The sequence below is a fragment of the Solanum stenotomum genome, chromosome 6, assembly GCF_019186545.1.
Source record: "Solanum stenotomum isolate F172 chromosome 6, ASM1918654v1, whole genome shotgun sequence".
NCBI classification, from domain to species: Eukaryota; Viridiplantae; Streptophyta; class Magnoliopsida; order Solanales; family Solanaceae; genus Solanum; species Solanum stenotomum.
In genome coordinates, this window is record NC_064287.1 from 26,550,781 (window position 1) to 26,622,869 (window position 72,089).

Below are 72,089 nucleotides of genomic sequence, written 5' to 3' on the forward strand. Positions count from 1 at the left end.
ATAGGTTGTGGATCAAGTAAGGTCTAGGGTTTGACAAGGATCTTTCAAAGAAAGGTTAGTCTCAAAAGGTGTTCAAGAGAGTTTCACACGCTCAAGGGTAGGCCACAAAAGAGGTATATGTCAAATTGGTTCACACTCTTCAAAAGTTGTCTAAGATCATCTCAAGAGCACACCTTACTATATCAATCAGAGTAACGGGGAAAATTCTAGGTTTATTCATGCATGGTTCAAAATAAGATTATCACACAAGACATCGACACTAAAGTGAAACAAGACTACACACTTTTGCTAATGTGCAATGGTCATCACACGTGAATCAATTTGATACATGGGAAATCACAACGACATGCGAAAAGTTCACATATTGTTTGTGCTACTTCATTTGGTCTTGTTGTAGCCACACATTCATATTTGTCCAATTGAGAGCACTATTCAAGTAATTGGTATTTGAGCAATACTGAGACTCGAATTTGTACGAGAACAACCACTTTCAACATAAGAGGTGGAGAAAATTTTCAAAAAATAAATTATTTTTGGAAGGATCAAAATCTTTTTATTTCTATTAAATCCAAAAGAGAGCCATAAGCTCAAACAATCGCAAAGCAGTTTTAAAAAAACACAATTAAAAATAGACAACCCAAATATATACAGAAAACATCATTCAAAACAAGCAAACAAGGTGAGCTTCACCCCCCACAAAAGAAATGCATTTGTCCTCAAATGCAAGTAACAAAATATTCAAAATTTAGAATAAAGAAAGATAGAGAGGGAGGTAAAGAGGGGATCCTGTATAAGGAGTTGCTCCATCTGTCTCAGAATCAGTCCCTTGAGTATTATCATTCTAACTTTGGTTCTCTGCTTCAGCTGGTGTAGCAAAATTAGCCTTCACAATATTATCCAAATCATGAGCTACTCCAAAGGCATGTACCACATTGATGAACCCTCGGGTCCACGAAGGGACATTAGGGTTAATGGGAATCCTCCTACTGGCTTTCTTGCCGTTGCTCTTTGCTTTGGTCTTGTTCGGCTTTTTTGCATCTCTCTTGAAATTTTGTGCTCTTATGTGTCGGGGTGGCACGTCTCTTCCAGCAACTTTGGATTTGGCCATGTCTGCAAAATCTTGAGATAACGTTGGAACGTTTTTGACAAATTAAGCAGAGATATTCAGTTGTAGGTAGATGGTCAGTTTATTCTGCTTATCACTGAATACCTTCGGCGAGCCACAGTTAGTTCACCGGAGGTCACAGTTCAGAAGGGTTAGGGGTGCAGACAAAGGGCGATTAAGATAACATTCGGTGAGTCGCCAAGTGCAATTGGGAATCCCATGCTTCTCACTGAAAGTTACACTAGCCACAATAAATAAAACATGATAATAAGGGCAAGATGGGACACTTAGGCGAACCGCGGATTGGTTCGGTGAGCTCGTGACAGCTCGCCGAATGACCCAACATGCCTACTTTTGACCCAACTTCTCGAAATCGGCCTGCAACCCCTGAAAATACAATTTAAGCACAAATAGCACAAATTTGACCAAGACCCATTACATACCAATACCACCCATCACGCATTAAACCTACTCGATGCATTAGAGAATAAGGTTTTAACAGTTAAGGCTTTTCAAGCGAGGTTATCGTAGAAAAATCGACGCATAAACAATTCAATCCAATCAAGGAGGTTCAGCAAATTTCATTATAGCATATGCAAATGAGTACAATTTTGACAACATAATCACAGGGTTTGAGAAACTAACCTTTTGCGCTGCTCAAATGGTTATTGAAACGCTAGAAAGCAATGTAATCCAATCCCGCGCACAAATCAACTAACCAAAATACTCCAAAAGTGCAAGAAAAATAAAACTAGAGTGCAGGTGTGAGTTTGTGAAGGTGGAAAAGTGATGGAAAGAGAATGAATTTAGAACTTTTTAAACCTTTGGCTGAAAGACTGTCCAGTTCTTGTCCATTCGGTGACATTAGTCCCGATCGCCGAACCTCTTGGTGATTCACAGAGTGTTAACTTATCTCGCCGAGTCTTATTGGACCTTCAGTCGAGATGAAGATCCAAACGGTGGTCTGCATCAGAATCACCGATATACTCGGTGACTCCCCAATAATTTTGTTGAGTCCTGCCGAGTTTTACTGACCCAGTCCCAAACTGGGTTGAACCAAACGGTGGAGTGTGTCGGGAATGCCGAACCAATCAGCAATTTGCCAACCGGGCTTTCCATTTGCCAATCTATACTTCTCATTCAACTTCCACACTTTCAGCTGCGCAATCAACGCACCATTATTTCATCAAAGTAACTTAAATCAATAAAAAGAGTTTTTGGTTGCCTCCCAAACTGCGCCTTATTTAATGTCGTGGCACAACACAAGTTCTCACTCAAGTTCCATTAGCGAGGTTGGCCTCATTTTCATGAGGCCACCCGTCTTTTGGCACTGGGAAGAGAAAATATAACACTTGATCCATTTGGCACCCATAGGTACCATTCATGCTCATCTTTGCTATTTCAATATATAAATAAGCAAAACAAAACTAAAAATAAAGTTAGTAAACTACAGCTAAGAAGAACAAAAACTCTAGAAAACTACATCTTCACGTGATACCACTCCCCGGTAGTGGTGCCATTTTGATGCTTATCGTGACCAACGACACTAACCTACGGTTCAAGTGTCTACGATCGTCAATAATATAGTAACCCAACCAAGGGTTAGGGTCGTGTCCCAAGGGAGTGGTAGTGAAAATAGTAGTTAGGCTAGAATTTTGTTTTAGTTAGCTGTAGTATGAGAAATTATTGAATAGAAACAAATTAAATTAAAGTGGGTGACACAAAAGTATCAAATATCAAACAGGGTTTTGTCAAAAGTAGCTAAAACAACAAAAATAAAGAAAGAATCAAGTATAGGGAAAATTCTCGGGGTGTAACCGCAATATATATTGATATAAATCATAAGGCACACTTTCAATAGGAAATTTGCAAGATAATAGTGACTAGGCTAAGCTTTAGATGCAAATAAGTTCCCTCTCGGGCAACTTACCCCGTTTTAAATGGGTTCCTTTCGGATACCCACTTGCCGCATGACGACAAACCTACACCTTACCCCACTCACTCTCTCGAGCTGAGTGTTAGGATATGAGACTAGGGTTCACCCTCTTGGGCTAAAACTCATGTCGACCCACTCCTTAGGCCATCAGTGTAGTGGTCTTGGCTTCACAACCTCCCCCTCAGGCAAGCCGAAAACACATGGGTGGTTTTGGATTTGTAACTACAAACCCTTTAGATTAAACCACAACCACTAGGTGAAATCACCATTAAACTACATCTAACCTATCAACAAGCAAGACCCAATAATAATATCAATACATATTTGCTAAATCACACCCCAAGAATGGGGGTTTTGGCCACACATGAAGAAATAGGCAATTACACCTAAAATGATGACAAAATCTAATGGGTGCAAGAAATTAAACCTAGATTTAAGCAAAGGAAGAAGAATAGAGAAGACCTACTTCCAATTTGGGGAAGATGAACTCCATTCTTGAAGTCTCCCAAAAACCCTCTCCAAATTTGAGAGAAAAATATGAACAAGCTAATATTCTAAGTGTAAAAACTACAATAATGTTCGGACCCCTAAAAACTAGTAAAGAGCTAGTATTTATAGATTCAGAAATTTGTGCTGCAGCGGGTCATTCGGCGACATTAGTCGGTATCGCTGATCAACTCGGTGATTCGCCCTTCTTCTGGTTCATCGCCTTTTGTGCTTTGCCTTCGGCCTATTTGTGTCCTGGATCATTGGGCGGTATATCCTTGCTTTGCAGAACTATTTGGCAACACACCAACTGCTCCTTTCATCGCCTATTTGATCCTCTTCCTTCAGGGCCGCGCGTACTGGAACAAAGGGCGGAGTATGTCTCTTCAGCGACTCACTTGGTGAAGCTCAGGCTTCAGTTTCTTCGTTCTTTTCAGACTTTTTGTTCCTTTTTTAGCGTAAGTCCATGCTTTCACTCAAACTTCAAATACCTAAAACTTAAGAGTTTTCATCAGATATTGAGATAAAATAAGCATTTGAAAACACTATTTCTATTAAAATAAAGCCCTAAATGAGTCCAATTTGTGGACTCATCACTTGTGCGAGTTCAAGCTCGACAAACAATATGTAAATGCCCTCACATGAAAAATGATTCCATATTCACACACAGAGGTTAATCAATTCAAGATCATGGATCAAATGCAGTGCTCACACTCAAAAAAGGGAACACAATGCATGCTTTCACCCATAGGTTTGCCCTTCTTTTCCAATCGACTTTTGATTCGGCTTACTCAAGATCAAAAAGGTCTTTCTAAGGCTTGTAATGGGGTTGAGTATAAAGGTATGGTCATTTAGGCTTAGTTACTTTTTCCTCGTGGGATGCGGCATTCTCAAGACATTCCCTTCTTTTCCTTTATCAATTTTTTTTCTAGTGCTTCTAAGTCACCCTTTCTTATTATCCTCCATGGATTGCTTGATACCCGATTCCCTTCGTACTTTATTCCACATTTCATTTTTTTTGAATTGAATTGAATTAAAGGGTTTCCATTTTTATGCAATACCATGGGTTATGGGGGACTTTTCTTGCACTTATTGACTTCTCCTTTTCCATTTCACCACACCCCATACTTAGGCTTTTGGCCTAAGTTGGCTATTTGCTAAACCACAACTCAAGAGGATTGTAGGTAGTGGTTCAAGTAAGGTCTAGGGTTTATCAAGGTTCTTCCAAAGAAAGGTAAGGCTCGAAAGGTGTTCAAAAGAGTTCCACACACTCACAGGTAGGCCACAAAAGAGCTATATGTCAAATTTGGCTCACACTCATTAAAATTGCCTAAGCTCATTTCAAGAGGACACCTTTCTAAATCAATCAGACTAACAGGGTGAATTCTAGGTTTATTCATGCATGGTTCAAAGCAAGCTAATCACACAAGGCATCGACACTTAAGTCAAACAAGACTACACACTTTCGCTAGTGTGCAACGGTCATTACAAGAGAATCAATTCGATAAATGGCTAATCACAATGAGATGCAAAGAGTTCACATATTGTCTATGCAACTTCATTTGTAGCCATACATTAATGTTCATTCAATTGAGAGCACTATTCAAGTCATCGGTATTGATCGAAATCGAGACTTAAATTCTTGCAAAAGAACAGCCACATTTAACTCATGAGGGTTGGCAAAAATGTGCAAAAAATTCAAATTTTTTTGAAAGGGTCAAAAATCATTTGCAATTAAAAATAAACAGAGCCACGAGATCAAACATCCACAGAAAAGCAGTTATTAACACAATTATAAACAGACAACCTAAATGTATTCAAAACACGAATCATAAATAGTACACAGACGTGTGGGCCTCACCCCACCACAAATAAAAAGCAATTTGTCCTCAAATTCAGGTATTACGGAATTCGAAAGGCAAATAAAGAAATACAAGACATAGAAAGAGGTAAAGAGGGATACTGTCTATGCAGTCTCCCTATTTGTCGGGGCATTCGATGCATTTCCCTGAAGTAAAATCATGGTCCCCGGAGTATTGTTGTTTTAGTCCTCATCGTTTGCCTTTGCCGTGGCCCTTGCAGCAAGATTGGCTACAATAATCTAATCTATCTCCTGAGCTACTCCGAAGGCCCATATTGCATTAACAAAACTTCAAGCCCATGAAGGCACATTAGGGTAGATGGGAATTTGTCTCTTTACTCTAGCTTCATTGGTATATTTCCTTTGACTGGCTAGCTCTGCTTTCTTTTCGACTTTCTTGAACTCTAATGCTCTTATGTGCCTGGGTGGATCATTTATCCTTTCGACTTTTGATCTAGCCATTACTGCAAAGACTTCGAGGATAAGTTAGATAGCACTTCAAACAAGAGAGAAAGGGTATTTCTAGGTGTGGAATTGATTTTCCAAGATAGCTGGCGAAGTATCCTGTTAGGCCAATCGTTGAAAGTGATGTACAACTGATAGAACAGAGCAGATAAAGAGAGAGTAAGGGATCTTCCGGCGAGTCGCCGAATACATTTTGTGAATTAAACTGACCGCCAAAAGTCACAGATTGATCAATACATAGAGTATTCAGTAAAAGCTGGAATTGGGACGTTAGGCGAACCACCGAGCACTTTGCTAATTTTATTCATCTCGCTGATCAGCTCAACATGTCTAGTTTCAACCCATCCTTTAAAATTTCACCCCACAACCCCAGATAGTGCAACTTACGCTTATATAACTTGATTTCAATGAAAACCTAAAGAAACTTCTATTCTCACCGCTTAACAATTCACTTCAAAGCAAAGCTAAGTGGTAGTCCCTCAAATCATGTAGAAAATATCAAGTCTTAATCGATAATAAATACAATCCTAGTGACTCAGAGACTCAACAAAGATTTTCTACTGTCAGTGATTATGTAAATGAGTAAAAAGTCTGATCAAATAACTGAGAAGTTTGATTACCAACCTTTGATGCCGAATTAGATAGTACTGGCTTGCCAGGCAGCAATGTGATCCTAATCCGAGCACAATTTGACACGTAAAATACTCTAAAAGTGCGAGAAATATAATGGCTAAAGTGTGAGTTTGAGTTTGTGTAAAGGGACAAAGTGAATGAAATGGAGCTTTTAAACTTGTGGCTTGTGACCGTCCAATTTCTGCTCATTCGGCGATGTTAGTCGATCTCGCTTAATCACTTGGTGAAACATCGAATATCTAATGCCCTCGCCAAATATAACACAGTTTTTCAGTTCAGGTGAGCAGTGCATTGGCAGTCTTTATCGAGATAGCCAATTGGATTGGCGATGCACTGACAAAATTTATATTCCGCCGAGTTCAGACTCAACCTTTAAGATGTATTGCGTCAAATGGTGGGAATAATTGGGTGCGCCGAACTCATTGGCGATCCGCCAAACTGATATGTTGCTCGCCTCCATACATCTTTTCCAGCACTTTCCTTACTCAATTTGTACAAACAACACACTATTATTTTATCAAGATAACAAAAAATAATGAGTAAATGGTTTTGGGTTACCTCCCAAACAACGCCTTAGTTAACGTAGCGGCACGAGCAAGTTAACCTTTAGACCTCACTCTTTGGGTTAGCCATAGTGTCACTAGGCAAACCCCCTTGTTGTCTCGGATTGAGATGAGACAAGATATGACCCATTTGGGTCTCTAACTATTTGATTGAAACTGAATAAGAGGTGGCAGTCTAGCTGAGGGTAGACACGTCTTCTTTCATGCCTTTTAGCATTTTTTCTGACACTTCAACTTTGTTTAGGATACGCTAGAGCATATCCTCATACCTACCACTTTCCGAATCCTTGGGCTTCTGACGCTCGTGGGGAGGCACGTATCTATCCTTCTCCCCATCCTTCTAATTTGGATTATGATACCTCCATTCACGATCTCGATCCTTCCAGCCTTCATCTCTGATCCATCCTTGATTACCACCTTGCCTTGGGTAGTTTGAATGGTATCCCCCACCTTGGTTAGCTAGGAAATCAACTTCCTCGTTATACATGGCTTCAAACTTCATCTCCTCAGGATTCGCACCCCCGACACCCACAACATTAACACCACGGGCACCAACCCCCATGACATTTTTAGATAAAATGTGAAGCTGCGTCCTTTTTGTGCTATTCCTAGGGCGGGAAGAAGATAAGAAAATGCCATGATCCTGGCCATATTTTGGTCTCTCTCATTATCATTTTCAACCTGCTTCTTGTATAGCTGAAATGTGACCGGTGAGACCTGATCTTCGCGAGTGTACCACGCCCTGTTCATGGTTGTCATCCCATCGATAAGTTGACCTGCTACTGCGTATGGTTGCTGCATTAAGCCTCCGGGCGAGAGTTGGTCAGCTACACCTTTGTTCACCAAGTCTAGACTCCAGTAAAAGTATTGAAAGAGCACATTATCAGGTAGACCATGGGTCGTGAAATGTAGCACCAATTTCTTAAACCGGAGCCAAGTTTCGTGAAGAGGCTATCCATTTAGACGCTTGAAGATTTGGATGTTATCCCGAATAGTCAACATCTTCGAGGGAGGGAAAAATCGCATATTAAATGTGGTGACCAGATCCTCCCATGAAGTGATTGAATTTTGTGATAATTCAACTAGCCATTTGCAAGCTTCCCCCCATCAATGAGAAAGGGAATAGTCTTAATCCAACTGATTTCTGAGAGATGTTCCTGAACGAGAAAGGTCCACACACGTCCTCGATATTTAGAAGATGCTCATGTGGGTCCTCATGAACCAATCCACTGAAAAGTCCTTTTAGTTGCAAAAGTTTCAACATGGTGCTTGTTATGTGGAACACCGCATTTCCCTCTGTTGGAGGTCGATGGATGGATCTGACACCTCCCATGAGATGTAGATCATTGATGTTTGGTTCTTGGACATCGTTGAGGTTACCAATGTCATCCTGATGGCCTACTTGACTCCCGTTACTACTGTTAACACTCATGTTTTCTGAAATATTTACACAATCAACAGAACAAAACTAAAAATTAAATTAGTGAACTACAACTAAGAAGAACAAAAATTCTACTAATCTAAAAATTCTCAAATAACACCACTCCCCGGCAGCGGCGCCATTTTGATACTTATCGTGACCAACGACACTAACCTACGGTATGAGTGTCTACGATCGTCAATAGTATAGTAACTCAACTAAAGGTTGGGGTCGTGTCCTAAGGGAGTGGTTTTGAGAATTGATAGAAAAATAAAATTAAGCTCTAACTAGTCGTAGCTAAAGATATTAAAGAGTAAAAACATAATGAATAAAAGGGGGTGACACAAAAGTGTCAAATAACGATTTGGAGGCTTTGTCACAATTAGTAAAAGTAGTGCAACGCTCAAATATGCTATCGTAGATCAAATCAAATTGAACTCCAACTCTTTCACGATTCACAATGAAAATAATGTGATGACCTTCGACAATCGTATAGTACCTGATTCCAGAGAAGAAAAAAAGGAAATGTTAGTTTTCAAGCTTCCCTGAAATACCTGTCTTTTTATTCAAATAAAAACTACACCCAATAGCAATCTCAAGTATCGAATACTTCAAACGAATATGCAGTACATTCAATAGTTGCAAGTTTACAAAGCAATTCAAATGCTTTCCATATCTCAAAGATAATTGGTATATACCTGAGAACTCTTGATTAAATTAACAAGTTTCCAAATCGTATCATCTGTGATGGGGTTAAGTACAGCGACAAAAAGGTGCAAAAATCCTATTGTAAGAAGTGTAAAGTAAAAATAATAGCAGAAGCATAAGACCGGTTGCCTACCAGATGCTAGGTAGAAAAGGTTGGCAATCAGAATCTTTAACAACCATTTGACTTGGATGCTCAACGAGGAAACTAGTATGTGTCATAAATATAGTGTTGAGTGAACCATCATTGTCCCACCAATCCTCATCCCTGCAAAAATTAGATGGAACCGAAAGCAGTGAGATGATGAAATTACATATATTGGAATAAAAAATTGTTATTTGGCAGCAAAAAAGCACAGCTATAGCCTTTGTATTTATTAGAGCATCTAACGTTAGGACATCAGTCAATAGTTTAGTCGTATTAGGATCAGTAGTTTAGTCGTATTAGGATTGCATTACTAGTTCAACAATTATTATTTATTTAGATTACTTTAGTTCAGTTCGTTTAGGAGTCTAATTATTTTCCCTGTAACTCTATTTAATACCTTGCTGCCTTCATTAATAAAGATACTCTTTTCAGCACACATTCAGTCTTTATATGGTATCAGGGCTCTTCATGCCCTAACAAGTACGATCATTTTTTTTCTTCTCCTAACACAAATGAACAACAATGACCAATCACAATGGTAACAAAAATGGCAACAATCCCAGAGTTGTTAATGTTGATAACACGATAGGTACCAATATTATCATTCAATTCAATCCTGCATCCCAATTGCCCATCAAACTAATCTGTGGTCAAAACTTTGACACCTGTAAAGCCCAATTTTCCATGCTTATGTATGTCTATAACCTCTTTGGCCATCTCAATGGAATCACTCTGTCCCCTAGTTGCACAATTACCCTCGACACGATTACATCTCCTAATCCTACCCTCTTAACTTGGTTCCGACAAGACCAACTCATCAAGAATTCCCTCATGGCTTCTGTCGAACCCACTATTGCCTCTACTATTGCTTCTGCTGACTCGACTAAATCAGCTTGGAATGCTTTGCATACCACTTATGCGAACAAATCTCAAACCCGAGTCTTCAATTTGCATGATCAGCCTGCCTATGTCACTAAGGACTCTTGCTCCATTACTGAATATCTTCACACTATTTGGTCCTTCTCAAATGAGTTAGCCACTGTTGGTGCTCCTGTTTCCAATCCTCAACTCATTGTCAAAATACTCAGTGGTTTAGGTCTTGAATTTCGTGAGATCTCTGCTGCCATTCGTCCAAGCCATACATCTATATCCTATGAGGAACTGTTTGAAAAGCTACTGGACTTTGAACTCCTTATTCGCCATGAGGATGCTAAGATACTACCTAGTACCATCACTTTTGCAGTTGCTACTCCCACCAAATTCAACTCCAATAATCGCAACAATCGTAGACAAACCAACAACTCTCAACAATGTAGCAAAAATTCGCGTCCAAGCACTCCACCACAATGGCAGTCCAATTCCAATCCAAACGGTGTTACTTCATGTCAACTATGTAACAGAATTGGCTAAACTGCCAATGTTTGCCTCTCAAAGTTTCATAATCACTTTAAAGTGAAAGCCAACTATGCTGTTGGGTTTACGACGTACACCAACCCCTGGATAGTTGACTTAGGAGCAACCCATCACATCACAATAGATCCACACAACCTACAACCATATCGCGGTAACGAGGATGCCTCCGTGGGTGATGGTAACAAAATTCCCATCTCTCACATTGCCTCTACTAAAGTAAATGCATCAAATAATGTTTTTAAACTAATTCACACTCTGTGTGCCCTACCATTAAATGCAAGCTTCTCTATTTCTAAATTATGTCAAGACAATCTTAAGTCTATTGAATTTTCTCCTATTAACTTTGTTGTGAAGGATATGAAAACGCGGAAGCCACTGGTGCATGGTCGGACCAACAATGGACTGTATGAGTGGCCTGTCTCAAATCCCCAAGCTCACATTATCTCCACATCCACTCCTCTCACTACTTGGACATCCTCACTCTAGAGTTCTTAGGTTTATTTTAAATAAATTCTCGCTACCATTTCATGAGCGAGACAAAAAAATTCATTGTAATTNGGACCAACAGTGGACTGTATGAGTGGCCTGTCTCACATCCCCAAGCTCACATTATCTCCACATCCACTCCTCTCACTACTTGGACATCCTCACTCTAGAGTTCTTAGGTTTATTTTAAATAAATTCTCGCTACCATTTCATGAGCGAGACAAAAAAATTCATTGTAATTCTTGTTTATCTAATAAAGCTCATCGATATCCTTTTACCCAACTATCACTGTGTAGCTCTAAACCACTTCAAATTATTTTTAGTGATTTATGGGGGCCATCACCAGTCTTAACTCTTGACAAAAAGTTGTATTATTGTATTTTTGTTGATCAATATATGAAGTACACTTGGCTCTACACACTAACAAAGAAAAGTGAAGATAAAGAGATCTTTCAAAAAATTTATCTTGTGATGGAAAAATATTTTGGCACCAAAATTTTATCATTGTATACTGATGGCGGAGGTGAGTATAACAGTCTAGACTTCTATCTTTCACTTCACGACATTCAACACCTTCCTCCCCACCCTATACACCCCAACAAGTTGCACTTGCAGAATGATGACATCGTCATATCGTCGAAACTACAAGAACACTCTTACATGAGGCGTCCCTCCTACCCCCATTCGGGTCTTTTGCATGTCATCACATTGTCTACCTCATCAATAGTCTTTCAACCTCTCACCTAGATAATCAATCCCCATTCTAAAGATTACTTCAAAAATCACCTGATTATAACTCCTTATGGATTTTTGGTTGTTTATGCTATCCATGGCTTAAACCATACTCCAAAAATAAATTTGAATCCAAATCTACCCCATGTGTCTATCTTGGTTTTTCACTATCCCATCACTGTCACCAGTGTTTTGACCCAATTTCTGCAAAGGTCTACTTGTCCCAAGATGTGCAATTTGTTGAGGATGTATTTCCGTTTAAGACATTGTTCTCCAATACTACCATTAAATCAGCTCACCTAGAATGGGCAAAAATAACAATGCCATGTTCTTTGAACCCCGCACCCAAACTTCCCATAGTTACTGAACTGCCAACTCCACTAGAAATAGCAACAAGCACAACTCAAGATTTCTCATCACCATCTGCTTTGACTCCAGCCCAGTCCGGAAATAACTCAAACTCACAGTCCTTATCCAACAATTCATCAGCAGCGGACGCAACAAATTCACCTCTTGCAGCTCCTCCCTCTCTAGGTACATTTTTATATTCCTCATCTTCAATAATTCCCATTTCCTAGAACCCATCTTCTATATCTACTGCCCAACGTTTAGCACTACCACACCTCCCTACAAACTCACAAACACCGATCCCAGCCAACACACAAAGCAACTTGTCTCTTCTAAGTGTCTATCAACGTAGAAACACCAACCCATTAACACCCATGGCTCCTCAACTGGCCTGTCATATCCTCGAGTTGGAACTCGCTCCTTCAGCACCTCAATGTCCATCTCCTCCTACCCATGTTGTCACTCGATCCCAAAGCAATATCACAAAACCCAAGAAATTTTTTGATTACCTAGCCAAATTGAACCCCACAATCACAAACACTACTGTCAAACAAGCACAAAAACATCCCGAGTGGCATTATGCAATGAAACATGAATTTGATGCTTTAATTAAAAATGAGACTTGGGAACTTATTCGTCCTAACCCGACTAAAATCATTGTATCCCGCAGGTGGTTTTTCAAGATCCAGAGAAATGTTGATGGGTCAATTGACAGATACAAAGCGTGCCTGGTTGCAAAAGACTTTACTCAAAGGTCGGGCATTGATTTTCATGCCACATTCAGCCTAGTTGTCAAGCCGACCACAGTTAGCATCGTCCTCTCTATGGCACTTCGTCACAACTGGCACGCTCGCCAACTGGATGTTAATAATGCCTTTCTCCAAGGTAACCTTGAAGAGGAAGTGTACATGGAACAACCTCCGGGGTTTACTAGTGATGACAAACCAATGCATATATGTCGGCTGTGAAAGGTGATCTATTACTTGAAACAGGATCCTTGGGAATGGTACAATGTCCTCATAGGTTATCTTTCATCCATAGGCTTTGTTAAGACAAAATCTGATGCCTCACTACTAGTCAGACATGGTGTAGATGATACATTGTTCATCCTCATCTATGTCGACGATATTATTATCACTGGGAGCAATACTTTTAAGTGTCAATCACGTTATCACTTCCCTTGCTTCTAAGTTCTCTATTAAAGATTTAGGTAATCTTTACTATTTTGTTGGTGTTGAAGTGATACACAGCTCTAACGGTTTAATTCTCACCCAAGAAAATTATGTGAATGAAATTTTAAATGATGAGCTAATGACCGACTGCAAGAGTATTAACACACCAATGAGTGCATCTGAGTTACTCACCTTGTCTAATGGAACTCATTTGACTGATGCTACACGTGATTGCCGAGTATTGGGTAGGCTTCAATATCTATCCTTCACTAGACCTGACATAGCCTATGCAGTCAACAAGCTTTCTTAATTCATGCAAGCACCATCAGACTTGTTCTTCGATACATACGTGGTACCATTCAACTCGGCCTACGCGTTACTCCTATTGATGAATTCAATCTACATGTGTACTTTAATGCAGATTGGGGTGGGGACATCATTGACAGAGTTTCTACATCTGGTTACATCTTGTTTCTTGGTCACAATCTGATTAGCTTGTCCTCAAAAGAAGCAAAATACTATCTCACGCTCCTCCACTGAATCTGAATACAGGGTTGTAACACCCTGAAAACCTAATGACCTAAGCTAGAGCCTAACATGTAGTTTAGTAGCCTAGTGAAGTTAAAACGTAAGGTTAGAGTCCTAAAATAACTTCTCTAGTGTAGTACTAGAGTTTTAGTGCCAAAACATCAAGGTACGACCCCCTAGGACCCCGCAAGGGTCCTTGAAGAGGACCCAAGGGAAGGTCCAAAAGCTGTCAGAAAACAACATAGACCACGTTTGGGCACCTATTAGCCGTGGGTGGAACCATGCTCTGTGGTTAGGTGGCGTGGTTCGAAACTTAGTCTCCCCACGTTGGTCCCCCAATTTCCCCTATCAGACCCAAACTACGACTATACAGTACGTGGCGTCACCCAACCTATGGATCGTAGGTGGGTGTCTTGGGTTGAGACTTAGTCTCCCCAAGCTATCCCTCCAAAACTCCCTCTCTCACCCAAACCACATTCATGCAGTACGGGCCGTGGTCCCATCCACGGTCCGTGGATGGGGTCCGTGGATCCCAACCTGCAAAAGTTGCTTTGGGGTTCGACCATAGGGAGGGTAATTTCATAAATTCCTTTTTAATTAATTAATGGTAGGGGCGGTTATTATTAATTATTTCAAGTACATTAAAGTACTTTTAACTCTCATAACTCACAAACTCGAAACATAAATACCTCTCCACTCTCAAAAGATTCTCCCTCTAGACTCATTTGAAGAACAAAGAAGAAGGTCAAGATTAGGGTTCAAGCTCCAAGAATTTCACTCCAATTTCGTCGAAAACACCAATAAAGGTATGGGAACTGATGCTTATCATGACCAACGACACTAACCTACGGTATGAGTGTCTATGATCGTCGATAGTATAGTAACCCAACTAATGGTTGGGGTCATGTCCCAAGGGAGTGGTTTGAGGATTGATAGAAAAATAAAATTAAGCTCTAACTAGTCGAAGCTAAAGACATTAACGATTAGAAACATAGTAAATTAAAGGGGTCGACACAAAAGTGTCAAATATCGATGGGGGGTTTTGTCACGAGTAATAAATAGCAAAAATTAACAAGAAAATCAAGTATGGGGGAATGTTCTTGGGGTGTGACCGCAAAACAAGTTGAGATAAATCGTTGGGTACATGCTTTCAATAGGAAATTTGCAAGATAATAGTGACTAGGCTAAGCTTTAGATGGATATAAGTTCCCTCTCGGGAACTTACCCCATTTCAAATGGGTTCCTCTCGAACACCCATTTGCCGCATAAAGACCAGCCTACGCCTTACCCCACTCACTCTCTCGAGTTAAGTGTTAGGATATGGGACTAGGGATCACCCTCTCGTGATAAACCTAATGTCGACCCACTCCTTAGGCCATTAGTTTAATGGTCTTGGTTTCGCGACCTCCCTCTCGGGCAAGCCAAAAACACATGGGTGGTTTTGTATTTGCAACTACGAACCCATTAAATTAAACCACAACCACTAGGTGAAATCACCATTAAAATACATCTACCCTAGCAGCAAGCAAGACCCAACAACAATATCAACACATATTTGCTAAATCACACCCTAATAATGGGGTTTTTAGCCACACATCAAGAAATAACAAAATACACCTAAAATGATATTAAAACGAAATGGGTATAAGAAATCAAACCTTGATTTAAGCAAAGGAAGAAGAATGTATAAGACCCACTTCCAAATTAGGGAAGATGAAATCATTTTCTCTTCAAGTTTCCGACAAAACCCTCTCTTAACTTGAGAGAAAATATGTAAAAACGTACTATTCTATTATGAAAATAATAATAATGGTTTAGAACTTATCAAAATTAATAACAAGTTTAGTATTTATAGACTTCAGAAAATAGCGCTGGCGGATTTTTTCAGTGAAGTTAGTCGATGTCGCTGAATGACTCAGCGACTCGCCCTTCTTCTGTTTCATCGCCGTTTCATGCTTCCCTTCATCATCTTCATGTTCTGGATCATTTGACGGTATAGTACTGCTTCGCGGAAATGTTCGGTGAAGCGCTGATTGCTCATTTTATCAGCTTTTTGATCCTTCTCCTTCAGGGCTTCGCATACTGGAACAAAGGGCGCAGTGAATCCCTTCGGTGTATTACCAAGTGTGCTTGGCGATGCTCAAGCTTCAGCTTCTTCATTCTTTTCAGCCTTTTTGTTTCTTTCTGCGTCTAAGTTTCCATGCTTCCACCAAACTTAAAACACCTAAAACTTAAGAGTTTTCATCAGCTATTGAGACAAAATAAGCATTCGGGGACACTATTTCTACCAAAATAAAGCGCTAAATGAGTCCAATTTGTGGACTCATCAAAACGCCCAACTTAAACTTTTGCTTGTTCTCAAGCAAACTCAAGTTCAGCCGTTCGAAAAGGTTGTCTCAAACAGTGCTACACAAGACTCAATCATGAACATACACAACAAGATTCAAATTACATATTCAAAGATCAACTGTGCACTCAAAGATTCAAGTTGTGACACACCATTACCAGAGATTCTCATGCTCGCAATACTTGCTACTTGTGCGAGTTCAAGCTCGACAAAAAGTATCTAAATGCCTTCTCATGAAGAATGATTCCATATTCACACTGAGGTTAATCAATTCAAGATCAGGAATCAGGTGCAAAGCTCACACTCAAAAAAGAGGAACACAATGCATGCTTTCACCCATAGGTTTGCCCTTATTTTCCAATCGACTTTTGATTCGGCTTACTCATGATCAAAAAGGTCTTTCTAAGGCTTGTAATAGGGATGAGTGCAATATGGTCATTTAGGCTCAATGGCTCGTTCCTCGTGGGATTTTCTATTCTCAAGGCATTCCCTTCTCCTCCTTTATCAATTCTTTTTCTAACACTTCTAAATCACCTATTTATTCACCTTGATGTCTTGCTTGGAAACCCGATTTCCTTTGTAAGTTATTCCACATATTATTTTTTTACTAGGAAATTGAAGGGATTTACACTTATGCAATCCCATGGGTTAGGGGGGACTTTTTCTTCCACTTCTTCACTTCTCATTTTCCTTTTTATCACACCCCAACTTAGGCTTTTGGCCTAAGTTGGCTATTCACTAAATCACAAATTAAGAGGATTGTAGGTAGTGGGTCAAGTAATGTATAGGATTCATCAAGGTTCATCCAAAGAAATGTAAGGCTCAAAGGGTATTCAAAAGAGTTTCACACAATCACTGGTAGGCCATAAAAGAGGTATATGTCAAATTTGGTTCACACTCTTTAAAGTTGCCTAAGATCATTTCAAGAGGACACCTTTCTAAATCAATCAGACTAACAGGGTAAATTCTGTGTTTATTCATGCAAGTTTCAAAGCAAGCTAATCACACAAGGCATCGACACTTAAGTCAAACAAGACTACACACTTTCGCTAGTGTGCAACGGCTATTACAAGAGAATCAATTCGATAAATGGCTAATCACAACGAGATGCGAAGAGTTCACATATTGTCTATGTAACTTCATTGGGCCTCGTCATTGCCATACATTCATGTTCGTTCAATTGAGAGCACTATTCAAGTCATCGGTATTGATCGAAACCGAGACCTAAATTCTTGGAAAATAGCCACATTCAACTCACGGGGTGTGGCAAAAATGTGCAAAAAATTTAAAAATTTTCGGAAGCGTCAAAAATCATTTGCAATTAAGAATAAGCGGAGCCACAAGCTCAAACAATTGCAAAGCAGTTTTTAAAACCACAATTAAAAACAGATAACCCAAAGGTACACCAAAACAAGGATCATAAATAACACACAAAAGTGTACGCTTCACCCCACCACAAATAAAAAACATTTTGTCCTCAAATGCAGGTAATTTGGAATCAAAAGGCAAGATGAAGAAAGATTGAGAGGAAGGTGAAGAGGGGATCCTTGTTAATAGGTTGCTCCATCTGTCTAGACATTAATGTTTTGGCTTGCAAAAACCATCCACTTAGTGACGTTGGTCAAGCTGGGTAACTCATTAGGCGGAACGTAGACTGTGGGTTTATCCACCGAAGGTTACAGAACCGCTGCTATACGAGGGTTCCAACGACGAATTCTATCATGGTCGCCAAAATGATCAGCAATTCGCCAATGATTTCCAATTGTTACCGAGTTTTACATACTTTAGATTTTGAATATAGCTTGAGTCAAATGGCGGAATAGAATGGATCGTCGGATTCTTCAGCGATTCACCAACTGGAACTATTGGTCGCCCTTTTACACCTTTTGATCGCCCTCCACACTTTAGTTTATAAAACTAGCACACTATTATTTAATCAATACGCAAAAAAGAAGATAACAAAAGGTTTTGGGTTGCCTCCCAAACAATGGCTTAGTTAACGTCGTGGCACGACGCAGCAACGGCTTCAGGCGTCTTCCAATGTACCTCTTCAACCAATGAAATATCTTGACAATCTCCCAGATACAATTTCAGATATTGACCGTTCACTGTAAATGGAGGTCCTTCCTAATCTTTAAATTCTATGTCACCATTGATGAACACTCGCGTTACTAGAAATGGTCCAGACCATTTGGATTTGAGCTTTCCAGGGAAGAGTCTAAGTCGCGAATTCTATAGCAGAACCCAATTTCCTACCTTAAAGTCTCGCTTGCGTATCCGAGCATCATACCATTTCTTCATCTTCTCTTTATAGATGGCTGAAATTTCATATGACTTGAGTCTAAATTCATCCAGTCCGTTCAGCTGCTCTGCTCTCTCCCTTGAAATTTTTGACCAGTCCAAATTTAAAGGTTTCAATGCCCATAATGCTTTGTGTTCTAACTCAACGGGTAGATGACAAGCCTTACCATAAACCAACTGATATGGAGACATCCCGATAGGTGTTTTGTAAGCAGTCCGATATGCCCATAGGGCATCATCTAGTTTCCTAGACCAATAGATCTATTGACGTTTACTGTCTTGGCCAAGATGCTTTTGATTTCCCTATTTGACACTTCGACCTGGCCACTTGCTTGGGGATGATATGGGGTTGCCACTTTGTGTTTCTCCCCATATTTACTCAGTGCCATTGAGAACCAGTTATTGCAAAAGTAGGATCCCCCATCGCTTATGATTGCTCTCGGAGTGCCAAATCCAGCGATGATGTAGTGTTTCAAGAATTGGACGATACTTTTTCCTTCGTTGTTTAGAAGTGTGATGGCTTTCAACCATTTGGAAACATAATCCACATCCACCAAGATATATTTATTTCCAAACAAGCTCACAAATGGGTCCATGAAATCTATACCCCATATATCGAATAACTCAACCTCTAAAATAGGAGTGAGAGGTAATTCGTGTCTTCTAGACACTCTGCCTTGCTGCTGACATTTAGAGCATTTCTTTAAAAACTCATATGCATCCTTGTAGAGTGATGGCCTGTAATATCCACTCTGGAGAACTTTAGCGGCGGTGATGTATGGCACACATGGAGAATTTCTACAACTTCTTCTTTAGGAACACCTTCTGATAACATGGTCAGCACACTCTCATAACAAGTATGGCTCGTCCCAAAAGTACTTTTTTAAAATCGAACATGAATCTTTTATGTTGGTAAAAGGTCAACTCATCCAGCATCAGCCCACACACAATGTAATTTGCAAAATCTGCATACCATGGCGTATGTTTGAGGGATATTGCAAACACCTGTTCATCTGTGAAAGAGTCATCTATGTGAACCTCATGCTCGATATTCTCCCTTGCTTCCAGCCTTGATAAATGGTCAGCCACTTGATTTTTGCACCCTTTTCGATCTTTCACCTAGAAATCAAATTCTTGTAATAGTAGTACCCATCATCTTTCTTTTCCATCAAATAACGGAGTGCAACATGATCAATGTGTACAATTACTTTGGTGCCTAGCAAGTACGCCCTGAATTTTTCAAATGCATAGACTACTGCAAGCAATTCTTGTTCGGTGACCGTATAATTTTGCTAGGCACTATTTAGAATCTTGCTTGCATAGTAGATTGGGTGAAACATTTTGTTGCGCTTCTTCCCCAACACAACCCCTAGTGCCATACCGCTGGCATCACACATTAACTCAAAATATTCAGACCAATTAGGGATGATGATGATCGTGGTGGATATTAGCTTCTCTTTCAATCACTGAAATGCAGCCATGCAAGCATCATTAAAGTGGAATTTCACTTCCTTCTCTAGGAGTTTGCATAATGGGAGTGCAATCTTTGAGAAGCCTTTGATGAACCTTTAATAAAATCCTGTGTGCCCTAAAAAGCTGCGAACACCCTTTACTGAAATCAGCGGGGGTAATTTCTCAATGACTTCAATCTTTGCGTTGTCAACCTCCAGCCCCTTTTGCGATACCTTATGCCCAAGAACAATACCTTCTTTTACCATAAAGTAACATATCTCCCAATTCAGAACCAGATTCATTTCGACGCATCTTTGGAGTACCTGTCCTAAGTAAGTCAAACATTACTCAAATGTATCCCCTACGACTGAGAAGTCTTCCATGAACACCTCCATAGAATTTTTTGCCATGTCTGCAAAAATAGATAGCACGCAACACTGAATGTTGCTGGGGCATTACATAGCCCGAATGACATCCTTTTGAATAGGAAAGTTCCATAAGGGCAAGTAAAAGTAGTTTTCTCTTGATCTTCCAGCGCAATAGAGATTTGATTGTAGCCGGAGTATCCATATAAAAAATAGTACCATCCTCTTTCTGATAACCGGTCAAGCATCTTCTCCATAAAAGGCATTGGAAAATGGTCTTTCTCGGTCCATGAGTTAAGCTTTCGATAGTCCATGCATACTCTCCACCAGTCACTGGTCTTGTTGGCACAAGTTCTCCTTTTGTATTCGAGACTACGGTTATTCCTCCCTTTTTCGGGTCACATTGCACCGAACTTACCCACTTACTATCTGTAATAAGGTATATCACCCCTGCATCTAGCCACTTGATGATTTCCCTTTTGATCACCTCTTGCATTGGAGGGTTTAATCTCCATTGATGTTCCACACTAGGCTTGCTATCCTTGTCGGGCCGGATATTGTGAGTGCATATGCCAGGAGGAATTCCTACTATATCGGCTATTGTCCATCCAATAGCTTTTATGTTCTTCTGCAGTACTTCAATGAGCAATTTCACTTGCCTTTCAAGTAGATTGGTGACAATGATTATCGGTAGAGTATTATTGGCTCCTAAGAAGGCATATTTGTGATGAGAGGGTTGGACGTTTAACTGCAAATTCGGTGGTTCTTCTGTTAATTGTTTAGCAGGGGGACTTTCTCTGTTTTTTAGATCGATATCCAATTTGATTGGATTCCTTGAATATGCTCCTAATCATGATAAATAAGCTACCACTTCCTTGTAACCCTGAACTTTGGATTCATCATAATTAGCAAGCACAGATTCAAGGGGCTCATTATTGTGCATTAAATGACTCACACTTGCCATTGTCTTATCTATCACATCCTTAGTGGACACCACATAGATGTTACTTGTTTGCTTCATGGACTTACAAATATTTAAGGTCACCTCATCATCATTCACATAGAACTTTAATTTACCGCTTTCAACATCCACCAGTGCTCTTCCTGTAGCTAAGAAAGGCCTTCCCAAAATAATGGGAATTTCAACATCGATCTCACAGTCTAAAATCACAAAATCAGCCGAAAAAATGAACCGATCCAGTTTTACTAATATGTCATAGAGTATTCTGACTGGGTGCTTGATTGATCGATCAGCCAAGAGGAGTCTGATTGTGGTTGGGTTTGGTTCACCCAAACCAAGTTTCTTGTATATTGCATAGGGCATAAAGTTGATACTTGCCCCTAAGTCATACAAGGCTTTAGCAAATTGGAGCATGCCAATTGTGCATGAGATTTTGAATGGTCCAAGATCTTCTATCTTAGTGATTAAATCATTTTTCATAATTGCACTGCAGCTATGGGGCACCTCTAGCGTTTCATATTCCAAGCTTCTTTTCTTTGTAGCCAGTTCTTTCATGAATTTGGCGTATATCGGCATTTCCAGCAATGCTTCTACCAGAGGAAGGTTGATTGATAAAATCTTAAATACTGACTAATTTTTTTTGAAGTTCTCATCTTCATTTTTCTTTTACAAATGTTGGGGGAAATTGTGGAGGTAACTTGCGTAAGGGATGTATGACTTTTGGAAGTTGAACTTTTTGATCTGCTTCCTCCTGTGGTTCTTTAGTAAAGCCTTGTTGAATAAGCAAATCTTGTTCCTCCACTCCTTGATTCTCTTCATGTTTTTGAGTATCCTCATCTTCCATCATATCCCCTATCACCACCTTACCGCTACTATTAACCACAACCAGCTCTCTTTCAATATGGTCCATGGGTGTTGTGGATGTTAATTGAGCTGATAACAGACTCAATCTACCTTCCAACATTTTGATGGCATCCGTATGAGAATTTACTTTGTTGTTCAATGATGAAAATTCATCTTTCATTCCTTTTCGCAGATCATCGGAGCCCTCAAATTTGTCGAGTATGTGTGATAACAACTCATTTACCCGAGGACTACTTGCACTCCCTTTAGATTTCCAGCTTTCACTCAAGTGAATATGGTCCTCCTCCTAACCATCCTGCTCAGCCCAATCTTGCCAATATCTCCCTGGTCCTTCACTTCTATAATAGCTCCAACCTTGATTCCCACCCCGCGGTTGATAGCGTGTGTGGAAACCCTCATCGTATCATCAGGAGTTCCAACCTTGATTCTCTCCCGGTCTTGAGTAACCGGAAGAAGAACCCTTTTCAACTCGAAACAACTCACGTGACCCCTTCATATGTTCTTGTAGCATTTCCATTTGAGATAACATCTTCTTGATGTTTTCTCCCTTTTCCCTTTCTTTTTCAATCTATTCTTGCGTTAATCGGAAGCATAGTAGGGAGACTTGATCCTCTTTGGTATACCATGCTTGGTTTACTTTAGTCATACCATCTAGGAGAAATGAGTCTACTTCAAATTATTGTAACATTATTGCTCCTTGCACCAATTGATCAGCTATTCTTTATTCATCGAATCCAGACTACGGTAGAAGTATTGGAGCATCAACTCACCTGGTAGCCCATGCGTTGGGCACTTACGCAAAGATCTTTTGAACGTTGTCTATGACTCGTGAATTGGTCCACCCTCCTGTTGCTTGAAATTCTGGTTATCGTCCCTCAGCTTCATCATTCTTGATAGAGGAAAGAATCTTTCGTGAAATGCCATAACCAACTCCTCCCACGATCTGATGGAGTTGTTCGGGCGCTCACTTAACCATTTAGTGGCTCCCCGAGTTAACAAAAATGGAAATAAGCGAAACCTTATGGATTCTTGAGATAGGTTCTTGAATGATAAAGGGGTGCACATTTCCACAAAGCTTCTTACATGATCGTGCAGATCTTCATGCTCCAACCCTCCAATAAACCTCTCGAATGTATGAGTTGGAGTGTTGCGCTGGTAACTTTCAACATTACATTATCGTCAGCTTGTGGTATGCAAGTTTCACCTATCTCGCCCATGCCGGTAGGATGATAAAACCAATTAGCATCATTGATGTCGTCTCGATGAAAAGCACCATCTGCTGAGTGGCCCGCTTGGCAGCTATTGTCCCCGTTTGTACTCATATGGCATTTTGTGTCACACAAATACCCAAGACAAAACTGAAAATTAAATTAGTAAATTACAATTAAGAAGAACAAAAAATCTACTAATCTAAAAATTCTCAAATAACAACATTCCTCGGCAGCGGTGCCATTTTGATACTTATCGTGACCAACAACACCAACCTACGGTTTGAGGTCTACATCGATAGTATAGTAACCCAACTAAAGGTTGGGATCGTGTCCCAAGGGAGTGGTTTTGAGAATTGTTAGAAAAATAAAATTAAGCTTTAACTAGTCATAGCTAAAGCCATTAACGAACAAAAACATGGTAAAATAAAGGGGGTGACACAAAAGTGTCAAATAACGATTTAGGGGTTTTGTCAAATTAGTAAAAATAGCAAAAATTAACAAGAAAATCAAGTATGGGGAAATTTCTTGGGGTGTGACCGCAATACAAGTTGAGATAAATAGTTGGGTACATGCTTTTGAAAGGAAATTTGTAAGATAATAGTGACTAGGCTAAGCTTTAAATGGAAATAAGTTCCCTCTCGGACACCCATTTTTCGCATGAAGACCAGCGTACACCTTACCCGACTCACTCTCTTGAGCTGAGTGTTAGGATATGGGACTAGGGCTCACCCTCTCGGGCTGAACCTCAGGTCGACCCACTCTTTAGGTCATCAGTCTAGTAGTCTTGGTTTCACGACCTCCTTCTCGGGCAAGCCAAAAACACATGGGTGACTTTGTATTTGAAACTACATACCCTTTAGATTAAACCAAAACCACTAGGTGAAATCACCATTAAACAACATCTAACCTATCAGCAAGCAAAACCCAACAATAATATTAACATATATTTGCGAAATCACACCCCAAGAATGGGGTTTTTAGCCACACATCAAGAAATTACAAAATATACCTAAAATGATAGTAAAATCAAATGGATATAATAAATTAAACCTTGATTTAGGTAAAGTAAGAAGAATGGAGAAGACANCACTAGGTGAAATCACCATTAAATAACATCTAACCTATCAGCAAGCAAAACCCAACAATAATATTAACATATATTTGCTAAATCACACCCCAAGAATGGGGTTTTTAGCCACACATCAAGAAATAACAAAATATACCTAAAATGATAGTAAAATCAAATGGATATAATAAATTAAACCTTGATTTAGGTAAAGTAAGAAGAATGGAGAAGACACACTTCCAACTTGGGGAAGATGGAATCCTTCTTTCTTCAATCTCCCAAAAACCCACTCCAAACTTGAGAGAAATTTATCCAAAAAGTACTATTCTATCATGGGAATTAAAATAAAAGTTCGACTCCCTAAAATTAATAATAAGTTCGATATTTATAGACTTCAGAAAATAGCGTTGGCAAATCTTTCGACGAAATTAGTCGATGCCGCCGAATGACTCGGCGACTCGCCCTTACTTTGTTTTATCGTTGTTTCATTCTTGCCTTCAGCATCTTCACATTCTGGACCATTGGGCGGTATAGCACTGCATCGCGGAACTATTCGGTGAAGCATCAACTGCTCATTTTATCGCCTTCTTGATCCTTTTCCTTCAAGGCTTCGCATACAGGAACAAAGGGCGGAGTCTGTCCTTTCGGCGAATCACCAAAGGTTCTTGGCGATGCTCATGCGTCAACTTCTTCGTTCTTCTCAGCCTTTTTGCGCCTAAGTGTCCATGCTTCCACTAAAACTTCAAATACCTGAAACTTAAGAGTTTTCATTAGATATTGAGACAAAATAAGCATTCGAGGACACTATTTCTATCAAAATAAAGCCCTAAATGAGTCCAATTTATGGACTCATTATTGTCTCATAAACCACGTCTAGTAGAGTCTTGTTCATGAGTGTGAAGCATGCTACACTTATGAATGATAGGCTATAAGATGTTTAAGAACTTTCTCTTTTGCCATTACTCTTTAGTCGTGCTTAGAGTCTTAACTCTATGAAGTTCTTTATCCTAACCCTTTTCTTGTGATTATAGGCTATGAATACAAGAACGGTTAATGCTAGGAGGGAGGTAGAGGAGAATGTGAATGAGGAGGTTCCCCATCAAGCTCTTCAATAACCTTAAGTTCCTAATGATGAAAGGGCTATGACTAATGTGGTGATAAAGGCGGCCCTCCAAACTTCGACTCAACTCATGACGGTTCTAACTCAAGCCGTCACCACTCAACCCAAGCCATAATGTCCCAAGCTAATCGGCAAGTTGGTCCCCGGGCAAATCCTAATGTGAGCACCATGGCCTCACGTTTAGAGATTTTACTAGGATGAAGCCTCTTATTTTCTTGGGTTCCAAAGGGAATGACGACCCACAAGATAGTGGAGGCTATGTGGGTCACTTCTATTGAGAAAGATGAATTAGCCAGGTATCAATTGAAAGATGTGGCCCAAGTATGGTACACTCTATTTAAGGATAATAGAGTTATAAGATTGGGTCCCATAAGTTGTGAAGTATTCAAGAAAACTTCCTCAATAGGTTATTTCCTCGTGAGAAGAAGGAAGCCAAAGTTGAGGAGTTCATCAACCTTCACCAAGGAGGTATGAGTGTCCAAGAATACTCCTTGAAATTCACTAAGTTGTCCAAATATGCTCTATCTTTGGTTTCTAATCCAAAGGATGAGGTGGGTCGATTCGTGATCGATGTGTCAGATGCCATTAAAGAAGAATGTCGTGTGGTAATGCTCCATGACAACATGGATATCTCACGGTTGATGGTGTATGCTCAAAAATTTGAGGAGACAAGGCTTAGGAAGAGGAATTGAGAGGTAAAGAGGGAAAGGACCGAGAATGAAAATTCTTCTAAGGGTAAGTTCAAGGGACAAAGTGGACCAAGGTTCAAGAAGAGGTTTTCCAACCAAAGCTCCTCCAATACTCCAAGGCTCCACAAATATAGGGTGTCTAACCCTAAGCCTCAAGGAGGCAATAGGGGTGGATCTTCCATGGAAAGGCCAACATGTGCCAAGTGTGGTAAGACGCGTGAGGGTAAATGTCTTGCTGATATGGGTATGTGCTATGGATGTGGAAAAAGTGGGCATCAATTAAAAGATTGTCCAACCCGTACGGCCAAGGGAAGAGAGGGTAATCAAGACCTCCTAGGGGTTCTAATTTTGATTCTCCCAAGAAGAACCGCTTCTATGCCCTCCAATCCAAAAGTGTTCAAGAGGGTTCTCCGGACGTTGTTACCGGTATGTTACAAGTATTTTCCATTGATGTTTATGCATTATTTGACCCCGGTGCCACTTTATCTTTTGTTACTCCTTTTGTGGCTATGAAATTTGATGTACTCCCCGATGTCTTAGAAGAACCCTTTTCGGTTTCTACCCCGGTAGGTGACTCCGTAGTAGCTAAAAGAGTTTATAGGACTTGTCACATTTCATTGTCTGATAAAGTCACATTGGTTGATTTAGTAGAATTAGATATGTTGGATTTTGATGTCATCTTGGGGATGGATTGGTTACATGCTTTTTTTGCGTCCATTGATTGTAGAACCTGGGTGGTGAAGTTTAAATTTCCTTATGAGCCTACTTTAGATTGGAAAGGGGGAAACTCTATCCCTAGGGGTCGTTTCATTTCATGTCTAAAAGCTTGTAAAATGATCTCAAAGGGGGTGTATGTATCACATTGTTAGGTTATGGACATTGAGTCCGAGACTCCTTCTTTGTAGTCGGTCACCATAGTGAGAGAGTATTCGGAAGTCTTCCCCGATGACTTACCCGGTATTCCTCCTAAACGGGAAATAGACTTCGGCATTGATCTTATGTCGGATACAAAACCCATCTCCATTCCCCCTTACTGGATGGCTCCAGCCGAATTAAAGGAATTGAAGGCACAACTCAAGGATTTACTTGATAAGGGTTTTATCCAACCAAGCATATCTCCATGGGGTGCTCCGGTATTATTTGCGAAAAAAAATGGTCCCTTAGGATGTGTATTGATTACCGCCAATTGAACAAGGTCACTATAAAGAATAAGTATCCACTTCCTAGGATTGATGATTTGTTTGATCAACTCCAAAGGGCTACCTTTTTCTCCAAAATAGATCTCGTTCGGGTTACCATCAACTAAGGGTAAGAAGGTGTGACATTCCCAAGACGGTCTTTAGGACCCAGTACGGTCCCTACGAATTTGTGGTGATGTCTTTTGGGTTAACAAATGCCCTAGCGGCATTCAAGGACCTTATGAATAGGGTGTTTAGACAATATCTTTGTCACGACCCAAGACTAGCCCCTAGATGTGACACGGCGTACTTGACCCCGAAGGGGTCTCATACAAGCCTCTAGCATCATCATTACGTAAGACATAGAAATAATGCAGAAAAATTTAAAACTTTACAATCGAAGTTCAACTTCACTTTTTATAAAAGAAAATCATAGGAAATCTAGACTTTGTCTCATTTAGCATCTAAACATAGGAATATAAAGTTTTGGGACTTAGCCCTTTACATAAATAAAAGTCTCAATATACGAGATACCAAATGAAAGTAAGAAATAGAAAATCCCATCCTCGAACTTGAGGACTCACCACAACTTGGAGATAAGCAACCCAAGTCTTCTTCAAAGGAGAGTGGAAGGCACCTAGCTAGAACCTATACTCATTAGGATGTAGAAGGAAGAAGAGGTTAGTACATACTATGTACTAAGCATGGAAACATGCATAAAATCCTTAAAACATGATAAAAAAGACATTTTATTTGAAAAGAATGCATTTATCAAATTTGGAAACCAACATACATTTCCAATGTCAAAGACAAGCCATTATCACATTTACATTCACAATATGGTAACATCAACACCTTATCAACCCCTAAGGAACACTTGTGCAATGTGTGGTTGGCATCACATAATACCTACCATACCAAGTACTCCTTTGAAGCTACCTTGGTTATACATATCATCTTTGAACCTCATCATAATCAATAGTCATCAACAAGGAACTAGTCATGTACATTACTTGAACATAAGGAAAGTCATTCATATCAACTATCCCTTCAACATACATGGATACATTCAATCTCATCATAACATAAAAGAACCATCCCATAACATCCTACTAAGTCTAGTTGTGCAATGTGGAAGTGAAGTCTCATACCCTCACTCCTACTAAGTAAACACACTAAGAAGTCATAAGTTAGTTCATGTCTCATTCATTATCTTATCATATAGGGAAGAATAGCCATAACCGACATAGACCATGTGAGCTACATGGAATTTGGTATCATGTAACCCCACATCGAAAAAAGGTGTCCTACTTGCCTAAGGTAGAACTAACATGTTTATCCTGAAGGTGGATCCACTAGCTAAAGTCTTATGTTGGCACATAGTTATGGGATAGGGAGATTGCTTCTAGAAACCCACCTTATTGCATTGGCGGAGGGGGTTCCATCTCATGAGTTCACTTGGATGACCCAACCTATTGTATTGGTGGAAGGGCCTTTACCTCATTGTCCATATTCACTCGAAGCTAAGCATTATTTCCCAAATTATGCATAATTAGTCTTAAATTTCATTTACTTGTGTGAAAGAGTGCTCTACCCTTCATTCAATACAATTCATGATAATAGCTCATAGATTCATTAAAGGTGAGAATGTACTTTCAACCTTAGAATCAACATTAGTTTGTAAGTAGAACTTTCACATTACATTGGTAGAGTTTTAATGAGAAATAGACTTTCAATCAACACAATACATCATCATCATCCTAGTCTATTCATGTATCATCAAGTATAAGGGTAAGGGAAGAATAACCTTTCAACAATACCATACTTCACACATTAGTCATAGGAGATTTACTTTCTAAATGAATCAATAGTTTATACACATCTTGCATCCATATGCATAAACCCTAGCAATTTACCCCTTCTTAAAGTCATGAATCATGTCTCACAATTACACCTAAATATACTACAATAGGAATGAATAAAACAAGATTCAATAACTAAATTCACATAGAAACAATTCATAGTAAACAATTCAGAGTAATCATCTTGCATCAATACACCCATCACAATACTTGAAATTGGGGTCAAGGGGGTGTTCATGGGTTCAGGGGGAATTTTACAATAAAAATCACCATTAAACATCAAATCATCCATAATATAATGCAATTAAAATAATGAAATCATTTTTAGGAAGAACCCATGGCTAGAATAGAAACCCTAGTTTTTGAACAATATACCAATTTCGAAATTAGAGTTTGAAGGGTTTCATGGAGAAAAGTGTTCCATGAATCAAGGTCCCTATACCTTAATTGAAGCTTTGCCCACAAATTGGATTTGAGATGATGGATTATTGAGCCCTAATCTTCAAGTTCTTGGTGTTTTTTAATGGAGGAACCATAGAGAGAGAAATATTGGAGAGAAAAGGGATTTGGGGAAATATTTGGGTGTTTGGGTTTATGACTTAAAACTGGGTGAAATTGACTAAAACAATATACAAACCACCCCCTAAAATACCCAAAACACCCCCACTTAATTGGACTAAAATAGGAAAGGACTTGAATGACCCTCATTATGTTGACCCTGTCCAGGCTCACGAGCCGTGGTGAGGACCATGACTCATGGTGCTTGTCGTGAGGATTGGGACAGTAGCCCCTTCACGGTGGCACAAGGCTCACACACCCAACACATCACCACGAGGAGCTCTACGAGCCGTGGTCCCTCTTGTGGTCCTTGAGGCAGTGGCCTTGCCACTTGGGACCATTGGCTATTTACCTAAGTCAACTTTACGAGCACCTCCCATGGCCGTAGTGATAACCATGGACCGTGGTGATGGCCATGAAGTTTGAGGCAGTAGCTAAGCTACATGGAGCCCCAAAGCTCACTTGCCCAAATCAACCTCACGAGGCCTCCCATGAGCCGTGGTGATGGCTGTGGAGGTTGAGGCAGTATCTAGTGAAATGGTGGCCACATTTTTCATGGCCAAGGCATTTTCATGATCCCCCTTCACGAGCTATGATGAGGACCACGAATCGTGGTCCCTTTCGTGAAGGGTGAGGCAGTGTGCTAAAGGCTAGGGGCTGCTTTGGCCTTGGCTTGGCCCCTTTGCATTGCACCTGCCTCATGACCTTGACCCTTATAACTCATATTCAAGACGTTAATCCTCACGTTTAGGCTCTAGTTTAACTTACAATTTTCCATAGTGTTACAATCTTGATTCGTTTGTGATTGTCTTTATTGATGATATTTTGATCTATTCGAGGAGTGAAGGTGAACATAATGACCATTTGAGTCTGGTATTGGAAGTCCTTAAAGACCACCGACTATATGCTAAGTTTAGTAAGTGTGAGTTTTGGCCAAGGTCGGTTGCTTTTCTTGGGAATATTGTGTCAGGCATGGGAATAGAGGTTGACCCTAAGAAGATGCACGTGGTCAAGAGTTGGCCTAGACCCCTAAAGTCCCACTGATATTAGAAGCTTTTTGGATTTGGCCGAGTATTATAGGAGAATTTTTTAGGGCTTCTCATCCATCACTTCTCCATTAACGGCCTTGACCCAAAATAAGTCCAAATTTGAGTGTACAGAGGCTTGTGAGAAAAACTTCAAAGAATTGAACGATAGACTCACCTCCGCTCCGGTGTTGACCTTACCGGAGGGTACCGATGGATTCATAGTATATTGTGATGCTTCGAGAGTAAGTTTTGGGTGTGTTCTCATGCAACACGGTAAGGTGATTTCATATGCTTCAAGGCAACCCAAGATTCATGAAAAAAATTACCTGATCCATGACCTCGAACTAGTGACTATGGTATTTGCCTTGAAATATGGATACATTATCTCTATGGGGTGCATGTAGATGTTTTAACGACCACAAGAGTCTTCAATATGTATTTAGCAAAAAAGACTTGAATCTCCGACAAAGGAGATGGTTATAGCTTTTTAAAGATTATAGCATGAGTGTACTATACCACCCCAAAAAAGCTAATGTGGTTGCGGATGCCCTAAGTAGACTGTCCATACGTAGTGTAGCTCATGTAGAAAATGAGAAGAAGGAATTGGTTTGTGATGTGCATAGATTGGCCTGGTTAGGAGAAATCCAACTAATGGATACCACCGAGGGTGGACTTGTGGTTCAACATAGTTCTAAATCATCCTTTGTAGTTGATGTGAAGTCTAAGCAACATCTTGATCCTATATTGATGGAGTTGAAAGAATCGGTACTCAACAAGTCCGTTGAGGTTTTCTCCCAAGGGGGAGATAGGGTGCTTAGGTACCAAGGTAGATTGTGTGTTCCGAATGCTGATGGTTTGACGGAGAAAATTTTAGAAGAGGCTCATGGTTCACGATATTCTAATAATTCGGGAGCCACCAAGATGTACTGTGATCTACGGGAAGTCAATTGGTGGAATGGAATGAAAAAGGATATAGCGGACTTTGTGGTCAATTGTCCTAACTGTCAACAAGTCAAGGACGAACACCAAAAACTGGGAGGTTTGTTCCAAGATATAAATATTCCCACTTGGAAGTGGGAGGAGGTGAATATGGACTTTGTTGTGGGTTAGCCTCGTACTCGAAGGTAATATGATTCTATTTGGGTCATGGTTGATAGATGACGAAATCAGCCTATTTAATTCCCGTCACGGAGGTAGTTAAGTTACATGGGGTTCCTTTGTCTATCTTATCATATCGAGGTACTCAATTTACTTCAAATTTTTGGAAGGCGTTTCAACAAGGACTCGGCACCAATGTTAAACTTAGTACCGCTTTCTACCCTCAAATGGATTGTCAAGTGGAACAAACCATTCAAACCTTAGAGGACATGTTGAGGGCGTGTGTTATCGATTTCAAGGGTAATTGGGACGACCATATCCCAATGATCAAATTTGCCTACAACAATAGCTACCACTCAAGCATTGCCATGGCTCCATTTGAAGCACTTTATGGTAGGAGGTGTAGATCTCGAGTGGGTTGGTTTGAAGTAGGTGAGTTTGCTCTAATTGGTCCCGAACTAGTCTATGATGCCATTGAAAAAGTTCAACTCATTAGAGTGAGGTTGAAGACGGCCCAAAGTCGGCAAAAGTCCATGCTGACAATAGAAGAAGGGATCTTGAATTTGAGGTTGGTGATTGGGTCTACTTGAAAATCTCACCTATGAAAGGTGTGATGAGATTTTGCAAGAAGGGGAAACTTAGTCCCCGATATGTGGGTCCATACCAAATCTTAAAGCGTATTGGGAAAGTTGCATATGAAGTGGACTTGCCAAATGAGTTGCCTCAAATTCACCCGGTGTTTCATGTTTCGATGCTCAAAAAGTGCATTGGTGATTTGGTATCCATCCTTCCTTTAGAGGGTTTAGGAATTAATGAGAACCTTTCATATGAAGAAGTTTCGATTGAGATTTTGGATCGGCAAGTGAAGAAGTTGAGAAATAAAGAAGTAGCTTCCATTAAGGTTCTATGGAGGAATTACTTAGTTGAAGATGCTACATGGTAGTCCGAGGCCTATATGAAGTCTCGTTACCCTTTTCTTTTTCCTTCTACTCCTAGTCAAACTTGAGGTAAGTAATTCCTCTTAAGTTTTATGTGTTTTAGAATTCATGTGTGTTGAGTGAGGTTTTCATGATTTCCCTATGTTGTGCATGTTCTTGTAAGAATTCATGTTAAAGTATAAATGGAGTTTTCATGATTTATATGTTCCTCATGTTGATTTGCACCTTGTATGATGATTGCATTTTTGACTTCATGAGATGAAATGATGAACATGCTTAGTGATATATTGATAAGATGACATATTGGCTCTATAATAATGTGTTGAGCTTACTTGAGTTGGAGAAGGTAGTTCCTCCCATGTTTATGTGAATTGATGAGTTCCATGCATATTGGATTAGTAGATGGAGTTCCTGCTTTCTAGTATTGCATTGTCCATGTTGTGAAGGGGAGTTGAAATTTCCTCCTTTGAAATTGAGCATGATGTGATTATTGCATTTTTAGTATTTTGCACATTTTTATGTTCCATGCATGATGGGCTGCTAGTCTACTATTTCTAACTTAGTTTGGTGTTTTGGTCATCATCCGGGGACAAATTTTCCCAAGAGGGAGATAATGTAACACCCCGGAAACCTAATGACCTAAGCTAGAGCCTAACACGTAGTCTTGTAGCCTAGTGAAGTTAAAATGTAAGGTTAGAGTCCTAAAATAACTTCCCTAATGTAGTACTAGGGTTTTAGAGCCAAAATATCAAGGCACGACCCTCTAGGACCCCCCAAGTGTCCTTGAGGAGGACCCAAGGGAAGGTCTAAAAGCTGTCAAAAAATAGCATGGACCACGTTTGGGCACCCACGAGCCGTGGGTAGAACAACGCCTCGTGGTTAGGAGGTGTGGTTCGAGACTTAGTCTCCCCACGTTGGTCCCTTAATTTCCCCTCTCAGACCCAAAGCACGACTATACAGTACGTGGCGTCCCCCAACCTACGGACCATAGGTGGGTGTCGTGGGTTGAGACTTAGTCTCCCCAAGTTGTCCCTCCAAAACTCCCTCTCTGACCCAAACCACACCCATGCAGGACGGGTCGTGGTCCCATCCACGATCCGTGGATCCCAACTTGCAAAAGCTAGTTTGGGGTTTGGCTATAAGGAGGGTAATTTTGGAAATTCCTTTTTAATTAATTAAGGGTAGGGGCGATTATTATTAATTATTTCAAGTATATTAAAGTAATTTTAACTATTGAACAACCCTTTTAACTCTCATAATTCACAAACTCAAAACATAACTACCTCTCCACTCTCAAAAGATTCTCTCTCTAGACTCCATTGAAGAACAAAGAAGAAGGTCAAGATTATGGTTCAAGATCCAAAATTTTCACTCCAATTTCGTGGGAAACATCAATTAAGGTATGAGAACCTTGATTCATGGAACACTTTTCTCCATGAAGCCCTTTAACTCTTGATTTTGAAATTGGTTATAACTTGTTCAAACACTAGGGTTTTCATTCTAGCCATGGGTTCTTCCTAAAAATGATTTTATTATGTTAATTGCATTATATTATGGATGATTTGATGTTTATTGGTGATTTTTGTTGTAAAATTCCCCATGAACCCATGAACTATCCCATGACCCCAATTTCATGAATTGTGATGGGTGTATTGATGCATGATGACTACCATGAATTGTTCCTATCTTAATATAGTTATTAAATCTTGTTTTATTCATGCTTAAAGTGGTATTTCTAAGTGTCATTGTGAGACTTGGTTCATGACCCTTGAAGGGGGTAAATTGTGAAGGTTGGTTCATGATTGATGGAAGTTGTATGTGAACTTATAATTCACTTGAAAGGTAAATATTCTTATCACCAATTTGTAAATTGAGGTATTGTTGAAAGGCCAATTCTCCCATTACCCTTTACAAATATTCATGTAACACTTGTCTAGGATGGTGATAACATTGTTGTGTTGATTGAAAGGCCATTTCTCATGAAAACACTATGAATGTAATGTGAAAGTTCTACTCACATGTTAATGACGATTCTAAGGTTGAAAGTACATTCTCACATTTAATGAATCTATGAGCTATTTTAATGAATTGTATTGAACGAATGGTAGAGCACTCCTTCACACATGTAAATACAATTTAAGACTAATTATGTATAATTTGGGAAATAATGCTTAGCACCGAGTGTATATGAAAATGAGGTAAAGGCCCTTCCGCCAATGCAAGAGGTTAGGTCATCTAAGTGAACTCATGAGATGGAAGCTCCTCCGCCAATGCAAGAGGTTGGGTTTCTAAAAGCAATAGCCCTTTCCCATAACTATGTGCCAACATAGGACCTTAGCTAGTGGATCCACCTTATAGCTATACATTTAGTTCTACCTTAGGCAAGTAGGACACCTTCATTCGGTGTGGGGTTACACGACACCAGATTCCATGTAGCTCATATGGTCTATGTCGGCTATGGCTACTCTTCCCTATATGATAAGATAATGAATGAGACATGAACTAAAACTATGACTTCTTGGTGAGTTTACTTAGTGGGAGTGGGGGTATGGGACTTCACTTCCACATTGCACAAGTAGACTTAGTAGGATATTATGGGATGGTTCCTTTATGTTATGATGAGATATGCATGTACGCATGTATGTTGAATGGATAGTTGTTATGAATGACTTTCCTTATGTTCAAGTAATGTACATGACTATTGATTATGATGAGGTCTAAAGATGATATGTATGACTAAGGTAGCTTCAAGGGAGTACTTTGTATGGTTGGTATTATGGGATGCCAACCATGCATTGCACAAGTGTTCTTGAGGGGTTTCTAAGGTAATGGATTTACTATGTAATGAGTATAAATGTAATTATGGCTTGTGTTGTACATTGAAAATGCATGTTGCTTTCTAAACTTGACAAATGCATACTTTTCAACTAAAATGTCCTTTTATCAAATTTCAAGGATTTTATGCATGTTTCCATACTTAGTACATATTTATGCTAACCCTTTCTTCCTCTACATTTTTATAAGTGTAGGTTCCGGCTAGGTGACATACACTCTTCTTTCTTGAAGAAGACTTGGATTGCTTATCTCCAAGTAGCGGTGAGTCCTCAAGTTCGAGGACGGATTTCCATTTCTTAGTTCCTATTGTACTTCTCTTATATTGAGACTTTTATTGATGTAAAGGGCTAAGTCCCAAAACTTTGTATTATTATGTTTTAGATGATGTATGAGACAATATAGATTCCTATGATTTCTATTATGAAAACTGAAGTTGGACTTCTATTGTAAAAGTTTAAAAATTTTAGCATTATTCTTATGACTTTATGTGAATGATTATGCTAAGGTCTTGTATGCGACCCCTTCAGGGTTAATTATGTTGTGTTACGTCTAGGGGGTACCACTTGGTCGTGACAAGGGTTGTATCTAATGCACTTTCTGAAACCTTATGGGTCACCAATCTCCTAAAAGAGTTGCGCTTTCCAGTACATCAGCTACCCATAATTTATTGTGACAATCTTGGAGCCATATTCTGAAGCAAGAATCTTGTTCTCCATAGCCGTGTGAAGCATCCTGCCGTGGACTTTCACTTTGTTCGCCACTATGTTGACATAAAAAGGGTTCGTGTTGTTCATGTCCATGGGGCCGATCAAATAGCTGACAGTCTCACCAAGGTACTTCCTAAATCTACTTTTGAGTCTAGTTTGTTGAAGTTAGGCTTGGTGACTTATCGCCTAACTTGAGGGGGCGTATTAGAGCAGCTGGCGTTAGGACATTAGTTAGTAGTTTAGTCGTATTAGGATTGCATTACTAGTTCAACAGTTATTATGTATTTAGATTACTTTAGTTTAGTTCATTTTGGATTCTTATTATTTTCCCTATAATTCTATTTAATACCTTGCTACTTTCATTAATAAAAATACTTTTTTCAGCACACATTCAGTCTTTATAGAATGGAGAGGGACATCTGGAGGATGGCGCCACAGACTCATTTGCAGGATTTTGATGAATAGAAGAGGATGTATACCTAGTATGCCAGAAAGGACTATTATACCCATGACTTTGCTGGTACGCTTGGTAGCATAGCTGAAGTAGTACGTGTTAGGAAACGTATGCAAGTGGCAGTTCAACTGGATCAACCCCTGGAGGGTAAGATCTAGAAGTATCTAATCCCCTGAAGCAAATGGACCAGCATTTCCTAAGAGGCAATCAATAAGACCCCCTATTCCAATTTTCTCCAGGATATGTTGAAGCGGTCAAACCCAAAGCTATAATAGTTCTTTAGTCATGGTATGTCGAACCAATAAAAAATTATTACTCCAATGCGGCAAAGTTGAAGCAAAGACACAGGCCTTAAGGACTTCCCATCTGCAGGATTGTAAATGAAATCAGTCAATTTAGTAAAGATTCATGCTTTCCGAAAATAATCATACAACTTTAAAATAAAGGCTGCAAACAGATGACAACAATGTTTTCATAACCAAACAGAGTCTAAAACCTTCATAATATCATTATCTAATATTGATACGATAATTACTAGTTAAATCCACTGAACAAAGCCTAAAGTGGTGTCTGATCATATTATCTAAGTCTCTGAGGTCCCTACTAAAACCAGAAAATGACACCAATAGCACAAGTGATGTAAGTCATGAAGTGGACTGAATGTGAGGTTTGATACACAGGCATCCTCAAGAGAGGGAGTTTCAGGTAACTGGGATCACTAATTGTGACACCCCTCAAAATGAAGTAGGATAAAGTAGAGCCTCACATGGGATTTATGCATTAATAACTTGTTAAAATAATGAAGAATATCCTTTTTAGTCAGTTTTAGAGAGTTTGGAAGTCAAACGTCAAGGGACGGACCAAGACGTTCGAAAACTAGTCTTTTACGTATTGGTGTGTTCTAGTATGTTGTTCATGTTTTTATGTGTTATATGGAGTCTAAAATCAGTGGAGGTGACCCTAGTGTCTTAATAAATGTATTTAGGGTCAAAACAATCGGGTACGACTCCTCGGGACCAACCTAAGGGGCCCCAAGGAGGACCCCAACCCTTGGCCAAACAAGTTGCCAAGGCAGCTTGCAAAATGTGCATAGTGTGAGCATGTCCGCATCGTGGACTAGCTCCACCAAGGGACAAAAGTTTGGTCTGCGTCGCAGACGTGTCGCGGACTCCTCTACCTTGAAATTTAATTTCCAGAAACTTGTGGGAACACCTCCGCGTCGTGGACTTGTTTCCTGACGAAATCTGCGAAAATAAAACTCAAGTTTGACTTGTTTAAAAAGGTCCAACTAAGTGAGGGGTACTTTGGGTACTTTGGGTACTTTGGAAAATTATTATAAATGGTTATTCTACCTATGTTAGGGTGTTTTAAGTGGATAAAACCCCAAGACCTAGAATTAGACCTCATTATCTAAATTGAACTTTCCCTCTCAAATAATCTCTCTCTAGAACTCCATGGAAGGCATCTTTGAAGCTTCACGCTAGGGAATGGGTTCCTACTGATTTCTCTTCTAATTCCTAGGAAATCAATCATAAAGGTATGGGGATTTTATCTTTGATTCTCCTTTCAATCAAAGAGCCAAATCAAAGAGATTTCAGTGTTTTTCAAAAACAATAAATCCCCAATTTCAATTCTAAGCTTGGGTTCTTGCATGAAAGTATTTCAAATGATATTTTATGTTAATATTGACGGTTTTAAGGTCAAAAACTGCATGAACCCTTGCATATCTTGAAACCCTAATTTTGGGTCTAAAGTGGGTTTATTGATTATGAGCTAATAATGTGATATTAATGTGTAGATTGTTATGGGCTATTGATTTATGTATTATTCTATATTGAATTATGAGGAATTGATGGTCAATTGTGTTATATTGGATGTTTGCCTTGAATGGGCAATTGTGACCTAAGGCATATGATGATGATGAAGTTGTGAATAGATTATTGATTCTAGTATTTTATATATATATGTAGTAGATGTTAGAATTGTGAGGTTTGATCCCTTTGAAAGTGGGGAGGTGTTTACTTTATAAGAATGTTGTGATCATGGCCTTTAAGGCAAAGTCGAATGATTATTGTGTTGAGTAATGTTGATTATGTGAAGGTAATGTGATATGATGTGAATTGTGTATGGTCTAAGAGCATGAAAGGTGACCTAGTGAAGAATGAATGAAAAGAATAAGAGTTAATGCTAATGAATGAAAGTTGGGTCTATTGTAAGGATAATCTTATAAAGTACTCCTTTTAAATGAATGGGGTTCCTTGATGAAAGGTTTTCTCATCTTTGAATCCAAGAGCTTCCTTAATGAAAAGGTTTTCTCATCTTTGAATCCAAGAGCTTCCTTAATGAATGTTGGGCTAGGATGGGTGCTCCTTCGTGAGTTGAGATGAGAGTTCTTAGTAGCAATGCTTATCCCTAAATGAATGAATGATGGGCTAGGATGGGTGCTCCTTCGTGATTTGAGATGAGAGTACTTAGTAGCAATCCTTATCCTTAAATAAAATGAATGTCCTACTACGTGGGGGAGTAATGTCTAGCACCGAGAGGATATGAAGATGGGTGGATACTCCTTCGTTAGTTGAGATGTGAGTATTTAGTAGCAACCCTTAAGATGGGTGCCCCTTCGTTAGTTGAGATGTGGGTACTTAGAAGCAATCCTTTTATCCCTTAACTATGTGCCCACATAGGACTAGCAAGTGGTCTCTACCACGTAAAGGCTGAAAGAATGACCCTACCTTAGGCAAATGGGGATCCCTCATCCGGTAAGGGTACTACCGAGATTCCATGTCAAGCTCCATGGTCTATGTCAGTTAAGGCTCTTCCACCACATGAATGAATGAATGAACTAGGCTCTCTTAAGGGTGTACTACTTAGGATAGGTGGTGGAATGGGACATCATCTAGACATTGCACAAGTAGACATTTAAGGGAGATCTTGGTGTGTCTTAGTAATGATAATGAATGAATGAGTCTCTTTGGTCTAATTAATGAAACTGTTGGTCTTTGAGCATGCTAATGTGAATGTAAGTGCTTATGTTGAATTGAATGTATGTGATGATTTAAGTTGAAAGAACGATTTATGTTGAGATGTGTATGGAGCTTGTCTTGTGTAGCCTTAAGGATCACTTGGGTGTGGTATGGAGAGGTAGTATGGGCTGCTTCACCATGTCTTACTTAGGTGAGTCTTGGGATGACATTTGATGAATGTTCTAGTTTTATGAAGTGACTTGTTGGCTTATGTGCTATATGTCTTATGTGATTAATTGGTGAAGGTTGAGGTATGAATGGTAAGTGCACTCTGGGTGACCTTAAGGTGGTGCCTTAGTGTGGGTAATGGTATGGGACGTTGCTCATACATTGCACAAAGGTATTGCTTAGTACGTGTGTTGTACTAACCCCTTTCTTCTATTTTACTACAAGTGTATGTTGTGGTAACTAGGAGGAGATTGTGCTTTGGAGTTGCTTGGATTGCTTCACTCTTCCAAGTCTTTGGTATGTCCTCAAGATTCGAGGACTATGTTTAGAAGTTTCTTAGTCATTGTAATAGACACTTAAGTTTCATTTCAATTTGTAAAGGGTTGTGTCCCTTAGTACATTTTAAGTTCTTTTCTAAGATTGACTAAAGAGACTTAGTAGTTCCGCTTGCGTATTGATGTTTTCAAATGTTCATGACTCTTGAAGTCTTATGGTTTTATTGAATAAAAGTTTTAAATTCTTAGTGATTTTTATGATCTATGCGATGAATGAATGCTAAACCTTGTAGAAGACCTCCGAGAGGTCGAATACGCATGTAACGACTATGGGGTGCTCTCGGGTCGTTACACTAATCCTAGATAATGAGGAGATTAACAAAATGAAGGCTTGCATCCGGTGTTCAATGTAATAATAATATGTCGTCAAGACTTAAAGGTATATTCTTAAATGTGATGGCTTGAGGTAGAGTGTTGACCAGTCAAAAACTCCATGTCCAAAAGATGAGAGTTTGAGAGATGCTGATGTTAAGATGAATGTGTGGCATACCAGAAGAGATAAATTTAGGATTGAAAATATTCGAGCCAAGATGGGAGTGGCCCCCATGGAGGATAAGATCATATCTGTGGCAATTAGATGGTTCAAACATGTGAATAGTAACTGTCTAAATCTCCTCATAAGGAAGTGCGAGAAGATGGTTATAGTGGTCTTGAGAAGGGGAAGAGGTATATTGCTTTCCCATTCCTGTACTTTTAGTTACTTGTTGTTTCTTTAGCCTTGATTATTGTACTGTCTTATTGTTATTTATGCTTGTTGCTATTGCTTCCTCTTACATCTTCGGATCATCCTTTGAGTCGAGGATTTATCGAAAATAGTCCTACCTTAGCTAGGGTAAGCGTAAGGTATATTCTACCCTCCCCAATTTCATTTGTGGAATTACACTTTGTTTGTTGTTATTGTTAGCACAATTGATATATTGAACAGCCAATGAGATATCAACTATATTTGAACTACAGAAAATAAGACTGGTCTAGGGCAGACAAGTGGACAACAAAATAATAACGTAAGAAACCTACTTCATCTATCAAAGTAGGTTCTTGTAGTCCCATTGAATGCTCCAGACAATGTTGTGATGCTTAAGACCCAGTTTTTGCCAGTATTCTCATAACCCTTAAATGCCTACAATCACAATAAGCTTAAAATTAACAACAAAACTCCTTCCAAATCTCAAAATCTATTAATTGATTATAAGCAGACTAACCTTATCAGCTAGCATTTGTTGCAAAACTCGAACAATTTTTGCTCCTGCTGAATGCCCAACAAAATGAATAGGGTGATCTTCATCACATTCTGGATAATGCCTTGCTTGCTTAAAAAGACAGTAGTAAAGGCTAAATTAACCATTCACATATGTTATTGGTATAAATTGTGGTAGAAGAGGTCTATTGGTTCTTGTAACTTATATGGCCAGTAGTTCTTGTAACTCTCATGGTCATTAGTTTCTTGTAACTAATATGACCAATAGTGTCTTGTAACTTATATAACATCTATCACATTTATCTACCCACATTACTACCCCTCATTCTACCCATTGATTATATGGAAGACTTTTTTACCTATAAATAGTGGTGTTTCTTCCTTTGTGAAGTATCCCAAGAAATATGAGATAGAGTGTTAGTCAAAAAAAGATGAGAATTGTGAAATAATATTTTAGTGTGTAATAGTTAAAGAGAGAGTTTAGACAAAGAATAATATTCTAAGTTTTCAACTATATTCACTATATACAAAAAAGAATATTTATATGTCGAAGGAAGTTGTTCTTTTGTGGAGCTTTGGACTCTTCAACTAATCCGGAGTTGCTTGAGTTTTACACGTTATTGGGTTGTTGTATTCTAGAGGGGACAAGTCAACAGTGATATTGCTGGATCGGTGTAGATTATACCGTAGTGGGCTTGAATCTCCTTAAAGAAAGCGAGATATCCGCGCCTCAGCCTAAATATTTGTTTATTCATTTTTGTCATTTTATGTTCAATTGTAATATTTTGTATTTGTGGTATATTACACAAACAATTTTAAGGAGATTCATGTTTTTGTTACGGTGTGAAAAAGTGTAGATATCATGATAAGGATCTCAACATAATTCCGCTCAATATCACTCTCTTCAAGAGATGGAAGAGAAGAGTTGTACGGTAAAGTATTTTTCTACTTTCTAAGAAGGGTATTACAAGTGCCTATATTTATTATGGACTAAATCACATGTTGTTATTTGGCTATAATGAGATGATTTTTGGCTCTAACATGAGAGTTATAAATAAATTATGAAAAACATGTTGAGTAGTCATTTATCATGAAATGTTTTGGGTGAGATAAGTTTCATTCTGGAAATGAATAAACACCGTAAAACATGTGATAGAATTTTCTTGTCATATCACATAATGTAGAAAAATTGTGAAATACGATCTTATTGGTTGTATGAGTCTTGCAACTCCATTTGATTCAATTGTGAAAATAGTGTGACAAAGAAAGAAGTTTGATAGCCTAATAAAAATATGAGATATGTGATTAATTGCACTTTATATAATATTGTGTATAAAGTATAGCATATACAAGCAAATCAGGTAAATTTACTTGGTACAAAATTTGGTGGCCTGTTTTATGAGAAAAAGTATTATGTTATACTTAAAAGTTTTGTTGATGCAAATGAGAAAAGTTGATGCTATTTTTTGGAATGACAAAGCAAATTACTTTTTTGCTAATTCTATTAGGGAGGTTGAAGTAAAAAAAATGAAGCTTCAACAAGTGAATTGATTATATTATATCAAACACTTTATTTTGAGAAATTAATTTTTCTAATGGCACCAATATAATGGTAGAGTGCAAGATCATTATTAAAATTGTAAATTCAGACTCATGAGGAGAAAATACAATATTGTGAGATCATATTTGACGGGTTTTAAAAGGTGTGAATGGAAAATGAAGAGTTGCGACTTTTATAATGAGTTGTGACTTTTATGAAAAGTTGCGACTTAAATGAAGAGTTGTGAATTTTATGAAAAGTTGCGACTTTTATGAAAGGTTGTGACTTTTATGAAAAGTTGTGACTGTTATGAAAAGTTGTGACTTTTATGAAAGGTTGTGAAATTTCTGAAAGATTGTGACTTTTCCAAAGTTTGTGACCTTCCCGGTAAGGTTACTTCACGTATCAGGACACTACTTCGGTTCAAGAGCCAATGATCGCGTGTAGTGATATCACCTAACCAAGGATTGGGATCGTTCCCACAGGGAGTGATTTCGAGAATTATTAGAAAAGTAAAATTAAGTTCTAAACAATCATAGCTATAAACATTATCGAGTAAAAAATAGTAAATTAAGGGGTTGACACGAATGTCAATTATCAAGGGGGGTTTGTAGTCGATTAACAACTAAAACAATGAAAATTAAAAGATGCAAATTTAGGGAGACGGGATTCTTGGGATGTGATAGGAATATGGGACAAACTACACAATCGGGTAAATACTATTGATAATCAGTTGCTGAACATTTGTAACTAGGCTAGACTTTAGTGGGGGTAAATTCTCTCTCGAGTAACTTACCCTGAATCAATTCGGTTTCTCTCGAACAGCGAGTTGCTTCTTTTAAGCACAACCTCTGCCTTTGCCCATTCACTATCTCGAGTTGAATGTGTTGGAAAAGGCCTAGGATTTACTCTCTCGAGCTGAACCCGTGATGACCCAATAATCACCAGCTATCAATTTAGTAGTCTTAGTTTAAAACCTCTCTCTGGAGCAAGCCAAAAACACTAAGATGAAATCATATTTGCAACTACAATCCATTAAGTTCAAACACAACTACTAAAAGAAATCACATTTAAACAACAAATTGACTAACAATAAGCAATACCCAACATGAAATTTAACCCATATTCACAAAATCACATTGGGGTTTTAGATAGACATAGAGAAAAGGACGAAAATGATACCAAATCGAAGTAGCATCAACTAGGTATGATTTATATTCACTTTAAACGAGTCTAGGCTAAAGAATCTTCAACATCCACTTCCAATTTCTTGGAATTGGAAGTCTTCAATTTTCAAAAGTTAAGAACAAGGTCTCTCTACTTGAAACTTAGAAAAATAAAATGTTGTATATGAAATTTCATACTAAAATAAAAATTCAAACTAGTATTTATAGTTGTCAAAACATGTGCTGCGAAGGATCACTCGGTGCAGTTAATTGGGATCGCTGATGCACTTGGCGATCCGCCATTTTGTCTGCTTCATCGCCTTTTAGCTCTTGCCTTCAGCATCTTCACATTCTGAATCATTAGGCGATATAGTAATGCTTCACGAAACTATTCGGCAACATGCCGACTACTCCTTATCATCGCCGACTTGATCTTTTCCTTCAGGGCTCAGCACACTGGAACTTTGGGCGAGGTTAAGGCCTTTCGGTGACTCGCCAAATGCACTAGGCGATCCTCAGGCCTTCTTTTCTTCGTCTTTTCAGCCGTTTTGTTCCTTTTTGCCAAGCAGTGTCCATGCTTTGCTTCAAACTCGAAATACCTGAAACTTGAGGATTTACATCAGTTATTGAGACAAAATATGCATTTGAGAACACTAATTCTATTAAAATGAAGCCCTAAATGAGTCCAAATTGTGGACTCATGATAAGGAACAATAAGAACCTTTTCACACTACTCTTTGTTTTCTATAAATTGAGAGATTTCCTCTCATTTTAGGAAAATTGAATTTTTCTGGACTTCTTCTACTACTACTAAATCTAGTATTCTAAGTGTACTTTACTGTCATTGAATAGTTCGTTGACACTGCGGTTTTAGGTACCGATACACCAGTTAATAAGATCGTTCTATCCTGGGAGGATATATTCCATTAACCTTAGGTAGAATAAGTTCCTTAAGGAGACACTGTGCTTTCAGTGGGCTCAATTTTCTTTCTTTGAGAAAAATATTTTTATATTGTTTCGAATTTATTTCTGATTCTATTTTCCCTACTTGTTTTCTAGTTTAAAAAACTCTCTAAAGTTTGTTGTTTCTTACTAAGTTCTTCAAAGTTTTGTTATAAGTATCCTAGTATTACAAGATGAACAACAATGTTAAGGAAATTATTATACTGTTGGTATTTCTTGTATTCTACTGATTGAGAGAAACAGATCATGGAAGAAGAAGATTAATGCATTACTTCTCCAGAATTCGGTGCTTTGTTTAGCAAGGTTAAAGTGAGAATGTACTAGAAGAATTGGTGGTATTTCGGGTAAAAACTACACCAGGTAACTTTCTTATTATTTATCTAAGGAGGAAAATAGTTTCTAAAAGTTAACAATTTTGATATTTATCATGTATGTCTTTGGAAAAAGATCTGCAAACCATATGAATTTTGAATGAATTTTCCTTGGCAAAAAGTGTTCCCTTGAAAATTCTTTAGTTTGCAGAATGAGAGATGCCCATTTTTGTTTGATAAAATAGTATGTCAAAATGTTGTAGTTGAAAGGCTATTTGAAAAGAAAAGCATATCTATGTGATAATCTAAGAATATGTTTAATTATATTTGGAGACTAAAAAAACTTTTGTAGTTTTGTACTCCATGTGAATTTTCATTGTTTCCTACTTTTGTAGACTAAAAACTTTTGTAGTTTTCTACTCTGGATAAATTAGACTATGCTCTTGGTTTGAAAAATATGAAAACTTCACATAATAAGTCAATGTTATACTTTTGACTTTCTATAAACTTCACAGTTATATAGAAACAAATTATCCAAAAAAATTGTCTTTATTTTAGTATTCTAACTACTAAGTGGTATGTCTATTTGTGATAGAGAAACAATACGAGTGAGTTAGAGTTTGTGATTATGTGCCTCTATGGAATGAACATTTACATTGTGTAAAGATTATCAAAGAGAATTGAAGCACTATAATTCTTTTGCAGAATAATATTTTCAAAAGACGTTTCATGTTGCCAATGACACTTTGATCGCATGAGAAAAAAAATATGTGGAAAAACTATTTTCAAATACTTGAAAAATATTTTTGAGATCATATTTAAAATGTGGGGGGTTCTATGCTTATGACAGATAAAATTAGACTTAGTGTCTAATTTAAATTTGGAGCACAAGATATTAAATTCGATGACACTTTTGTATTATGTTAGACCCACAAAATTCTTGGAGTATATTTGATATTGTGGTCGTTAAGTTTCTCTTTTTCTAGTATATGATATAAGTAGTATAAAATTACCAAATTATATGCATACTTGTTAAAAATGATTGAGTTCTTTTATGAAAAAGTGTCACTTAAAATGTTGTGACTTTTCATGAAAGGTTATGTCTATTAAAAATAATTATTTGTATAGACATGAATATTGGTGAATAGTCATTCGTCATGTTTTGTAAAAGAAGCATTTGGACTATATTGCCTTTATTGGACCCGATGAAACTTTGTTCATGGGTAGTTCTATAACAATCAAATTGAAAGTTATGGAAAGGCCCTTCCAAAAAGGACATTTGACAAGGTGATGACTCTAAACAATGTTTGTATCGCACAAAATTGTAAGAAATAGGAACAAAATATTTGTGAGAAAAAGCTACCTCGCGGAGAGCTTTACAAACTCAATATTTTTTTTTGTTCCTACTTGCTTGAGTCAAATTGTTTGTGACATGAACACTTGGGGTATGTCAATTACAAAATCTTGTAAGGAAAACTGATCAACTTAGAAGGTTTATCTAACTTTGAGTGCAATAAATAAAAATGTTAAGTTTGTGTGGAATCTAAGTATGTTGAGCATTCTTATAAATATGCTGAAAGGAATTCTAATCCCTTAGAATTGATTTACACTGACATTTGTGATATGAAGTCAATACCATCTCGTGGTGGGAAAAAGCATCTCATAACTTTCATTGACAATTGCATTAGAAACTACTATGTCTATTTGCAGAATGGTAAGGACGAAACAATAGAAAACAATTTTGTTTATTCAGGACACAATCTATTCAATATGAGAAATGAAAAGGAAGGAAATCCAACTTATATTACTTCAAAGTGTGGGGTGTCTAGCCAAAGTCCATGTTCCTATTCTTAAAAGGACTAAAATAGGACCTATGATTGGGGACTGTAAAATTGGACTTGAGTAGTCTAGTGAAGGGTCTAAAAAACCTTAGAAAGAAAAAAAAGAATGTACTTAATAAAGAGATTCAGAGGCGTGGTAAATGTCAAAGGACATCTACTTCCTTCGAATATGATTTTGTAACATTTCTTGTGTCTTCTGTAGACACATCCTTCTGGAAAGATGGTGTCAATAGTAAGATTGATGCAACCTTGAGCAACCATATTGGAAGTTAATTGATCTTCTTCCAGAAAATAAACCTTTGGGTTCAAAGTGAATCTTCAGAAGGAAAATGAAAGTCGATGGAACTGTTGACAAATATAAAGCAAGACTTTTTGTCAAAGGTTATAGACAAAAACAAGGTCTTGATCTTGTTGATATATACTCGTCAGTAACTAGAATTACATCCATTCGGATGTTAATATTAATAGTTGCGATATTTGACCTCCAAATTCATCAAATGAATGTGAAAACAACTTTCTTAAATGGAGAATCGAAGGAAGAAATTTACATGGAACAACCCGAGGGTATTGTGGTTCCTGATAAAGAAAAGAAAATGTGTGAACTTGTTGAGTCACTTTATGGACTAAAACAAGCACCCAAATAATGACATAAGATATTTGACCAAACCATGTTGGCAAATGGATTTAAGAATGATGGAAGTAATAAATGTGTTTACATTAAAATCACACGATCATTGTTTGTTTGTATATTAATGACATGTTGATCATCAGTAGAGACACTAATGACATAAATGTTACTAAACGTATGCTAGAAAGAAAGTTTGATATGAAAGATCTTGGAGTTGTTGATGTGATCTTAGGTATAAGAATCCTTAGAACTCCATAATGTTTAGCATTGTCACGGTCTTATTGCATCGAAAAGGTACTTGACTAGTTCAAATATTTGGATTTCAATATTGTCAAGACTCCAATAAACGTGAGCTTTGCATTTCAAATGAGTGAAGGCAAAAGTGACTCACAATTGGATTGTGTTAGAGTATTGGAAAGTATGATGTATATCAAAAAGTGTACGCAATCAGATATAGTATGCGCTTTTAGTAAACTGAGTCGGTTCACGAGTAATCCCAATCAAACTCATTGGATGGCAATGAAAAGAGTTTTAGGGTATTTAAAACATACTCAAAACTATGTCTTTCATTATAACAATATCCAGTAATATTGAAAGGATATAGTGACGCGAATTGGATCATCGGGGTCAAATGAAGTAAAATCCATGAATGGATATGTATTTAATCTTGGAAATCTTCCAAAACATATGTATCCCTAGATCTACAATGATCTCTAAGCTAGGTGCTCTAGATAAGGCTGGTGAATAAGTTGAAAGACTCTAGAATTTCTTGATAGATAATCTTTTTTGGTCCAAACCTTTGGCATTAGTATGCATACACTTTGATAGTCAAGATGCAATAGGTAGGGCATGGAGCATGATGTATAATAGAAAGTCTCATCATATAGAGATAGACATAATACCGTTAGAAAACAACTACTCTCTAGTGGAATTATCACAATTGACTATGTAAAGTCAAAGGATAATGTGTCAGATGCACTTAGAAAAAGGCCTAACTAGAGAGAAAGTTGAAAGATCATCTAAGGAAATTGGTTTACGGCTTAGGACAACTCATCATGGCGGTAATTCTATCTAGTAGACTGGAGATTCCAAGAGCTTGATTCAAGGAGAAAAACAAAATTGCGACTTACGGTTCGAAATTGTCAATCAACTTAATTCATTCTCATGATGAAGACAATTTTGAGGAACGAGGTTAAAACATTAAGGCTTGTTAATGAGTTAATATAGCTTAAAGTTTTTAATGATTTACTAAGTTTGGCAGAATTGACCAAATAGTGTATTTACGCGATGACATGGATAGAAATCACCTATGTGAGTGTGAAGTGTAAGCCGCTTCAAAGAGAATTATTGTCAAAAGCCAATTCTCTATACACTCATGAAACCAGGAGGTGTTCATGGCTGAAAGGAACACAACCATAAGAACCATAAACAGTAAAGGATTAATTGTGTCACATATGGTTGTATAGGTATACACCAAAGTTCGACGGTTCAAAGATATCGCATCTACCGATTGACCGAGTATATCCGACATATGTTCACTACGGAAAGTCCAAGGAGAAACATACTTATCCAGATGCAATTAATTCTTTCTTGTAAAGTACACATACTTGTCCGTTTCTTTGTCATGGAGTCATTCCCCATTCATGCAGGGGATTGTTGGGTTTTAAAAGGTGTGAATGGAAAATAAAGAGTTGCGACTTTTATAAAGAGTTGTGACTTTTATGAAAAGGTGTGAATGTCACACCCTGAGCCTACACCCTGGGCGGGACTGGCACTTGAGAACCATTGCTGCCCCAAACAAACCCTTGGCCTTTCTTACTACTCATCGGAAGACTTAAACACAAGAAATAGTCTCATATAAGGAACTTTTGAAATTAACTTAGAATGTCTTAAAAGAAACATTCAAACTAGCCAAGATGGCATCTCAAGTCTAAAAACATAAGCCAATAACAATATAGTGACAAGAGAACTAACTAAGTGTCTATCTATGAAATCTCTTAAATGGAGATGGATGTCGGGACAAGAATCACGACATCCTAATGAACTAAAATGCTGAAAAGCAATAAAAAGAGATTCTCCGGAAGCAAGGAGGCTCACCAACAAACTCTGGAGCTCAACTAGAATCAACGATGCATTGGATGCTGATCTTAGTTACCTGTATCTGCATCATTTTAAAGATGCAGGCCAAATGGCATATGTACATTGAATGTACGAGCATGCGAGGGTATACTAAAACAGGACATAAGCTTGAAAGGAACTGAAAGAACAAACCTGGTCTCAAGTGAACTCATTTCATTATAAAGCAGTTTAAAGAAAAGCTTTAAAAACATAGATAACAACTCTTTGTATTTAGAAATACCATAATAACTATGTATGCAAAGATACAATATGAACTCTGGAATGTATATATAAAAATGCAATTTATTTATGTGTATATACGAATACAAAATATTATCGTGGGAGTTTCTCTAACTAACAACCATTACTTAAGAGGTATTGTGATGTTACAACATTCTGTCTCATGCTACCAGGGTCGTCCTATACCTTGCAGAGGGTATAGAAACTGACTACTAAGTGGATCCACTAGACTTTGCTAAAAATCACTAAGGAATCGTCTAAAAAGTATGACCATTTCTACCCATGGTGGCTACATAATTTATGGGGGCTAGGAGTTGTCTGAACTCTCCCCCATATCGGTGCTCAATACTACTCCCAAAATATTCTAGCTCATATGTTTAAAAACTTTACTCTTTGGCTTGAGATAATTACTCAAAAACTAGGCCTGAGGATCTCTTGGAAATTAGTGTTTCCTCCCTTACTTAATTGTGAAAGCATTTATTCTTTACAGAAAACTAGCTTAAAGGTTCTTTTGGAAATCTCAGTTTCCTTTATTGTTTAAATGTGAAAACATTTTACTCTTTGGGAATACATAGTCTCGATATACTCTTTTGGAGAAATGAACTTCAATCTTTACTCTTTACTCAACTCAAAACTTAGGTCTTAAAACAAAGTTAAAACATTTGTAAAAGACTTTTGGAAGTTTTTATGAACTTCTCTTAACTTGGCTCTTAACTTTCCTTGAATTTGAATTTATGGATTCAAGGATTGTGATTTGTGATAGGAAAGCTCTCATGATGTTTGGGAGTGTTTATAGATAGTTAAACATGAGAAACGATCAAGAAATCACTATATGGAAGCTAGTCCACGATGCGGAGATGCATTTCAATAATATGTCGCAAAATAAATTTTGAGGCAAAAGAATCCGTTACCGCTCTGCGACGCGGACAAAAATTTCCAATCCTGAGGAATAGGTCCGCTACGCGGACCTGCTTCTTAGATTTGCCTAACTTGTTTCTTCTTCGTTTTCTAACCCCAAATTTAATTCTTTTTCTCAATTCCTCTTTAGATTCAGATACCCATTATATGTACACAAGAATCTAATCAAACACAACTCTAATATCGACACGATTCCATAGATAACTCAACAATCCCATCTAATCTCAAGACCAAAGCACCCCAAGGTGAGACACCTTGTGTCACGACCTGAGTCAAGACCCCAGATGCGACACGGCGTACAAGACTCTTAAAAACCTCATACAAGCCTCATAGAATTTCATTGCATTCGATATAGAAATAGTGCGGAATTAAAACTCATTTTAATCCAAAACCTTAGCTCCCACTTCTTCTTGATCAACATCAAGTTACCAATTCTAAATCAACAAGTAGCTTCTCATATCTTGCCCTTATGTCCATAAACCTCACATACCAATATACCAACAATACACCATAAAATAAGCATGGGTAATGACATACTTCAACAATCTAAAGCCATTTAAACAAGTTCTATTCCTATACATGCATTATCAAGCAACCCACTTCATAAAGGAATAAACCAGGAATAGAGAGAAATCACGTGTTCATGGAATATTTTTATCTTAATTCATCAATACAACAACAATTAACAATAATATGACATTAGAAACCTTTTTAAACCATTGGGTGAAAGAACCCTTGAGATTGACTAAAACGCTAGATTTTCATGAACTTAAAATCTTTAAAAGTTTACTTTGAAATTGGCTCTAGGGTTAAAGATAACCCTAGATGAAGGATCACCATACCTTTGCTAAGGTTTCCCAATAAATTTGACGAAGAAAACCTTGAATCCAAAACCCTAGCTCCCACTTCTTCTTCTTTTTTGAGTTAGAGAGAAATATAGAGTGAGAGAACTTTGGGATTTGATTTTGGAAAAATGAGAGAATGACTAATTTAAAAGACTTAAAACCATATATATTTATCATATAAACCATTTAAAATTAATAAAACATTAAAACGAAATTACCAAAAACCACCAACTTGAGGCAACCCGTCAGGACGACGCCCAACTAAACGGGTCATGAGAGGCACCACGGCTCGTGGTGGTTCCCGTGGTCCTTGAGGCAGTGTCCCTCTCATCCTTGCCAAGCCCTCCAAGGCCAAGGCAAGTCCATGGAAGCTCCCACGAGTCGTGGTGAAGCTCGTGGTCACGGGGCAGCACCTAGGCAAAGTTACCTTGCCTCCTTTGAGCCTAAGTGAACTCCAAGTTCACTTTCACGGACCGTCTAAGGCACCACGGCTCGTGGTGGAGCCCGTGAACTTTAGGATAGTAGCTCCCTCAACTTGAAACATCTCCCACCAAGCTAGGGCAGCCCCACGAGCCTTCCCACGGCCCGTGGTCATGATCACGATTCGTGAAGTGGCTCGTGAAGGGGTGCCTTGGCTTGGCACCAAACTTGAGCATGCTTCCTTGCCACCACGGGTGGCACCACGGCTCATGGTGGCTACCATGGGTCGTGAAGACCCTCGTGGTCGAGGGAGGCAGTAGCTAGGACTAGGTTTAGGTAGCCTAGGTTCCCAAACCATGGCCTACACCCAAAACCCTTAGCCCTTGCCCTTAATTCATGACATTAACCCCACGTTTAGGCTGTAGTTTAACCTATCATTTTCTGAGTCGTTACATTATCCCCACTTAGAAACATTCGTCCTCAAATGATACTTTCAACACTTTTAAGGGAAAAATGACTCAAGACTAGCAGCCCAACAATCAAGTCATATCAATATAATGCATATTTTATATGAGGAAACATCAACTCCACATCAATAAGCTTAATGCAATACAAGAAGGTAAGAACTACTCCTACAAACTCATTATACACAATAACATCAACATTTCTCATTTCTTTGCAGGAACTTCCTTCTCCAACTCACATCACGCTCATCATAACATCAATGGGCAAATTATGCAACCTTTCCCAAAACTACATTTAAGCATGCTCATCAATTCAACTCATGAAGTATTTAGGCAATTCATTATAGATGCACATCAACATAAGGAACATATAAATCAAAAAGCTCATTTTCTCATGTAAACATAAACTCGTCAAAACATGCATAACATAAGGAGACCATGGAAACTCATTTTCACATAAGACTCCAAAAACATGAAACAAGCTACTAGGAACTCTTGGTCTCAAGCTTGAATAGGAATAGAAGAAATTGACAAGGATATCAAAACTCACCACAACCTACTATTCATCATACCATCCCCAACTTAGGAGAAAACCCAACTAAGGCAACCATGAAAAACAACAAAGGAACCTTATCAAGACATTCATGACTATAAGGGACTATCACTTACCAGTGCTTTCTCAGGATTAGCTTCTTTGTCCTTGTTAGCTTGGAGAGCATAGAAACAACCATAATTTGGAGGGATAAGAACCGTACCATATTTAGAAGCTTGATTGGCCTCCCTTCCTCTAGCTGAAAGAGTAGGACAATCTTTCACCTTGTGATCATTTTTCCCACAACGATAGCACCCATTAGTACCGGCTAGGCATTTCCCATAGTGCCTCTTGCCACAAATGGTGCAAGTAGGTTAAGAAAATTGAGATCAACCACCTTTCTCTTGGTTAAACTGAGGAGCACTTGAAGAATCTTGGTTTGGAGCCCTCTTCTTGAACCTAGGTTGACCTTGCTCATCGGATCTACCTCTCTTCACATCCCTATTCATCCTCTTAAGTTTGGACTCCTCAATGGATTGAGCATACACTATGAGACTAGAAATATTCATGTCAATATGAAGCATTGCCATATGGCACTCTTCCTTGACTAGGTCGGATACACCGGTCACAAACCTACTCATCTCGTCCTTAGGGTTTGACACCAAGGATGGAGCATACTTAGAAAATTGGGTAAACCTCAAGGAGTACTCTTGCACACTCGCATTACTTTGCCTAAGGTGATAAACTGCTCAACCTTACACTCCCTCTTCTCATGCGGAAAGTACCTACCAAGGAAAGCTTCCTTAAACTCCTCCCATTCTATAAGATCTGCTCCCACCAGCCTATTGGCCTTCCATTGAGTGAACCAAACTTAGGCAACATCTTTCAGTTGATAGGAGACAAGCTTCGCCTTTTCTTTTGAAGTCACCCCCATAGCACTCACTACCTTATACACCTCATCCAAAAATTCTTAGGCATCCTCTCCCACCTTAGAACCTAGAAACACCGGAGGATTTATCCTCACAAAGTCTCTCAACTTAGAAGCCATAGTACCCTCATTAGCATTCACCCTAGGCCCCACATCTCTAGTCACTTAAGCCACCATGGCTCAGGCAAAGATTAAGAAAGACGACCTTATCTCTTCATTGGTCATATCCTAATCTTCTACCGGAACTTGGATTGAGGACCTTGGGGAGGAACTCCCTCATTCACATTCTTTTCTCCTAGTCTCCTGGTGAGTCTCCCTCTTGTATTCATATCCTATTAACACAAGAGAAGGGTTTAGAAAAGAACACTTACAAAACTAAACTCTAAGGCACGACTTCAACAATATGAAAAAAGTATAACTTCTAACGTCCTATAGCCTCTCGCTCATAGATGTGTCGTGACTCACACCGAAGAACAAGAATCTACTAAACGTGGCTTGTGAGACTTTGATCCTAAAAACCATTTCCAAAATCTTGTGCTCTGATACCATGTTTGTCACGACCCGAGTCTAGGCCCCCGATGCGACACGACGTACAAGACAACGAAAAGCCTCATAGCATTTCATTGCATTAAATATAGAAATAGTATGGAATTAAAACCTATTCAAATCCAAAATAACAAACTTTATTAAAAGAGTAACTTGAAATACAACGAAACATTAAATCTCACATGGCCAACTTAGACATAATCATAAAACAAACTAAGGACACAACCCTTTCCAATTTAAAAACAACTACTAAAATGTCTATTACATGAAATAAGGAAACATAAGTCTTGTCCCTAAATTATGAGGACATACCAAGTCTTGGAGGAAAAGCAATCAAAAACTTCGAACTAGCTAGGAGGAATCACTTGCCGGAACCTACACTTGTAGTAAAAACATGAAGAATATGGGTTAGTACAAAGAAATGTACTAAGTATGATGACCATGCAAAACATGCTTTAAAAAGGGGACATTTTGGTTGGAAACCATGCATTATGCCACTTTTTAGAAACATCATATACAATAACATAAAAGTCATCATATACAAGCATTAACATCATACAATTCATAACTTCACACTTAAACAATATCACATGGAAACCATTACCTTTACCTTGGACCTTCACCTCAAGCAACCCTTATTCTATGCCTTGTGCAATGTATGGATAGCGTCCCATACCACCATCCACACTAGGGCACCACATTAAGGTCACCAAAAGTGAACGCATCATTCCTTTCTTTTCACCTTTGCACAATATCCATTCATAAGAGACATATCATTTCATAAGGCATGACAAAGGAAAAAAACTCATAATATAACCCAAGTATAGCATGCATATCACATTAAGCATTTAAGAGCGAACATTCTTTAATAACCTCATTTAGAAGACATTCATGTCATAGTCATTAAGATTTAGAGAAACTCATTATGACCCTCTCAAAGCCTACTCGTTCAATGTATAGGTAGAATCTCATACTACTACCTACACTTTGTAGAACATTTCAAGAACCCACAATGAAATCTCACATGATAGGAAGTATGCATTTAACCGACATAGACCATGAGAGCTTGTCATGGAATCCAGTGTCATAAATCCCCACACCGTAAAGAGGTGGTCTACTTGCCTAAGGAAGACCGGTTCATATAGCTTAGGTAGATCCATTAGCTAGACCTATGCGGGCACATAATTTATGAGATAAGGTAGATGATCATTGAAACTCATGCCTAACTTAGGGGGAGTTTCCATCTAACCAAATCCACTCGGTTCTTAGCCTACATTCCCATAGAATAGTTCATTACCTTGACATTATCACATATGAGGGGTGCCATTGGCCTACCGACTCCAATTCATTCATTAACACATGAAAGGGTGCCTTAAGCCTATCGATTCAAGGTTCAATTAGGAAAGCTCATTAACTACTCTTGAAAGCGTGTCATAGATCTACCGGTTCAAGTCTCATCATTAACCTTCATGGGAAGGTGCCATAAGCCTACAGATTCCAAGGTTCATTACCATCATTAATGGAAGGGTGTCGTAAGCCTACCGATCCCTGAGGTTCATTATAAGCATGTGTGGAAGGGTTCCACTACCCTACCGATCCAGGGATTCAACAATCAACAATATAATCATTTATACAAGAAAAGGATGCATAAGCCCTACCAATTCAAGGTATACTTTATATTGAAGAATCCTTCATATTCTACCATCAACATTCATAAGTGTCACATTGAGAAAAGGCCTTTCAATAATAACACATTCATATTCAAAACATGATAACACTTCAATTTCTCATACTATGCCTTCAAGGCCATACTCACAATGTACATAATAGCTACACCTCCACCTTTCAAGTGGATCAGCATCAAGTTAACAAGTAGCTTCTCATATCTTTCCCTTAAGGCCATAAACCTCACATACCAATATACCAACAATACACCTAAAATAAGCATGGGTAATAACATACTTCAACAATCTAAAGACATTTAAACAAGTTCTATTCATATTGTGCATTATCAAGCTACCCACTTCATAAAGGCATAAACTAGGAATAGAGAGAACTATACAGAGAGAGAACTTTGGGATTTGATTTGGAAAAATGAGAGAATGACAAGTTTAAAAGACTTAAAACCATATATATTTATCATATAAATCATTTAAAATCAACCCCACATAATAAAACATTAAAACAAAATTACCGAAAACCCCCAACTTGAGGCAGCCCGTCAGGGACCACGCCCAACTAAACGGGTCGTGAGGGGCACCACGGCTTATGGTGGTGCATGTGGTCCTTAAGGCAGTGTCCCTCCAATCATTTCCAACCCCTCCAAGGCCAAGGCAAGTCCACGAAAGCTCCCACGATCCGTGGTTTACACCACGAGTCGTGGTGAAGCTCGTGGTCATGAGGAAGAACCTAGGCAAAGTTGCCTTCCCTCCCTTGAGCCTAAGTTAAACCCAAGTTCACTTTCACGGACCGTCTAGGGAACCATGACTCGTGGTGGTGCCCGTGAACTTTGGGACAGTAGTTCTCTCAACTTGCAACATCTCCCACCAAGCTAAGGCAACCCTACGAGCCATCCCACGGCTTGTGGTCATGACCATGAGTCGTGAAGGGGTGCCTTGGCTTGGTACCAAACTTGAGCATGCTTCCTTGCCACCACGGGTGGCACCACGGCTCATGGTGGCCACCACTGGTCGTGAAGACCCTCGTGGTCTAGGGAGGCAGTAGCTAGGACTAGTTTTAGGTAGCCTAGGTTCCCAAACCATGGCCTACACCAAAAACCCTTTGCCCTTGCCCTTAACTCATGAAATTAACCCCACTTTTAGGCACTAGTTTAACCTATCATTTTCTGAGTAGTTACACCCTGTTGAATGAAACCTTTCTCTATGAGGTCTTTCAACTGCTCGTTTAACTCTTTCAACTCTGCTAGTGCCATTCTATATGGAGGAATAGATATAGGATGATTATCGGGAAGAATATCTATACCGAAGTCTATTTCTCTCTCAGGAGGGACTCCGGAAAGATCAGTAGTAAGACTTCTAGAAACTCTTTTACTACTGAAACTGACTTAATAGAAGGTATCTCAACTCTAGATTCATTAACTCAGACTAAGTGACAGACACACCCTTTGGAAACTAACGTTCTTACCTTAAGGTACGAAATAAAATGACCCTTAGGCACTGCTAAACTACTTTTCCACTCTAAGACTTGCTCATTTGGAAACTGAACTTTACAACTCGAGTTCTACAATCAACTGAGGCATAGCAGGCATGAAGCTAGTCTATACCAAGAATAACAAAAAAATCTACTATGTCTAACTTAGCTAAATCAGCCATGGTGCTCTTGTGATTGATAAAAATGGTACAATCCTGATAGACTCTGTCTGCTAGAATAGACTCACCAACAAGTGTAGGAACACTAAAGGGCTTACTAAGTTTCGCAATAGAATATCAAAATTTATCGCAACATAAGGAGTTACAAAGGATAAACTCGCCCCTGGGTCTAGCAAAGCATAAACATTAAATTTAAAGACTTGGATCATACCAGTGACAACATCTGGTGAATCTTCTTGCTCTTGGCGACAAGTGATAGCATAAAGATGGTTTCCTCCTCCGCATGCCCATGAAGTACCTCCTTTTGATGAAGCTCTGTCTGGTGGAGCAACTAAAGAAGACTTGGCTCTATTACTCCCATTACTATTACCCTGCTTATTCTTTGGACAATCTCACATAAAATGACCATTTTGGCCACACTTGAAGCAACCAGTAGAGCCATCATGACACATCCCTGAGTGGTTTCTACCACACTTAGCACATGTAGAAGGCTTACTACCCCCTTGTGCGATACTACCCTGAGAATAGGAAGGTTTAGCTCTGAAATTCTAACTATTGCACTCACTATTGTTCTAAGGAGCATGTCCCTTTTGTTTCTGTTGGAAGGTAGACCGGTTCGCATTATCCTTTTGCTACCGGACTCATTCCTTGATGGCTTAGCCCTCTTATTCTTAAACTCTTCTCTATCCATCAACTTTTTGTCATCAACTTGTTGCACATGGATCATTAGCCTCTCTATGTCCATATCCCATATGAGCATAGTTGTCTTGCCTTCCTTGCTTTGTAGGCGAGATAACAAAGCAACGAATAAACTCATTCTACTCCTCATGCATCAACCATCTCAGGAACATACGGGGAAAGTTGTGTGAACTTCAGACTGTACTCATGAACGCTCAAAGAATCCTGCTTAAGAGTGAGGGACTCTCGTACCTTTGCTTCTCTCAGTTCTCGGGGGAAGAAACGCCCCAAGAAGGCCTCATCAAAATAAGCCTAACTCACAGGTGGTGCTCCCTCAACTCGGTTCTTCTTCGATTGATCAAACCATATTCTAGCGACACCCTTCATTTGGTATGCAACAACTTCTAGCCTTTCAGTACTAGCAATATGCATGATCTCAAAAACCTTCTGAAGCTCTTCAACAAAAAAATTTGGATCCTCAGTAACACTTGAACCTATGAAGCTTGGCGGATTAATCCTTAAGAGCTCATGGATCCTTTAAGTATCAGCCCCTTCCTGTCGATTCTATCTCTGTCCAACTTGATTGGTCACAACCTGACTTAGCATCTGGATAGCTTCACGAAATTCAGTATTGGTGACCTTTCCTTGAGATTACACTTCTGCTACATTAGGTACCCCTTGCTTCTGTGGTTCAACATTCCTTCGACTGGGACGACCTCTGACAGCTCTTCATGGACGCATTATCTAAATGACAAGCGCAAGCACGAGTTAGAAGAAAATTTTTTGAGATAAACTCTATCGCACGAAATGAGTATAAAAGAAGTGAAATAATTCCTAAGTGTCGCACCCTACTAATTATAGATGTGGCGCGCTTCACACCAATAACTAGGACTGTACAGACACGACTTCATAGATTCTTATTGTGTGCTCTGATAACATGTTTGTCACGCCCCGAGCTTACAACTTGGGTAGGACTGGCACTCGAGAATAATTGTTGGCCCCAAGCGAACCCTTGGCTTGGCTTACTACTCAGCGGAAGACTTAAACACAAGAAATAGTCTCAAATAAGGAACTTATGAAATAAACTTAGAGTGTCTTAAAGGAAATATTTAAACTAGTCAAGATGGCATCTAAAGTGTCAAAACATAAGCCAATAGCAAAATAGTGACAAGAGAACTAACTAATTATCTATCTATAAAGCCTCTAAAACTGAGATGGATGTCGGGACAAGACCCACGACGTCCTAATGAACTAAAATATGGAAAAGCAATAAAAAGGGATCCTCCAAAATGAATGAGGCTCACCAACAAACTCTAGAGCTCAACTAGAATCAACGATGTGGTGGATGTTGATCGTGGTTACCTGTATCTGCATAATTAAAAGATTCAGGACAAATGGCATCAGTACATTGAATGTATAAGCATACTAGGGGAATACTAAAACTAGACATAAGCTTGTAAGGAACTGAAAGAACAAACCTGGTCTCAACTCAACTCATTTGAACTCATTTCAATATAAAGCAGTATAAACAAAATCTTTAAAAACATGGATAACAACTCTGTGTATTTAGAAATACCATAATAACTCTGTATGTATGCAAGCATACAATATGAACTCTGGAATGTATGTAAAAATACTATTTACTTCTGTGTATATAAGAATACAAAATACTCTTGTGGGAGTTTGTGTAACCGACAACCATCACTTAAGAGCTAGTATGATTATACAAAGTTTTGCTTCACGCTGTCAGGGCCATCCTATACCTTGCCGAGGGTATAGAACCTGACTACTAAGTGGATCCACTAGTGTATGCTACAAAGCACTAGGGAATCATATAAAAAGTATTACCCTTTTCTACCCATGGTGAGTACATGGTTTATGGGGCTGGGAGTTGTTTAAACTCTCTCCCATATCGGTGCTCAATACTACTCCCAAAATATACTAGCTCATATGTTTAAAAACATAACGCTGTGGTTTGAGATAATGACTCAAAAACTAGACCGAAGGCTCTCTTCGGAATCAGTGTTTCCTCTCTTGCTTAATTATGAAAGCATTTATTCTTTACCGAAAACTAGCTCAAAGGATCTTTTGGAAATCTCAGTTTCCTTTCTTGTTTAAATGTGAAAACATTTTACCCTTTGGGAATACATAGTCCAAATATATACTTTTGAAGAAATGAACTACAATATTTACTCTTTACTCAACTCAAAACTAAGGTCTTAAAACAAAGTTAAAACATTTGTAAAAGACTTTTGGAAGACTCTATGAACTTCTCTTGACTTGGCTCTTAACTTTCCTTGAATTTGAATTTATTGATTCAAGGATTGTGATTTCTGATAGGAAAGATCTCATGATGTTTGGAAGTGTTTTTAGATACTTAAACATGAGCAACGATCAAGAAATCACTGTATGAAAGAAAGTACACGATGCTGAGATGCATGTAAATATTTGGTCACGAAATAAATTTTGAGGCAGAAGGGTCCGTGACCATTACGGGATGCGGAGAAAAATATTCCAATCCTGAGGAACAGGTCCGCGTCGCGGATCTCATACCCAGATTTGCCCGACATGTTCCTTCTTCATTTTCTAACCCCAAATTTGCCTAAATTCGATTCTTTTTCTCAAATCATCTTTATATTCAGATACCCAGTATGTGTACACAAGAATCTAATCAAACAAAACTCTAAAATCGACACTATTCCATCAAGAACTCAACAATCCTATCAAATTTGAAGAACAAAAGCCAATTTCAAGAACACAATTTAAGATTATCAAACTTTCAACTTTATAGAATGAATTTCGCTGAACTAAATAATATTGCCTCATGGGTGAAAGAACCCAACTCTATGAAAGTCTCACATATATCTTTAGGGATCAACCCTTGGCAAAATGACTTCGATTCCGCAAGAGATCTCCAAGAACACTTGACTTTTCTCCTCTTTTCTCCTCTTGAGTTCTTTCTCTAAAAAACCTAGCGTGAAATCTTTGAGTCAATACAATGAACTAACTCAGTTTAGACCCAAATAATTTACTAAGAATGGATTTAATTAATTGAGTAATGAAAAGACCAAAATACCTCTTTTAAATCCGGTTAACTTTCCTTATTTAGATAGCCCAAATTCAAGGGGGAATATCTCCTTCATACGAACTCGAAATTGATCAAACTTGGCGGCGTTCGAAAGATAATTCAAAGATATTTCCTACGGTTTCTTGTAGCCTACCTAAATCATCCTGATATAGGAGTTATGTTCATTGGAGATTAAGTTCTTTTTGAATAAACACATAATGAAGACTTTTGTGATCAGTGAATACATCTACATGAACACCATAAAGATAGTGACGCCATAGTTTCAAAGCAAATACTATGGTAGCCAACTCTAGATCATGGGTTGGGTGATTCTTCTCATGAATTTTTAACTAATTAGAGGCATAAGTTATAACTTTGCAATTCTACATTAGCACACAACCCAAACCAACTCTGGACGCATCACAATATACAACAAAGCCTTGTGTACCTTCTAGTAAGGTCAATACTGGGGTAGTAGTCAACCTATTTTTCAATTCCCGAAAGCTTTTCACACAAGCTTCAGACCATTGTAACTTCACTGTTTTCTGAGTCAACTTGGTCAAAGGGGACGAAATAGATGAGAACCTCTGTACGAACCTTCTATAATAGCCAACCAACCCCAAGAAACTCCTAATATCAGTTGGAGATGTGGGTCTAGGACAAGTCTGCACTACCTCTATTTCTGAGTGTCAACTCTAATCCCATCACCGAAAACAATATGGCGTAAGAATTCCACAGACTCAAGAGAAAACTCACACTTAGAGAACTTGGCATAAAACTCTCTATCCTTTAGAGTTTGGAGAACTATTCTGAAATGGCTAGCATGATCTTCCTCATTCCTTGAATAGATTAGTACGTCATCAATGAAGACAACAACAAATATATCTAAATAAGGCTTGAATAATCTATTCATAAGGTCCATGAATGCTGCAGGGGCATTGGTTAAACCGAACGACATGACCAAAAGCTCATAATGACTATAACGAGTTTTGAAAGATGTCTTTGGAGTATGACATTCCCTTACTCTTAACTGATGGTAGCCAGATCTGAGATCTTTCTTAGAGAAATAAGTGGAACCATGAAGTTGATCAAAAAGATCATCAATTCTCGGAAGAGGATACTTATTATTGATAGTAACCTTGTTCAACTGACAGTAATCTAGACACATCTGAAGGGAACCACCCTTCTTCCTCACAAACAAGACCGGAGCGCCCCAAGGTGAGACACTTGGTCAAATAAAACCGTTCTCTAAGAGATCTTTTAACTGCTCTCTCAACTCCTTAAACTTTGTGGGTGCCATTCTATATGGCAGAATAGATATAGGACCAGTATCAGGAAGAATATCTATTCTGAAGTCTATTTCTCTCTCAAGAGGGACTCCGGGAAGATCATTTGGAAAGACTTCTGGAAACTCTATTACTATTGAAACTGACTAAATAGGAGGTATCTCAATACTAGAGTCATTAACTCAGACTAAGTGATAGACACACCCCTTGGAAACAAACTTTCTTGCCTTAAGGTATGAAATGAAACTATTATTAGGCACTGCTAAACTATTTTTCCACTCTAAGACTGACTCATTTGGAAACTAGAACATCACAACTCGAGTTCTAAAATCAACAGAGGCATAACAGGCATGAAGCCAGTCCATACAAATAATAACATCAAAATCTACCATGTCTAACTCAACTAAATCATCCATGTTGCTCTTGTGATTGACGGAAATGGTACAATCACGATAGACTCTCCCTACTACCGGGAAAGTTATGTGAACTTCAGACTAGGAGTGAGGGACTCTCGTACCTTTACTTCTCTCAATTCTCGGGGGAAGAAACGCCCCAAGAAGGCCTCCTTAAAACAAGACCAACTCACAAGTGGTGCTCCCTCAGCTCGGTTCTTCCTCCATTGATCAAACCAGATTCTAGCGACACCCTTCATTTGTTATGGAGCTAGTTCCATTCTCTCAGCATCAGCAATATGCATGATCTCAAAAACCTACTGAAGCACTTCAATAAAATTTTCTGGATCCTCGGTAACACTTGAACCTGTGAAGCTTGGTGGATTCATCCTTAAGAACTCACGGATCCTTGAAGTATCAGCCACTTCGTGTCAATTTTCTCTCTGCCCAACTTGATTGGTCACAACTCGGATAGCTTCACGGAATTCAGCATTGGTTACCTCTCCTTGAGGTTGCACTTTTGGTGCATTAGGTACCCCTTGTTCTTTTGGTTCAACATTGCTTCTAGCGGAACGACATCTGACAGCCCTTCATGGTGGCATTATCTGAACGACACATGCAAGCATGAGTTAGAAGAAACTTTTTAGAGATAAACTCTATCGCACGAAATGAGTATGAAAGAAGTCAGATAATTCCTAAGTTTCACAACCTCTTAATTATATTTGTGGCGTGCTTTACACCGATAATCAGTACTCTACAGACACGAATTCATAGACTCTCTAAGACTCTTGAACTCTGTGCTCTGATACCAAGTTTGTCACACCCTGAGCCTACACCCTGGGTGGGACTGGCACTCGAGAACCATTGCTAGTCCAACGCGAACCCTTGGACTGGCTTACTACTCAGCGGAAGACTTAAAAACAAGAAATTGCCTCAAATAAGGAACTTATGACATAAACTTAGAATGTCTTAAAAGAAACATTCAAACTATCTAAGATGGCATTTCAAGTCTCAAAACATAAGCCAATAACAAAATAGTGACAAGAGTACTAACTAACTATCTATTTATAAAGCCTCTAAAACTGAGATGGATGTCGGGACAAGACCCACAACATCCTATTGAACTAAAATACTGAAAAGTAATAAAAAGGGATCCTCCAAAAGTAAGAAGGCTCACCAACAAACTCTGGAGGTCAACTAGAATCAACGATGGACTGGATGTTTATCCTGGTTACTTGTATCTTCATCATTAAAATATGCAGGCCAAATGACATCAGTACATTGAATGTATGATCATGCGAAGGGAATACTAAAATAAGATATAAGCTTGAAAGAAACTGAAAGAACAAATCTGGTCTCAAATCAACTCAACTGAACTCATTTCAATATAAAGTAGTATAAAGAAAAGCTTTAAAAACAAGGATAAAAACTCTGTGTATTTAGAAATACCATAATAATTTTGTATGTATGCAAAGATACAATATGAACTCTTGAATGTATATAAAAATATAATTTACTTTTGTGTATATAAGAATACAATATACTGTTATGGGAGTTTCTCTAACTGACAGCCATCACTTCAGAGCTATTGTGATGATACATCATTTTGCCTCATGCTGCCAGGGTCATCCTATACCTTATCGAGGGTATAGAACCTGACTACTAAGTGGATACACTAGTCTATGCTAAAAAAGCACTGAGGAATCATCTAAAGAGTATGACCCTTTTCTACCTATGGGGGCTAGGAGTTGTATGAACTACTCCCTATATCGGTGGTCAATACTGCTCTCAAAATATACTAGCTCATATGTTTAATAAATAACTCTGTGGTTTGAGATAATTACTCAAAAACTAGCCCAAAGGCTCTTTTGAAAATTAGTGATTCCTCTCTTGCTTAATTGTGAAAGCATTTATTCTTTATTGAAAACTAGCTCCCTTTGTTTTCTACAAATTGAAGAATTTTCTTTTCACAATAAGAACCTTTTCACAGTAAGGCACAATAAGAACCTTTTCACACTACCCTTTGTTTTCTATAAATTGAGGGATTTCCTCTTATTTTATGAAATACGAATTTTTCTAGACTACTTCTACTACTACTAAATTTAGTATTCAAGTGTACTTTACTGCCGTTGAGTGGTTTGCTGACACCGTTGTTTTAGGTACCGATACATCGATGATTAAGATCGTTCTATCCTGGGAGGATATATTCCATTAACCTCGGGTACTCTAGGGGAATAATTTCCTTAAGGGGACACTGTGCATTCTGTGGGCTCAATTTTCTCTCTTTGAGAAAAATATTTTTGTATTGTTTCTATTCGGTTTCTGATTCTATTTTCTCTACTAGTTTTATTTTTCTAGTTTGAAAATACTCTTTTAACTTTGTTGTTTCTTACCAAGTTCTTCAAAGTTTTGTTCTAAGTATCTTAGGAATACAAGATGAACAACAATATTGATCACTGGTATGCCATCATATTAATTGTGTTCAAATATGTGATAATCTTGCAGATTTGATAAACTAAGGCCTTGACAAGATAAAGAGTCTGAAGCACGTCGAGGGGGGGGGGGGGGAATTGAAGCTAAAAATTTCTGAGTTATATTTTAGGAAACTCAACCTGGGACTAAAGATCCTATAACCAAGTTCAATGGGGAGAACAAATCATATGATGACTTGTTGTGGAATGCACTATTCTTAATTTTATTCATTCCCTATGATGTGAGTGCATTCATCCTATAATGATTTGTGGAGGTTGAGTCTTGAAATTCTAATGAAAGTTTGTATCTCGTATGAGTGGGATGTCAAATTATAGGAGCATCCTTGACAGNTCATATGATGACTTGTTGTGGAATGCACTATTCTTAATTTTATTCATTCCCTATGATGTGAGTGCATTCATCCTATAATGATTTGTGGAGGTTGAGTCTTGAAATTCTAATGAAAGTTTGTATCTCGTATGAGTGGGATGTCAAATTATAGGAGCATCCTTGACAGATTTCATCTATGTGAGTGTGAAAGTAGGCCGCTTTCTATGAAAATGAGCTTGTTCTCAAAAACACTTATGAAAACCGGGATAGCACAAGGATGTAATGTGTTGGCTAAGAAAGCTTATTTCAACACCTTGATTATTGTGTGTAATCAATGATATTTTATTTCCACTAAGTAGTCATAGTTCAAGTCTGAGACCACTATTGACTCTGGAGTAAAGGTTATTATTTTACTAAGTGAAGGCTCAATACAGAGCACACTTTCATTATGCATAATAGTCTACGTTCAAATAAATTGGTGAACTCTCTTATTTTAATATTAAAATGAGCTGGGGAATGTTGGTGTATATGAATTTTATTATTAAAACATTAAGTGCATATGTTAGGTTCTTCTAACTTATATGACCAGTAGTTTTTGTTTTCTTGTAACTCATATGACCATTAGTGTCTTGTAACTTATGTAATATCTATCACATTTATCTACCCACATTGCTACCCCTCAGTCTACCCATTGATTATATGGAAGACTCCTTCACCTATAAATAGTGGTGTTTCTTCTTTGTGAAGTATCCCAAGAAATATAAGATAGAGTGTCCGTCAAAAAAGATGAGAAGTGTGAAATAATAGTTTACTGTTTAGTAATGAAAGAGTTAGTTGAGACAAAGAAGAATACTCTAAGTCTTCAACTATATTTACTATATACAAAAGAGAATATTTATATGCCGAAGGAAGGTGTTCTTTTGTGGAGCTTTGGACTCTTTAACTAATCCAGAGTTACTTGAGTTGTACACATTGTTGGGTTGTTGTATTCTGGAGGGGACAAGCCAAGAGTGATACTTTTGGCGGTGTAGATTATGCCGCAGTGGGCTTGATTCTCCTTAAAGAGAGCGAGATATCCGCATCTCAGCCTAAAGATTTATTTATTCATTTTTGTCATTTTATTTAACTATAATATTTTGTATTTGTGGTATATATTACACTAACATTCCGCATAGTAAACCTACCCTGCTTTCAAATAATAAAATAGCTAACGAGCCCTAAAACCTAAATTCCATCAAATTTTGCAGCCAAAACACAAGAACAACAACATGCCAAAAACAATATAAATGACAAGCATTTCAGGTAGCATCCTAAGCTGCACAGACTCTTCACTTACAATGTCGCATCGGTGCCAAACTCTCCAAAAATAAACTATTTTTTGGAGAATCCTACAAACACCCATTGCCATTTTTGAAGCATCTGAATAACATAAGCTTCATGAACCCACCTGTCATATATGCTAGTTAGCGACCCCAAATCAGGCACAAGAACCTTATCATCCTTCTTCTCTGCACCAGCAAAATACGATGTATCTCCATCTGCATTATCATAATGTGGAGAAATTTACTAGGTTTTCTTTTATTATATATATACACCATGTGATTCAATGATCAATATTCTGTTGCACATTTAATGTCCTCCACTAAAGTGAGTGTTTGAAAATTTTGTTCACACCCATAGTTTTAGTTTTTATTTTTTCTCCTATATTATAAGTAATAAATTGTTTTTACTTTTGATCTTTCCTTATGATATTTGATTATATACATTTAATTTTTAATTAGTTATATTACTTAATTATCAATATATCATGTTATGTTTATATTTTTACTTCATATTTGACAATAACACAATTATAAAAATAATATAATCCAAATATATCATACTTCAACACACTTAAATTAATTGAAAATTAGATATTTCTCAATCTAATATTATAAAGATCAAAAGAACATGAGACCAAAAAAATACTATTATCGACCCTTTTCTATTTTGAAAACTTTTTTTGGCATTAATCAACCAAGTTCTATCAATTCAAGAAAATATTCTATCCAAAATCAAAGGTTCATTGCTGCAAAAAGAAAATCACAATATAGAGTCTAACTATTACCCACTTATAGCTAGAATATTTTGATAAAAACTGATATTATATAAATTTAACTATGTAATATTTGATGCATAAATGTCATAATTTCCATTTGTAGGTCCTTGAATAGCCATAAGCTTCTCTAGAAAAATGTTGAAGTCTTCATATCTACTCAGCATACTTATCCTAACACTTCTTGAATCACTTTCAAATCTTCTTCCACTCCGTGTATGAATCTTGTGTTCTTTAAAAAGCTTTTCACAATCTTCCTCTTCAACTGCTTCGCAAATTAGCCATGCAAATGTTGTTTCAAAAACAATATGAATTTCAAAAGAAAAGAAAACTTTTTTCAAATATATATTGATAATATCATAGCTTATAATCTCAAACGTGACATAACATTGTAATTTTTTGTGAAGTTACGTTATTTTTTAAACAGACTAAAAAGAAAATGTTACGTTTTAATCTTTTGTAATTACCAGGGTGTGATTCACAAAAGTCTTTTGTGAAGAGGCAATATTGAAGAGGGTATGTCTAGAGGACAAAAAGTTCATTAGCCCTAACAACTTGTCTTAACCTCTTCCACCTGTTAGTCATAAGAGACTGACTATATTCAAAGAAATTTTCCATATTGGGATCCAAACAGCTATCAGAGATCACTTCAAGAATCTTAGCAGCTCTAAGTTGAGCTTTTTTTGATACACCAATTGTACTAATCTCCATGAACTTTATCATCTTCCTTACCACCTCTTTGTCCTTAGCAAGTGCCCAACTGCATGTAAATCAAATTATAATAAGTGATAAACTGAAATTTGTATACTTCTAAAAGTTTATATCGAAAGGGGAGCGTAGGAAAAATGATAATATCGGCTCTAAGTAATCTTTAGACTTGTAATTAATGTTTGAAAATTTACCCAATACTGGAACCAGCATGGCCAGTTCATTTGGAAATAGTGAAGAGCATAACATCATGGTTTGTAGGTATGGTAATAGCAGTGTACTGTGGCCAATAATAAGCTAAATCATAGATTAATTTTCCTTGATCACCATTAACTACAGGCTCTCTAATAACCCCATCAGGATTATTTGGAGATGTAATGAACTCAATATAAGCTTTACTTTTCTCAAAAGTTCTTGCATCTCCTGCCCATTTGTGTAGTCCTGACCTCACAAAATCAGTCACTTCTGGATACGCCTGCAAAAAGACAATTACTTAGTAATTAATCAAGAAATATCACTTTTAAGTATACTAACTAAGTCGCACGATGTGTTCCAAGAATTATATATTGTGTAGTATTTAAGGGTGTGGCCTTGTGATTACTGCAATTATCAGAAAAAGAATTATGACTCATGTTATAATAATGGATCTAACATGTACCAAGAACCATGTGACTAATTAATAAAGAACAATAACTAATATTTTTAACATGTATTGCAAATCTTTGCATGAACCATGTTCTTATAAATATGTTTCTTAGGATACATTGTAAGTAACCAACATTGTCTCAACGAGAAACATGGTATGTTAATATGAGTGAAACAATATTAAACATGTAAGTAACCAACAATGTTTCATTGACTTTTAATAGGTTAATTAGAGATTAATCAACATTAGATATATTAAAATAATATCTATAGTCAAAAGGAATCATTAACCTTGTTAAGTCCTAAAACCTTAATATATAACCCCTTTTAATAACTTTTAATTTTAGACCACTAATTTTATAAACCATAGGCTAGGACATATATCTCAATTTAAATAAAAAAAAGTATATCGTATAAATGCGTACCGAATAAAAAGTGTAGCTGAAACTACACTGATTGGCTCAAGTTGATCAGTAGGAGAAAGAGCATGAAGTGCAGTCTGCATAAGCTAGCTTGATCCAGTGCCAACAATAGTATAATGATCATCCACAATTGCATTTCCAACTACATTATTCAGCCTCATAATTTGTTCTTCTAGTTTTGACTCCAAGAACCAACACAAGCTATTACCATTAGCAAAATAACTCAATGAATCATTACCATTGAATGTTATGTCACACTTGTTCCCCTCTTTTCTCCAATATGACTTATACATTGTTTGATCACCACTATACACACATGACAAAAGTCAAATCCCAAATTAGTATTCCAACAAAGAATTGAGCAATTTGTAACTTTTCTACAATTTTTTATAAAAATAGACCTAATCTCTAGAAACATAATAAATCACTCAACATTGAATAAATTGAAATTGGTGATTTCATATATAAAAAATTGAATCACGGGGATTGACCAAGACCATAAGCGTATAACTTATACAAAATATTCTAACTAAAAATAAATTAAAATTGTAAATGAATACTCATTGATCTAGATTAATAATGGTGGAAGTGTCCTTAGGGTCAGTTTCTGAATTTGCACAAGGGACGGAAGAACACTTGACAACGCAATCATCTGTTCCACACATCTCTTTCTCTTTTTTGTGAAACCTTAAATCAATCACAAATAAATTTATAGGAAAAGAAAATAGATTTGGTGTCTAGATATAGGGAACGAGAGAAGTCTAATTGCCATAAAATCTTTTTTAATTAATATGCAGAATTTTGACTGGATTTTCTTATTAATTGCACTTGTCAGTATCCACCAAAGTCTTTCTAAGTAATTTGACTAGATTTTTAAATGGGTTCTCCCAATTATCTCTTTCTAAATGTAGTTATTAAGGTATTTATTACATATCTTAGTCATGCATTATATTGCGTACACATGTTTATTTGTCATAATATAATTACAATATAATTATAAGTGTATTTGTTGGTTGCACAAAAAATCTCTTAAGTAATAGGACTAGATTATTAAATGGGTTCTCTTAATAAATATTTTTAAATGTAGTTATTAAGGTAGGTATTACATAGCTTAGTCATTATGCAATATAACACTTACACAGTGTAATAACACAATTAAAATAATTTAAAAGTAAAATTTAATCATAAAAAATGAAACTTAATAATTGATAAGTATGTGCCTTTATGAATGATAATAAATTAGGTATTTCAGATACATATTATTTCTTAAACATATATTAATAAATAATCAAATATTTGTAACTAATATTGTAGAAAGTAATTGATATATATATTTTCATATCAATAATATTTCAATCTAATTAATTTTTAAATTTAATAGAACACATTTTGTAAGAACATCATGGACTAAATATTTGAAAGAAAGATTAATATCTACGTGAATCA

General features: G+C 37.9%; 2 pseudogenes; both read right to left on the reverse strand.

The window, feature by feature from the left end:
• Positions 1–8,127: 8,127 nt before the first annotated feature.
• Positions 8,128–41,856, reverse strand: LOC125868629 (uncharacterized; annotated as a pseudogene).
• A 27,074-nt stretch (positions 41,857–68,930) lies between these two features.
• Positions 68,931–71,308, reverse strand: LOC125868630 (L-tryptophan--pyruvate aminotransferase 1-like; annotated as a pseudogene).
• Between the last annotated feature and the right edge of the window lie 781 nt (positions 71,309–72,089).